The sequence below is a fragment of the Carassius gibelio genome, chromosome A3, assembly GCF_023724105.1.
Source record: "Carassius gibelio isolate Cgi1373 ecotype wild population from Czech Republic chromosome A3, carGib1.2-hapl.c, whole genome shotgun sequence".
In the NCBI taxonomy this organism is placed as follows: domain Eukaryota; kingdom Metazoa; phylum Chordata; class Actinopteri; order Cypriniformes; family Cyprinidae; genus Carassius; species Carassius gibelio.
In genome coordinates, this window is record NC_068373.1 from 5,468,400 (window position 1) to 5,524,078 (window position 55,679).

A 55,679-nucleotide genomic window follows, 5' to 3' on the forward strand; every position below is an offset into this window, starting at 1 on the left:
TTCCAGTGGTAATTGGATGAAAATAGGAAGCTAATCCCACTCTGAAATTGGTTTAATGTATATGTAGACCAATACATTTGACCTTCCATTTACAACAAATCAGTGTCATTTCATGTTGAAGTTTTTAACTTGCATATTTGACCTTTTAAATGTCAATGTCTGAACGTCAATTTGTTGTCTTTTCAACATCAATTGCCCACTGAAAACTGTTTAATAATTCAGTCCATAGGAACGCCCACCTGGAGGGCAAAACAAAGCTTTGCTCCACTGACTACCAGTTATTTTTACGCAGTAGTAATGTAATAAAACACAAATATTAAAAGGTGAAATTCAGTAAACACCTTATTGATGATGTGTATTTTGTATAGGCAAGCATATGGATCCAGAATATCAACGCAATATGCAAAGTTTCACGTTAAATGGTTTCACATAGAAAACCATTAAGCCTATATGGAAAATGCTGAACCATTAAGCAGATTGCATTCATATTCCAGCCTCATCTGCTTGCCTATGTGTACTATGCATCATTCATATAGTGATTGCTGAATTTGTTCTTTTAATCTTACTGTTTTGTATATATATATATATATATATATATATATATATATATATATATATATATATATATATATATATATATATATATATATATATATATAAAAAGCACTTTAAGTGTTTTTACAATGTTTGTTTCACTGTTTAATGATTGAAATATTGCCGCCGGTGCTTAATATGGATTGCAAATGGCCAAAACATTTTGTTGCATTTTGTTCACATACCTTTGTTTTATTTTTTTGAGAGATGATCTAAATATTTGCGTCTGTGAAACAGATGGAAAACTGATAGGCTTGTGCTGCAGTCCCATGAATGTTTTGCTCTCCAGATCTTTGAGAATGTCATGTGACGGAAAGCTATCAATAGCAATTACTGATAAAATCCTATTTATCATAAAGAAAACCAGATCTTGTCTGGAGTTGTGTTTCTTCCTTTTTCGCTTTCTCAAGCTCTCTCATTGACCTACACACACACACACACACGCGTGCGCACACGCACCTTATTAGTTCATTACCATTTTACACTTTCTCTTTCTCTGTTCTGCTGACCTCTCTCTCTTCATGAACCTGTTTGTCATTGCATCAGTGCCTGCGCTGATTTGCTTTGACACCTGTTTCCACTTTGCCCTAAGTGTTCACCCTTAATCTGGTGTTTGCTCTGGTAGATTCTTTGTCGGATTATTGTAACATGTCATGTGTTTCGTCAGTAGTTTCAACCTGTCTGTATTGATAAGTACTCAACTAATTCTTGTCTTGTCTGCCTTGAACAGTCTAGCCCAAAGTATTTGCTGTGTTGCTGCTGTATGTAAACCTCTGCAGTCCTCTCACCCTGACTGAGTTGTCTACTCCTGAGCTTCAAGTCTACTTCAAGAGAGTCCTCCTCTGTTATTCACCAAGACAGGAGTCTTTCCTTTCAAGTTACCATTTATCAGTTTGGTGTGCTTTAATGACAGACTGCCTTTGTTATTTATTATTTCATTAAAGACTGTTATTCCTGTCATCTCTGCTTTTGGATCCTTCATTCATCACTGTGACAGAATAATCCGACCATCATAGATCCAGCAGATGAGAGGCTTGTCCGGTCAGCGATCGAGATCCAGGGAGCTATGCTTGGCAAACATGAGCAGGAGTCTTTTAGCTCAGGTCTCTGATCTATCTGCCCGTTTACTTTACCTGCATCAGGAATCTGCCATGTTACACAACCGCCAGCTGCCTCTGAGCCACGAATCAATAATCCTTCCTGTTATGTCGCCCCGTTTCCACGGCTCTCGGCCCCGCCCCACTCATCACAGTAGACCTTAAGGAGGAGATCTACGCGCGGGGGTAGATCAGCTTATTGACCTGGTCATCTGCCTTGACAAGTGTTTCGAGCAAAGGCCTCAAGTTTGTTCTCCATATTCCACACCATGTGACAACTTTTATTCTGCTATTGCCTCTGTTCAGAACCAACCTGATGCTGTACCCATGCAGCTTGGGAGCCTGTGAATCTTCCCGGAGGAACGGCAGTGGCGAATTATTAACTGTCTCTGCCTTTACTGTACTTTAGTTGATTTGACTGATGTCACCTCTGTCTTTTCCCTGGATGGCAGAGAGCTTACTTCAGTTTGTCGTGTCACCAATCTGGTTAGTCTCACTGTTTCCGGCAATCATCATTTTATGTTTTTCAGTCTCCCTTTATGCCATTGTTTTAGGACATCCCTGGTTTACCCAACATAATCCTCATATTGACTGGGTTAAGGGGTCAATTCATTCATGGAATTTATCTTGCCATGTAAATTGTCTGGTTTCCACTGTCTCTCCCATGCCTTCTGTTCCTCTTTTCCAGGAAGAGCCTGATGATTTGTGAGATTTGTGTGAGTACCATGATCTGCGGGCAGTTTTCAGTCATTCCCGGGCGGTTTCCTTACCGCCTCACCGTCCGTACGACTGCTCTATCGAACTCCTACCTGGCACCACGCCTCCTCGAGGTAGACTGTACTAGCTTTCGGCGCCTGAGCGAGAGGCTCTGGAGAGATATCTCAAAGAGTCTCTCGATGCGGGGATCATTACTCCTTCTTCGTCTCCCGCTGGCACTAGGTTTTTTTTGTAAAGAAGAAGGATGGCTCTTTGCGTCCTTGTATCAATTATCGAGGGCTGAATGACATAACAGTCAAGAACCGTTATCCGTTGCCTCTTATGTTATCTGCTTTTGAGATCCTCCAGGGCGCAAGGATTTTTACTAAGTTAGACTTGCGCAGTGCCTACCATTTAATGCGTATTAAGGAGGGAGACAAGTGGAAGACAGCTTTCAACACACCTGTTGGACACTTTGAATACCGGGTTCTTCCTTTCGGTTTGGTCAGTGCCCCAGCTGTATTTCAAGCATTAATAAACGATGTCTTAGGAGACATGCTAAACGTTTTCGTGTTAGTTTACTTGGATTAAATTTTAATTTTCTCACCCTCTCTCCAGGTACATGTTCAACACGTTGGCCGCGTCCTGCAGCGCTTATTAGAGAATCACCTATTCGTCAAGGCTGAAACATGCGTCTTTCAATCTGTTACTTTTCATGGTTCGGTTGTTTCAGCGGAGGGGATTAGTATGGACCCTGACAAGGTTCGAGCAGTTCTTGATTGGGCTGTTCCTGATTCTCAAGTCTTGTTCCAGAGGTTTCTGGGGTTTGCTAATTTTTACCGGTGCTTTATTCGTAACTTTAGCCAGGTTGCCACACCTCTTACCACATTAACTTTGTCCAAGTCCAAATTTTCTTGGTCTGAGGCTGGACAGGATGCGTTTGACCATCTAAAGAGGCTTTTTACGTCTGCGCCCATCCTTCTCACACTACTAGACCACCCCACACTCTTGAGGGAACTTTGTTTGTACACAAGGCTGGTTGTTCAACGATTCTTCGCTGGGGTCATTCATCGAAATTAGTCGCGCACTCCGGAGTAAGAGGAACGCTAGTGGCATCTGGCATCAATCTGTCAGAGATTTTGGTGGCCCACTCGTGAGCACGATTTTCATCTTTTGTTGCTTCTTGTTCTATCTGTGCTCAGACTAAGATTAGTAACAATCCTCCAGCGGGTCTTCTCAGACCTCTTCCCGTTCCTTCACGTCAATGGTCGGAAATTGCATTGGATTTTGTTACCGGGCTTCCCCCTTCGTCTGGTAATACAGTCATTCTCACAGTCGTGGACTGTTTTTCTAAGGCTGCACATTTTATTCCGCTCCCTAAGTTACCGTTGGCTGAGGAGACCGCACAGATTATGGTGGATCATGTATTCAAGATCCATGGTCTTCCTTTTGACATTGTGTCTGACAGAGGTTTTCAGTTCACTTCTCTGTTCTGGAGGGTACTCTGTCGCCAGATAGGGGCTTCCCCCAGCCTGTCATCAGGATTTCATCCACAGACCAATGGGCAAGCCAAAAGGACCAATCAGATTCTTGGTAGAATGCTACGTAGTCTCCTCTCTCAGAATCCCGCGTCATGGTGCAAGCAGTTACCATGAACCGAATATGATCACAATTCTCTCCCATCGTCCACCACTGGGTTATCTCTGTTTGAAGGTTGCCTTGGTTTCCAACCGCCCATTTTCTCTGTGCAGGAGCCTCAGGCTTCGGTTCTGTCCATCGAGGCTTTTATTCAGAGATGTAAGAGTACCTGGAAGAGGGTGAGATCTGCCTTACGTGAAACTATGGAACGTACTTGTCGAGCCACTAATTGCCGCAGGGTGAGATCTCCCAGATATATTTGCGGACAGAGGGTTATCCACCCGCAATTTGCCTATTCAAGAGACGTCTCGCAAGCTCATGCCTCGTTTTATTGGACTTATTTCTATTTGTGGTGAAACGCAAATTATTGCTGTGGTCCTTTTTGACCATGCCCCCCCTCGGGCAACATTTGTGAGGTAGCGTGTATATAAGGCGAGCGGTTCGCCAAAACAAGTATTGCGTCATATCTGGCGATCTCACTTCCGGCGTCTCGTTGTGCTGCATGAGGGGTATGTATGGGTGTTTTCTGCGAGGTTTTCCGTGTGGTAGATGCTAAAAGTCCTTTTATTATATGTTTGTTGTTTGCTAACAGTTATTTTGGTTGAGCTGACGTTCGGGTGAGTGCATGCTGCACCCATAGATAATGCATGTGCGAACTGCCTTTGTGGGTGAACTGCCTTTGTGGGTGAATTCTGCCGTCGGCAGAATAGAGTGGTGGCTGCCGGATAGATGATGTGTTTTGCACGATTTGGTATGTATAACCTCCTATTTCCCTTTGGCCCTCATGAAGGTAAATGGGGTTATAAATCTTTTATGTGCTTTAGGAGTTGAAACCATTCTGTGAGTGGGCTTGTTTCACTCCCAGTTTGCATCCTGTAACAACTTGATTTCAGCATGACTGGCACCTTCAGCACTGCCATTTTGCTTTAATTCTGTTTTGTTTAATGATTTGGGTTGTATGTATTAATTTATAAATGTATAATTTTAATTAATTAATTATTATTATTAATTTATAATTGATAAAACCTCTGTGGTCCTCTAACCCTGACTGAGTTGTCTACTGAGCTTCAAGTCTGCTTCAAGGGAGTCCTCCTCTGTTATTCACCAAGGAGTCTTTCCTTTCAAGTTACCATTTACCAGTTCGGTGTGCTTTAATGACGGACTGCCTTTGTTATTTATTATTTCATTAAAGACTGTTATTCCTGTCATCTCTGCTTTTGGATCCTTCATTCATCACTGTGACAGATCTAGACTTTTCAAAATGTGGAGGGTCACTGTTTATGCTCTCAAACAACTTTTAAGTCTTAATTGGTGACTGCCCCGTGACTATGTTATCAGCTTGTCAATGAAAGATCCCACCATCAGATATAAAAGATAGAAATAAGATATAATAGATAAAAGGAAATCATGCCTTTGCATGCAATTCTGTGCAAGGCGATTTTAGTGTTCTTGTAATCTGATTAGACAACAGTGTTGATACCATGATAACAGTTGTTATATAAGGAGCTATTGATATCAACAAACACTTGGTTTTCTTTTGACGTTGCATGTGATGATGAGTAATGCTGTTTACCTGAAGAGAGTATTAGTTTAACCCCCAGCAGGGTTGAGATGCATTCAGAGCTGGAGTGAGAATGCCTTTCAAATTGAATGTCTACATTCGAATTGTGCTTGGGAGCAAAATGTTGAATTGTAATTTGAATTTAAATGTATTGATATAGATTTAAAGCACACTGAAATTGAAATAAACTGCTGTAAGTATCCAAGTGAAACATTTTTTTATAAAATAATTTAATTTTTTTTTTTTAAATTAAGTTTTACATGCTGAATACAAAAAAAGCATATTTTTTTTGTATCATGTTCATGAAAGCAAGTACATAGATACAACTTATACAAGCTAATATGTTATTACTCATGCATAAAAATGACATTGTACAGTACATGCAAAATACTGAGCTAACAACAGTTGTCACAGTAATTATTATTGTACTATTAATTTTCATGTAGGTGAATTTCTATCATTAATAGAATATACATATAAAATGTTTTTTTTTTTTTTGGAAAACCATATTTAAAAAACAGTTTATTTTAGATCCAGAGTAACTATTCCTGATGATGCACTACATCCCAAGTTGTATGTACTTATTTAAGTTGGACTCATTAGCACCTGATAAGTAAAAACTGGCTCATCTCACCCCACTCTCCCCCTGTAACTGGAAAAAAATGTGTGATGCGGTGAAATTCCTTTGATGTGTGTCTGGTGAATTTCTTTGAAAATACCAATTTTAATTGGCAATTCATGAATTAAGAGGGAGCCAGTTCTTCAAATTCTTATTTTTTTTGTTTTACACTAGTTAATTAAATATAAATTAGAAGACATATATGCTTCAAAGAATTCAAACCTCAAGAATTCCGATTCGGCATAAATGCACCAAAAATATTAAAAATTCTTAATCTTAATATTTTGCCAAAATATAGTGCATATGTTAACCATCCAGTCAAATAGCTGAAATAAAATAAAATAAAAAATGATTTTGCATATCCTGGTTATCAGATCTTGTTTTTAATAGCATATCATTTGTCTTGTCTCAGTTGTAATATTGTGAATATGGATTTATATTTACTTAGTATGAACATATTCACTGAGAATACACTGAATATGTCATTTTCATACACTGAGAAACAGTTCGCTAGACCTAGTGTCTGAATTTTATTAAATTAAGCTGGCAGTGGTGTCCAACAGCATTGCATCTTTATAGATCTGACAGATGAATATGTAGAAATCCCATTGTCTCAGTGCCAGTGGTACATGACAAGAACAGAGCAGCTGACTTAGTTAATAGTGAGAATCTGTCCACAAACTAAAAATAAAAAGACAAACATAAACTAATGATTCTAATAATAAAACAAAATCGATGAGGGCAAATGTTAAAGTGCACTACTTTATTGATCGTGTCAAATATCGCTGTGCTTTGGACAGAATTGTATTAAGCACTGCAGCTATTCTCGGTTTTAGTACTTAAGATCTTAACACATTCTCAAGTATTGTTTAATTGTAGCTTGATCACTGCTGAGTTTCTAAAGTATCACATTCTGTGTGGAGCAACAGAGACACCTGGAGACCAGCTGAAGGACACTTTACATTGATTTATAACTGTAGTTATCATTAAGACATACTTTTAGATCAGCACTGTACTCAAAAGATTTTAATGTGAACTTTTATACAAATAATGGATCTTGTTAATGATCTTATTATATACTGATAAAGCAACACAAAGTTTGACCAAAAAAGAAAAGAAAAGCTGTCATTGGGAAAGTGAAGAAGAAAGAAGAATTTTCCATTAAAATCATGATGATTAGTAAAAAAAAAAAAAAAATAGCCCAACCAAACAAAATGAGGGGGGAACAAATAAAAGTAAGCCAGCCACAGTCAAATTAGGGTCCCTCTGGCTTGTCTGCTACCTGTACAAGAATAAAGAACAGTTCATTTTTTAGGAAGTTTATTATATATACTAGAAATATATTTAGTAGAAAAATAATTAGTTGCCATGTTCTTCAGTTCATATTCATATAGATTAGCCCCGGCAGCAAAACTCCCATGATCACACACACACGTTTGTTTTTGTGTAACTTGTGTTCATCCCATAGGTGTAATGGTTTTTATTCTGTAGAAACTGTATATTCTATGGCCCTACACCAACCCTACACCTAACCCTAACCCTCACAGGAAACTTTGAGCATTTTTACTTTCTCAAAAAAACTCATTCTGGATGATTTATGAGCGTTTTGAAAAATGGGGACATGGGTTATGTCCTCATAAGTCACCCCCCCCCTCCCCCTGTAATACCTGTGTCATACCCATGTCATTATACACACACACACACACACACACACACACACACACACACACACACACACACACACACACACACACAGCTCAGGTTTTATGCAACAAACTGATGTATTCAGACTCACCAACCACTTCATGTTGAAGGAAAGAAGAAACACAAAGAAAACCCAAAACACTGGACACGATCAGACCAAGCAAGAAAATCAGTGAATCAGCGTTTTAGACATTTTTACTGCTTCACTGTAAAGAAACAGATAAATGAAATAAATAGTTCAGTCAAAAACGAAATTCTCTAATAGTTCATTCCCCCTTACATTGTTTCACGTGTATGATGTTATATTTGTCTTTGTTCGGAACACAAAAGGAGACATTTAGAAGAATCTTAACACAGCTCTTTACCATAAAAGTGATGGTTCACACATCTGACAAGCTAAAAAAGCCAATATTTATGATCAGCATGTTCAAATATGCAGAAATTGAGAGTAAGATTTGAGAAGTGCGGCGGAGGACATTTTTACTGTTTTATTGCGTACAGTAAATCTGAATTTCAACTTCTGTTTTTCACACAAAGCTATCATGTGACTTTTTTTTTATTCTGTTTGGTGCTGTATAAGATCCTCAACATTTCTCCTTTAGTGCTCCACACAACAAATAAAGTCAATATTGGCCTGGAACAACACGAGGGTTAGTGAATGATGACAGAATTACACATTTATATGAACTTAATATTTAAACACCGTGACTCAAGAGGAAATCCTGCTCTTTTTAAAATAATTACACTTGCATTCACTAACAGTGACAAAACATGATCATTAAACTTTGTTCGAGCTGCGATAAAAGTTAGCTATAGCTATATTTTAAAGTTGTACATTACCTCAGTATTGTTAGTCACAGTAAACCTAATTAGTATTATATGGTTGACTTCCATAAATACAAATATTTTAATGTCCTGTGTAGTAAAGTCGTGGGTGGCTACTAGACACACTGATCTGCAATAAAAGATACAATGACTGTGACCTTCTTCATCCACCTGATTCAAGCCGCCCCGTCACATTCGCATGTAAAAAAAACACAGAAACATTCAGACATGTGCTTCATAGAGAAGACCAGATTTATTATACATTCTTGAAGTCAAAGAAATAATAAAATGAAGTATTAAGATTTCATGTTGACTCCCCGCTCACCTTCACTGTCCAGAAGTCACATGACAGAAGTAAAACGATGGTCACCATGTTTGAAATATAACCTCGGCTGAGAAACTCACAGAAGAGGTAAATCAGGATGGCAATATGTAGTGCAACAACAAATATGTAGTGCATTAGACTGCTCACTCTAATAAGAGATCATTCTCGCAGTTTTAAATGCCACTTAATGTCAAACGATTTCTGTAGTCTTTGTGTTTCCTAACTCTAAAAACTCACTTGATATTTGATTTCTTCTCCCTAAACGCACTTTCATCCTCATTGAATAATGAATGGCACTTCACCCTGACAGTCCTTCAAAACAAATACTGTATCAATTCAAGTTTTAATACTACGACATTTTAATTTTATGTATAATCCAACCGATTTATAATAATAATAATTATTATTATTACTGTTATTATTATTATTATTTCTTCATCCACAATTCATGCAGACAGCTGCACTAAACGTGACCGAAGATGCAAAACTCTACATTGACGGCTCCTTCTTTAACGGAAATACAAGTGACACCTCACCTGTGTGTTCATGTTGGTGCAGGCAGGGTAATGTCCTGCTGACGTGTACTGTATGTAAACACACGTCCACTCTATGAGAAGTAAACGTTACTAATATTTCATTTACGCTGTCCTCCTTTAGTGACTCAAATAATGATTCCTAAATCGAATAGTATGCAAATATCTGTTTTTGTTGTTATTTCGTTTACACAAAGATTTGTACATGCAAAAAAATAAAAAATAAATAAAAATTCCTTATCCAATGTTTACAAACGCTTGTCACTGGTCCATTATCTGACTAGCGGTGAGAAAAAGAACAGGTATAACATGATATCTCCGTCTAGATGCTGCTTAGCATTTGAATAAAAGCAAAAGTCAGGGGAGATGTAAAATAAAAAATAAAAAAAGAAGAAAAAATACATATACAAGGTAATATAGAGTAACTTGGAGAGTAATTGTAGCATATGTGCTAATCCTTCAAGGTATTGTTTTTGTATCTTTATTTAATTGTTTTGTTGTATCATGGCTGAACACCTCATTACCTGCCAAGTCTCTAAATTAGCCAATCAGAAACACTATTTGGCTGTAAAACATTTAAGCAAATTACGGGTTTGCTGACATTGAACTGGATGTCATGTCTATGTAGAGCATGGTTTTTGAGAGAGGGCTTGTTGTTAAAGTGACTGAGCTAGTGTAATTCAGCGGCTAAAGGTGCGTTTATGCCACTGAATTGTGATTACTGTGATTGCGAGATTCTTGTAAAAAGCATCCACGTTCCCGCAGAACACGTAATTACAACTTTTGAACTGGGAGTTTTCTGAGAACTAGAGCTTGTCCCACCCGACTTCCTCAGATTTATTAGACACTGCGTTTAGGCAATGATAGTGCAATAGTTACGAGTCCAAGGGAGTGAACAGCTCCAAGTAGAGTGTCACGTGTTGTCATCTCGAAATCCCAGTAATAACCACATGGATTGAATGCAGCGTAAGTTAGCAAAATGGTGGAAATCACTTACAGAATCTTTCAATTACACTGTATATACTGAAGTAACATTACATTTAAGAAGAAACATGAGAGAGACAGAGAGAGGGAGGTAATGTAACAATTAAGTTTTTCTTATATCCTTAGACCATGTTTTTCTTGAAACTCGCTGCTAGAAGTACTGTACACAACAGAGCACCAACAGGTTGTCTTAAATATATTTGTGCTTTTTTTGTCATTGTAGTAGATGTTTTACTGACAAAACAGCTCTTGTGAATTTGTCACTAAGTTAAAGAGTGAGCACTCATGTGATAGTCGCACCGTTAGTGACCGACCAAAGGTCACTCTGTCTTTCTTCCTACACATTCCTTTCACCATGGCTCTTCGACACAATGTCTTGGTTTTCCTTTGCATTTTACCTTTTGCTAACGCACTCTACAAGCAATGGATTCCAGACACCAATTTTGAAAATGCTACCAACTGGGATAAAGGCTCTGTACCCTGCGGTAACGACCAAGTTGTGTTTTTAGCTCAGAGGAAAGTATCAGTGTATGTCGAAACGGCTCACACTATCGCTGGAATGAGCTTGCCGGTGGATGGAGAGCTGATTCTGGCATCCGGCGCTGGGTTTACTGTAAGAGAGGGTGGAGATCCTGGTTGTGGATCTGGGGTCACGGCACACTTTAAAGACCCAGAATCTCTGAAATGGTTCGATCCATCGATGTGGGTGGCTGCGACCACTATCGACGATCTGCACAGAGGTACATATCAGTTTTCAGTCCACGAGGAGAGTGTCCCGTGCCAGTATGACGACGTGGTATTTCGAGAGGGCACCTCATTCCGTGTGGACCTTTCATCTGATCATGACGTGCCCGTGAAGAGTGTGTCTGTGTTTGGGAAAAAGTTCACCAGCAGCTTTGAGTTTTCTCAGTACCTGACGTCCAATTCTGGCAAGCTGCAGTTCCATGGCTCCTCAACCCTTAAAGTTGGTAGTTCAGGCTGTGACGATAACACGGGATGCATCTGTGATAACTCCGGAAATCGAGACAAGATCTGCTCAAATGTGAAATGCGATTCATTGGAGTGCAAGAAACCCCTGCACCCGGTGGGACACTGCTGCGATGTTTGTGGTGCCATCGTGAACGTTGAGTTCTCTTCGAGCTTCAACTTTGAGTCGTATCGCCAGCGGCTGCAGCACCTCTTTCTCAATCAGCATAAGTATGAATCGACACAGATGGCCATGTCGAAGGTGTCAAAAGAGCAGAGGCTGCTGCGAGTGATTCCTTTCGGAGCCACTCAGGAGATTCAAGTGGTGCTTCTGGATCAGAAGACAGGTCAGGATGCCGGGAAGCTGGCTGAAGCTCTCGCTCGAGACGTAGTGCGGGATGTGCACAACCACGGCTTGAACTTCGGCATCACCAGCGCAGAGTTTCAGGCGTCATCAGGGGCGAGCAGCAGCGAGGCGGCTGGAAACAGTGCAGGGGTCGTGGTGGGCGCAGTGCTGGGCTCCCTGCTTGGAGTGGGTTTACTTGCAGTTGTTGTGTTGCTTTACCGTCGTGGCATTGTTAAGATACCCAGAATACCTAGCATCCCCTCGTTTACCAAATGGAAGAACAGTAGTGACATTGGGGAGCTTGGCGGCACCTTGGACCAGGGCTTTGACAACCCCATGTTTGACAAACCGACTATGATGCCTGAGGAACCAGGGCTGTACGGGACAGAGATGACAAACTCAATAACCCTAACTCAGTCAGGAGTGCATTTCGTAAATCCTGTTTACGATGAAACCGATTTTAGTGCATGAAAGGTTTAGTATCAGCTGATCTGATGGGGGATGTGATGGCAAAATAATTCTTAAGGATTTTAACACAGCATAACAATCATTGATGATTTAATCAGAATCACACACTGAAACATGTTTTATCTGGGTGCTTTTGGTAAACACACACACACACACAAATATATATATATATATATATATAGTTCTGTATGTTGTGATGGAAAGATGAATTTCATACTGCATAATCATTTCTCTTAATAAAAAAATTGAAGCATTTGAGATTTTTGGCTATACATAATTTTCACATTATTATTTTTAATTCAGGGAGTTTAACACAAACATGCATTTTATGAATAAATTAATTATACCAGTCAGTTCTTATCAAGAACCTGTTTTGGCTTCTTGATTTGCTAAATGACTCTTTGGATATTTAAAGCTTTTTACGGTACATTACAGGTTCTTCAGATCAGCCCTGCTTATTATCATGTCTCTTTTATTTCACAGTTCAGTTTATGAAGAACTCTTCTGATGAGCCGACGATCTGGATTGGCTTTATTAAATAAGGAGAGCATAAAAGTACAAAATGTGTAGTGCAGTGGGGAAATGTGCAGGACCAAAGCAGAAAATCTCTTTATACCCAGTTTAGATCTTATTAAGAGTGTAGTTTTGAACAAAGGCACTACATATATGACTGTAATGCAGACAGTCAAATTTCATTTAATGTAGTGTAGTGTAGTGTAGCCTCGGGTAAAGATCTAAGCTGTTGTCCTGCCAGGTCAGAGAAAGCATGATAAGTGTAAGCCTTCCCTCGTGACCTTACTAACTCTGGTTCAGTGTAAGGTGGAGCTGTCATCTGGAGTACGTGCTTGTTGCTTTGTGTCTTCCAGTTATTTCTGTCCTGAGTCAGGAAGGACATTTAGCATAAATATTGCCATATCCTAATGGGTCATTTGATCTCTTTGTAGAGACTGCTGACCTCTATCTGTTACAGTTTGGGCAGAAGTAAATGCAGCACTTTGATACTTACCAAAATGTATTGTCCAGAACATTTCCCACTTTAAACGTCAACATGCTAATCAAAGCAAATGATCAGTCCCACAAAAACAAATTTTGCACAAATTTTAATTTAATAGTTACATTACAATAAATAACATTATAAATAAAGTTGATGTATGCATTGTAAAACATGGCTGTAAATGCTGTTTGTGTTCACGAATGTTGAAGGAAGACGTCATGTTAAAGCTCAAGCACAGATTTCTGCTGTACTCCAGACCTGTGCATGAACTATACTGTTTACTGACAATATACTTTAGTTCAACCAGAAACTACTGTTGTGATAAACTCAATGACTCGGTGGTAATGAGATCTATGCTCCAAGAATCAAAACAGGACTCACTGTGTACGCTTACTCAACCATGAGTCACACAGCTCATCCATTTACTCGTGTTTCAAAAAACGTGTTATGGCCAGATACATATAAACATTATGTGCAACATAATGTGAGGGTGCATTCATCCAACATACAGTCCCCACAACAGCAACACTGAGGTCAGATTCTATTAATCCATTCTCTGTACATTTCAAAATTTAGCTCACAATTCAGCTGTCCAACACCTAGCTAAAGCTGAATTATAAAACATTTGTCAACTTCTATACACACGTTATGTCTTAAATGACATTTTGTCAAATGTGCAGACACAGAATGCACAGGCACTGAGATATATGCCCCATGGGGGCAGAAATATTATGAGATTAAGGCCCAATCCCAATTCTACCCCTTAGCCCTCCCCCTTTTCCCCTACCCCTCTGTTTCGCGCGTTCACGTGAAGGGGTAGGGGTGTCTCGAGTCTCTTTTGGTTGGAGGGGAACGGGTAAGGGGAAGGGCCAGATAGCCCTTCAAATGAAGATTTTTTGGGACCACACTTCAAACGAAGGGGTATGAATTAACTCGGCAACATGGCTGCTACAGCGAACAGAAAGACACATAAATGTAAGCTTTTTTTGGCATAAATAAATATTTTAACGAAAAGTAAAGATTTGTTTTATGTTACATTCAATTGTGAGTTCATATTAATGGTCATGTTACTCAAAGAAATGTTTTCAAAAAGAAAGCTAATATTTGCTAACGTCATATCATTGTCATATGTCTGCCACAGCACATGCCTGATCAGGGCGATAACCGTAGACTAATCCCCCCAATAATTAGAAATCGCTAAACCATTTTCTCAAATATTGCCTATTCGAGAGAGAGAGAGAGAGAGAGAGAGAGAAATGGAAGTTGCGTGTATTTACGTCTGTGCGTTTATCTTTTTAGAGCGATTGTATCCTCTCGTCGTATAAAATAGAATTGGGATTGGGCCTAAGAGTGTGTGTTATGAGATGTGACCTCATTTTCACTCTGCATTTGCCACATGACACGTGATAACCATTCATTTTGAACTGAATTACCATTTTTATGCATAATGCATTGTTTGTGTCAGTTAAAGAGGTAATATAGCCAGTTGTTACAGAGATAATATTTCAGCTATTTCAACATTGTTCCTCAATAAATCTCTCTATTAAAAAATAAATATTACAAGAGACTCTCTTCATACCACACAGATTGTTTTCGTTTTGTTGATTCCAATTAAACGTGTGTTTAACTGAACCAGCTAATCAAGGTCTCCAGGATCAGGAGAAACTAGAGATAAAGTGGCCCTCCAGGAGCAGGACTTGACACTCCTTTAGCATATCTGGTCCACTGGCCAAATGCTGATGAAGTAAATTACCATCTTCAAAGAAAAATGGAACAACAGTTCTGTAAACTCTTTTTCTTCAGCATTCACTGAGGTAAAAACAGACATTAAGGGCAGAACCTCACAACTCAGTGTCTTCTATGCAGCCTGGCTCCTCCAAGGTCTCCAATCGGCGCTGACAGCTGTCTATGATCTTCTTGCGAGGCCCCAAGGGGATGTGAATGCTCTTGAGGTCATTATCTGAGCACAGCAACAGGGCATCCAGGTCAATCTTTTCCCGTTTGAAGATAGGAATGAACTCGTTCATGTTTTGTGTGGCTAGGAACACTTCCAGAGGGCTAGTGTCAGGCTCATCATCGTCATCCAGCCCCAACTCCACCTCTTCCCATGGCAGCTCCTGTATGTTCCTCTCTTGCAGGCTATGGGCGCTTCCGATGCTATCATCATCCAGGCCGGGCTCGCGATGCATCCGACTGCGGAGGCGCACGTTATCAACACGCTGGCTGCTTGCTAGACTGCCTTCATCTCTGCTACCGATGCCAAAAAGTCCACCGCTCACATAGTTGCGACGAAAAACCATGGTGCCCAGGCCGGGCCGGTTGAAGAGCGAGTCATGGCCCGAGTCTGTGCTGATCTCTGAGTAGTCTACATCATGGCCGTGCAGGTCGGGTTCACTGATGGCACGTGAGACAGCATCCTCGTTGTCGTTACGGAACATATCACGGATGTTACGACGAGTCCGATCCTTAGGGTTGACGTACGTTCCCTGCTTCAGAAACATGACGTCGTTGCCTAGCTGAAGGCCAGACAAAGAGCGGACACTCTTCCTGCCATCTTCGTAAATCTTGAATGTCCCGTCACCTTGCTTCTTCTTCTCAAGCTTCTTCTGGATCTTGGTTTTGCCCCTGGCTGTGGCATGGAGAGTAGCCTAAAGCGAAAACACGGTACGGGTGTAGCTTCAGTTATTGTGGCATGCAACTAAACAAAACAAATATTTAATCATTTCAGAACAATTGCAGAAAATCTGACCTGGGAGTATGGCACATTAGTGGCAGTGTTGAAGTGGTGTAACTTGCGACTCAAGGTGCTGCTGGCATAGCTGGAGAAGCTCATGGCATCAGAGACCGATGCTTCCATTGTGTCTCTCTGAAATTTACGCTCCATGCGCCGCCGGTGCTTCTGCTGCAGTTTAACGCAATCCTTGATGCGCCGTTCAGCATCACGGAAAGCCCGGTCCTTCAGTTTGCTTACTAGCTTGGGGTTGAGGGTTGTCTGCTTGGCAGCGATGGAGTCCAGATAGCGCACGCAAGCCATGTGGTTCTTGGTGGCAGCCATGTCCAGAGGCGTGTGGTAGTCGTTGTCCAGGCACCACACATTGGCACCAAACGACACCAGGAAGGACAGGCAGTTGAGATGGCCATTGGAGGCAGCCAGGTGGAGTGGCGTGTTCCCCCATATGTCACACTTATCTGGGTTCCCCCTGAAAGTAGAGCCGTGATAGATCCATATCAGGTGTGGCATTTAACTGAGACCTCTGTGAAACTACTACTCAGACCCTATGGCCTTTATATATAATATGATTGACCCTTCATGTGTTAGGTGACACTGGATATGGCTTGTCTAAGCTATCACTTCGGTTTTATATTCTAAGAATAGCTCAGACCACACTGGCAATCCCATGATTTTTTGATTATGTTTTCAGCACTGGCTTGTCATCCGTGAAGGCCAGTAAATAATGCATAAGTCTATGAAACTGAAACAACCTGCTCTACACATTCCATATATAAAATCCTCATGAGAAGAACAAACAGGTGTGTTGAACAACCCATACAATCTCTTATTTGTCTCACTTGCATACGTTTTCTTATTTAAGCCAGTCGTCCAGGTTTATCTCTCCTAGTGCCAATCCAGAGCACTAGATCTGTAATCTGATCAGCTGCTTGAATAAGAGGGAGCTAGCTGGGTGTCTCCTTACTAACAAGCATGGTCGAGTTGCACAGGTGATGTCACACTAAATTCCTGAGTTCAGACTGTCACCACAGGTCTGATCAATCAACAACCTATACCCTGAATTAATGCCAAATCATTCCATAATATTCTAATCTATGAGCGCTTAAAACTACATCGATTAGTGACTGTCCGAATATAACTATTCAGAAAAGGCAGACTATTCTAGAAAATGCATTTTAAGCACACACTCATTGCAAATTTGTTGCTGAGATATCTACAAACACATACAGAACTCTCTATTAGTAGAGCTCAGCATTACTGTTACGTGCTATACAACACACTTTGCAAAGACTCGTTATAGTGGGATGCATTATGATATGATAATTGGATTGCTTGAAACTCAATTAAAGTATATCCCCATGCACCTACACCTACAGGTGACTTAAACTGCACTGAAAAAGGCTGGTTTCAGAGTTTTCACTTTACAGTCATGCTGTATCTTTCTGTTTTCTGCATCTAGTGCTGGCTGAGCCTAATTAATAATTGATGGGTGACAGGTGAAGCCTTGCAGTGATGCATTATGGATGAAAAAAGCTGCAAGGTTTTCACAGTTAGCAAAGGGAGCTGTGTGCACTATTGGGTCAAGCCAGAATTCGGATTATGACCTGCTAACCTGCCTGACCTTGATTTTGGATCGCCAATACCACCATTAAATATATTAACTTAATTTATTGCCCTATATATCCTTAATCCAACCCAATCAGACATGTACTGCAGCTGGTCTCAGACCATGAGTTATGACCGGTCATTTTTACCCCACTGATACTGTCAGTTAATAAGACATGACTAGCAGATTATTATAAAATTACTAGAAGTGGTGCATTATATATGGTAATGTCATATGCTATCTCCAACCATCACTTAACAATTGACTGCTATATGACTCCTATTACCCCTAAATGTCTATTGTTTTACTACGTTGCTATTTTTACCATCGTTTTACTGTTTCAACTTCTAATAGCATGGTTCATGACAGGTCAGAGTCTGTTCTCATTTACTGTAATGCACTAATGATCTCTTGAATGCCTTTTTCTTTAAACGTTAGGTATTATTGTGGGAAACCCATGTTCCTGGCATTGGTCAGTGCCATGTTTAATGCATTGGCTTAATCACTACAGAAGAGAAACACCCAAATTAAGGGATTAATTAATGAATCCCTATGTGTACACTTACCAGAAAGATATGATGCTTGGTTTGCATTACGTGGAGGAGATAGCAATAGCCAGTGGCTTTCAATGGTCAGACAGTCTGATTATCTATTCAAGGCTGCCGAAACAGAGGAAGAACTTCTGACAATTGAGAGCTTTTATAAAGGACCTCTAAACCCGCAGAGGAAACCTTGATGAAAGCTTTTGTGTGTTCGCTTTTATCAGTCTTCTGTCGTCGTCATTAACAGAGCGGCTGTAGCTCACATAATGTGGAACTTGTTTTCACGTTGTTAGTGATAAAACAACTCAAATGACACTGCCAATGAATAAGGGCAACTAAGAAGTAGCAAGGGCAGTATGTGTGTCTCAAGGTGCATTGAAGGTATACATTTTTAATCAGTCCATGCATTAACAGGGAATTGAACCTGTGACCTTGGTGCTGTTGCTAATGGCATGTTCTGCAAGTCTGAGCTACAAAATGTATAACATCTTAAAAATACCACAAAAATAGGATTTGTTTGAATAAGAATTTGGTTTTATGCTGATGGTTTGCTATGCCCTTAATGTAAACAACAACAACAAAAATCTTTCAGTTGATTTTTCCTACCTGATCTGACTCTCAAAAATGTCTTTTGTTGATGTAACTAATTCAGTGCTACATATTACTTATGACTTAAATAAACCCAGTTCATGTCCAAGTACTTCTGGGTTACTTTGGGGGAAAAAAAAAAGTTTTACAGTGAGGTAAAACCTAACTATTTATGGTATTTATGGCATGGTTCTCTGCAAACTTATTACATAAAAAGTCATATTACATAACTCCACCATAAACATCACAAGAAAGGGTTTAGGGAAGTAAACTGAAGAACTGAAAACAGCACATTTCACACCCAATTGACCCTAATAAACCCATCAGCCGTGAGACGCCAGCATTGAGGTGGTGTGATGATGATGAGCTCTGAGTGAGCCGTATCATATGAGGCGTACATGAACACACACGGGTTACACTTCCACTAAATCTACAAAGAAAACCAGTTCGTGTTGATGATAAAACGCAGGGAGTGACGCGCAGTCTTACCCTCTCCCTACAATCAGCCGAAGCGCCTCCAGGTTGCCGTGGTAAGCGGCCCATAGAGTCGGTGTCATGCCATCTTCATCCGGGGCGTTCAGGTCCCTCCGCGTCGCTTCTTTCAGCAAATCAAGGTAGCCATCCCGAGCTGCCTTGTGGTATTTGTCATTCATGGCGATCTCGAACCTCAGCCTCCATCACTCTTTCACGGGCTCTGCGCGTTAGCTCTGAACCCCTGACCCGCTGCAGCGCGCGTGAGGCACTTGGAGTTTCCAAGGACACGTCGGACGCGCTCGCGCTGCTGCTCGTGAGGGCGTGGCTTCAGCTCGGTCATCACAAAGCCCTTACGAAAGGAAAATAAATTTACCAATATATTTCTTAAAATATATATAATGATATATTGTAATATATTATTTTCCCTTTTTATTTTCTAATATTTTATATATTTGAATACATTTAATAATATATTGATGATACATATATTATATAATATATTGCAAAATATACAAATTATTGCCGCTTTCAATATATTGCAATATATTGGAAAAAATAAATATATATAAGAATATATGTTTAATATATAACATTATATTTTCCAATATACTGCAATATATTTTTGTTTCATAAGGGAGCGCAATCTTTTCCCCATTTGGGATTCGAAATAATATATTATTGGATTTGAAAAGCACTGTTTCCTCCTTCAGATTCACTCACACACGATTAAGCATTAGGAAACAGTTATTTAATGCTTTATAAGTATACAGATAAAGTGTAAGTATAATCCACCTTCACTTGACCAGTTCGTTTAAGACCAGTTTTAGTGGATACATGAAGTCGGTTTTTATTATCCCTCTATTATTTATTTATTTAGAGATGTTTAGCCTGAAAAGTAGATTTGTGCTATATTGCTTTGATATGTAAGTATTTGTTATCATATCTTTAGTTGCTGCTTTGGTGGCCGAATACTTTCCCTGTATTTCACCAAAAAGTTCCAAGCAATTATTTGGTGCATTGGTCTTTAACTCAATTCCTAAACCCTGCAGAGCTGTGGCCCTCCAATGTAAACTACAATTAATATAAGGCTTCACATGCAAGTTGTCACATCAGTACTTTTAAAAGTGCTGAATCGATATTTTTCATACTAACTCTGTGAATTACCAGTCATTAAAAACTGGATTTATGCTTGCATCAATTTTATTTTTATGGGGGCTGTATATAGATGCCATATATATCATGATGCCTCATCGCTGTGGCATTATCATACACACCACCACTGATGTTTGAAGATTTATAATGCCTGTAATTGCACGGTGTATGGTAGATGTCAAATTGTTCATACATTTTGTTCTAATTATTTGTGTACTGTGTGTTGTGTCTGACAGGTTACAGGTCCCTCAGTTTTACGGCTTTAAATCATCGTCACCAGGTGAATATATATAAGCGATGAGGTGGCACGCTCCTCAGCAGGCCAGCGGTTTATGCTTGTGGTAAGTCACTAACCAATAGTCTTATTGAATAGTGCTATTTTGAATAAATGTAAATGTATATGACAATTAATCTAGTATAGCTTTTGTACTATGTTAACATTTGAAATTCTGTATTGTGGAACTGCTAATAATGTCACTTTGGATAAAAGGGCTTGTTAGTATTGTGTGTCTTGACGTTAATAATCACCATTAATACATTACTCTCATAGGACACAAAAGAAACAATGCACAATTCAACATTTACAGTGAAATCAGGTGAGGTCAGTATTGCAGTTATTCAGAAAACTGCTACAAGCTGAGTAAATAAAGGCTAAATATTTTTTTGGAAACAGATATGAGTGAAGTATATTAAAGCTCAATATTTGTCGATGACTCAGAGCGGAAGGTGTCTGATCAGTACCTCACATTTCCTTCATGAGTGTAGATTGCTAGTAGCCCTCTTGTTATACATTGTTAACACAATACCTGGAAGCTATTGGCTGGCTTTGGTCCAGTGCAAGCAAAGGTGAAATCATTTCCAACATTAACAAATCAGATTTGAGGATGCAGGTCCCTTTTGATGTGGGACAGACGCAGGGCTAGATGTAAGCGGAAGAGAAGACAGGTGATTGGTTGGATACTTATGCAGGTTGAAGTATTTATACAGCTCGTGTAATTATTTTGCTTGACTACTTGTAGAAGTTCTTCACATGTTCATTCTCCGCAAATCAGGCGGACTGTTTTAATCTTGGAGCTCCACTTACAAACTGACTTGTGTTTTCTCATGGACAGCTCTTCTAATTCAGGAAACATGACGACAAAGAAAGACCTTGAAGCCATCGAGAACCAGATATCCACCATTCAGGTTAGCTCCCATGAAGAGACGGTCGATCCGGTACTTGCCCATGGAGGGTTCAAAACAATGGAGCAGAGACGCAACTGGGGATGGCTTCTGTCTGGATTCATCTCCTTAAACATCCTGCTCCTGGGAATCGCCATCGTGAGCGGGAGCGTCTTCAACAAGGTCCAGATCACCTCTTCTCATCTCCTGATTTTCCTCATCTTCCTCGTCATTCTCACCACCATATGGATGGTTTACTACAAAATCCATACTTCCAGGGTATGCAATGCAGTGCTCTACAAAGACAGCCATGCTGGACCAATTTGGCTGAGAGGTAAGTCTTCATTTGTATGATCAAAAATGGCCATCAGAAATGGCTTTTGAATCAAATTCCACACTAAATCTGAATTTCTGAAATTAATTCTGGGTTTTCGCTGTGATGCTGTAAAATCTCGTTTACTTTGTAGACGTCTACAGTAGTCTGAAGTCTTTATATTCTGCTTCTGTATTTATCAGGTGGACTGGTTCTTTTTGGCATCTGCAGTGTAATCATGGATATTTTTAAGATTGTTTATTACGTGGGTCGTAAAGACTGCGAGTCGCCGGTGAAGATAGCCTTCCCTGTTGTGCAAGCTCTGTTTGTCATTGTGCAGGTAGGTTCAAACTTTATATAAAGAATGGTTTTGTTTTAGTTGTTCTCGTATTTCTAGATCATTTAAATATATTCTCTTCCATATTCCAGACGTACGTCCTCTGGGTTCATGCAAAAGACTGCGTGCAGATACAGAAGATCATCACAGGGTGAGTTCTAGGACGTTATGCAGACATTGGTTATTATTGTCTGCTTTTGTCAATTTATTTCCTGGTCTTGACAGTCAGGAAAATGAATTAATTGTAAAATCTGTCAAATGTAGGCAAATGATCAAACGCTTTTTCAGAACTGTAAATGAAAAGAGTTGTTTGTAACCGCCCGTTGGCTGTAGATCTGTATGACGTCTCAGTGTGAAGCAATGAGCATACAAGTTAGCTCAAGGAAATGTTTGCCCGACTGAAGGTTTGATGTGCATTGACTGTTGTGTTGAGTGTACACTTCTATGAAACATGGCTGCTTGCATTACTGTATAGTGATATTTACTCTCTGATTGCAGTTGTGGTCTGATGTTGACGCTGTCTACAAACCTCACGGTGTGGATGATGGCGGTGACAGAGGAGTCGCTCCATCAAACAGTGGCTCCAGTCAACCCTTCATCCAACATTTCTTCAAACGGCGGTCACAGATCCAATGTCACATCACAAGGTGCTTAACATCAGTGAACCACATTGCACATTGCAAGTTGTGTATATTGACAAGTGTTGATGTCTTTGTGTAGATAGCAGTCAAGCTGCCCAACATTAGCCATGAGGCTTGGCTTCCAATCATCAGCCAAACTGCAATTTTCACATTAAAAGCATCATTGCATCCCTGCATCATTATACTTCATTTTAAGAGCATTGCATTGACTTACTCTGTTGTCTTTCTCTCAGGCCGCTCTGGAAACAGTGAATGTAAATGTATTCATGACATGTGCGATGTCTTTGAGAAGGCCTACTTCTACCTGTATCCCTTCAACATCGAGTACAGCCTCTTTGCATCAGCCATGTCCTACGTCATGTGGAAAAACATTGGTCGCCAGATGGATGAACACCACAGCCACAATCTGCACTTCAGTCTGTGGGACGTTCTGATTGGTCCGGTTGCTGGTCTGATCATTCTGGTGGCGGGCCTGGCTACGTTTGTGATGTACGAAGTGGATGTGGCCAAGGAGGATCCGAAAAAGAAGGAGGAAGCTCTGATAATGCATTACACCATGAACATAGTCGCCCTCCTTCTGATGTCCATTGCAACTCTGGTTGGTTGTATAATCTTCCGGATGGATAAGAGGGATCCGGTGTCTGCGAAGAGCCCTACGCGGAGTCTGGACGTGGGACTGATTGTGGGATCGTCCCTGGGCCAGTACCTCATTTATTACTTCTCTATAGTAGCTCTTCTGGCATCAGGAGTCCAGGGGCACGTAAATAGGCTGGACCTGACCAATTCTATTCTGACTGTGATCCAGTTGTGCCTACAGAATGCCTTCCTCATCAAGGGCCTCCATCGGGAGCCTTTCAAAGAGACGGAGACTGCCTCCGTCTTCACCAACGTCATGGCTGTAAGAGAAAGAGACCTGGAAAGACGGAGCAGCTCTATCGTCCCAGCTCACACGCTTCCCATGCCGTTGAAGTTGCTTCAGGGTCAACTCCCCTGGAAGAGGAGGATCCTGAAGGAGATCTGCACCTTCCTGCTATTCTGCAATGTCATTGTACGTATCCGACTCCTTATTCTTTATTGAGTTTATTGGGGAAGGGTTGCACAGGGGTGGAACGTTTCCAGGAACATTCCAAAATGTTTGGAAGCTTTACATATTTTGGAATCTTCAAAAAAATTTTGACAAAATATGTAGCCAATTTGCAACCCTAGTTAGAGGGCATGCATACAGGATAAATTCTTGCTTAGTTTTTTTCGTATGGTTGGTTAATGGTTTTATTAACATACTCATGCATCGGATTAACTTCTATCACATTATTATTATTATTTATTGCTCATCACATAAAAAAATCAGAAGAAGCTGGGAGTGGAGTAAGCACCTTGATTATTAATGATCAATGGTTGTCTTGTTTGCCTTAATTTTGTGGTTGTTACTGTTGACAAGCCTGGCATTAAAAAGCCACTTCAAATCCAATGCTTACTGTTCCTTTCTAAATGCATCCTATGTGTGTATAACTCCTAGATTTCTATGTCTGGGTCAGAGATTCGTTTTAAATCTAATTGTGTACATTGCATTTGTGTCTTGTAGCTTTGGATTATTTCAGCCTTTGGAGCCCGGCCTCAGTTTGACAACACCGTTGGATCAGACATATTTGAATTCCAAACGTGGGCAGCAGTTGTGAATATTGGAATGCCATTTGGGATCTTCTACCGAATGCACTCAGTGGCTAGTCTGTTTGAGGTGTGCCTCATCTCGTAAATCAACGGACCACTCAAGAACTGTACAAGTTTATGCACACATCTTTGTAAAATAGAGATATTTTTATAGTGTCTTTTTGTTTATTTGAAAGAGAATTTGTATTATTTTTACTAAATTTGTATTGTATAATACAACGATATGTTAGTGTGTTGAGTGTGTCTAGACCATCTTTTTAAATATGAGAATGATACCACAGTATCATTTGAAACATGGCCTAATCCTGTTACAGGCATTTGACTGTTAGCAGTGCAGTGAAATCCCCTGGAAGCAGTACCAGAGATCCACCTTTTCATTAGCACCTGTGAATTCCCAATTTCTGTTTATTCTGGTCACTGTGTACCCAGATTAAAATGAGCAAACATATTGCTGTACTCTCTGTTTTTTTAATGCTTTTGTTCCTTATGGTGAAATGAGGTCTGAACTGGAAACATGACACAAAGACAACTGTGTTTTTGTACTCTACATCCTCTCAGTATATTTGGATGATTATTGCACAAGTACACAAAACATTAAAATACATGTACAAATGCAATGTCTTGATCTGTTCCACAAGCACGCAAATGAAGAAAAACATTCTGGTTACAGTCCTCGGCACTTTAAACAATATGATGAACATATTCAGAAATTCAGTAACCGCAAGCTTATTGGTCAACATTAGATAGTTTCATATATTTCACATATATTAGACATCGTTTCTAATTTAAACATCAAGCAATATTTACAGTATCTCATTAGTAAAACGGATATGCCGACAAAAATAGAGATATTGCTATACCATCAAACAACTGCTATATAATACTTTGAAAACAATTTTTTTTTTCTTTTTTTTACACTTTCGTGATGTATATGAATACTGGTGCAGTTAATCTAAACCAGCTTTTGATATTTCCTCTTAATTTTCCTTCCAGTTAGTCTTCATACCTGACATAACTACAGTGAAATTTGGGAGTATGTATGCAAACATTCTAACAGATAACAAAAAAAGAGGATTTATCAAGATCGCCCTCTTGTGGTCATAATACAATCGAGATGCTTTTTCCAATGCTTCTTATCTAACAACTTCCTATCAATTTTTCATAAGGTTCTCTATACTATAAATAGCAATCCTTCTTATAACAAGCACCAACAAGTTCCTATAAAAACCACAGTGAGAGAGTTTCACATATCCAGGCTGCCTAAGCTGCTAACCACAGTATGCCTTTACTATCAGAGCGCATGATTTATATTTAGACACTTTATCATCTGTACACCAGCCAGGGCAAACAGACCACTGATAGGCCGTCCGGCAGCTATGGGCACTTCTTGTGGATTCTCACAGTCTATGATGTGTCGCCTCTTCTCTAGGGAATGGGTTAAAGCGAAATGACAAGGCAATATGAAGTCTGCGGGCTCTCAGCTCATTCTTACATCCTCTGGATCTCAAAGAGACGCACGTCGGTGTCGTACCAGATGGGAGGATCCACATTACTACCGTGAAAAGACAGAACAATGTTAAACTCTTTAAGTAGTGTGCATTTGTTCCTTCAAAATCCAAAGAAAGTAAAAATTTATAATAATGTTATTTTTTATAATTTGTATTTATTATTATTTATGCTTATTTTTAGGAGCATTATTTTGGGGTGAAAAAAATAGAATGAATGCGCTTTTTTCACAAGATAATCAAATGCCCATGAGTATAAAAAAGTTATACAAAATATCATAGCCTGTTTTGCCTTGAACATATCCAGTACAAATTCCAACAGATAAAATCAAATCTCAAGATGAATTTCAGATTCCTGAATATGTTACATTAAAATACATCTGTCATATTTTCTTGAAATGACAAATTCTTCCCAGAAAAACACCCACTGAGAAAACAGAGAACAAACTGAATGTCATACTAACCGCAGGTAAATGACTCCCCACATGTATGTGCGAAACCACATGGCAGTTCCTGCATTGGCCTGGTATTTCCTGATGAGAATGGGATGGGGCACAGGCAGCAGGCCCACTAGAGTGCCATGCTGAAGAAACTTCAGGATCTCAGATTCATCCGTTAGACCCCTAATTCAAGAAGCAACATTTCACAGCATCAAAACAAACTACAGCACATACATCTATCAATGACTAACTCTCCTCTTACTTGTCAATGCAGATTTTTTCCACTTGTGGCACCAGCACTTGCAACAATCGCATGATGGTCTGCAGTGGGAGTTTGCTCTTCCAGGACAGGACCTGCAATATGAGTCCAGACAACATATTTATTTATTCATACTTGAAATTGTGGTTCTTAGTTGCAATTAAAGTACTGACAGATATTTTTATTTGCAGATGCATATGAGTTTAATTAAAAAAATGTAGTCGGGGACTTGGTTCTATGAGTCGATTGTTGGATGGATTTGGAGATGTGTGGAAATGGAGTGTAGATAGAAGAAAACAAAACTAGAGGTATTTCGTATTGCTTGGCAGGAAAGTATACTATCCTACAGAAAAGCATTAAAAGCTGCTAGATCTGATTATTTTTCGTCTCTTTTAGAAGAAAACAAACATAACCCCAGTTATTAAAACAATACAGTTATTAATACAATACAATATAAATTCCTCATTGTCATTAGGATATGTCCCCAAACCCTTCAAACTGGCAGTTATTAAGCATCTTATCAAAAAACCACAACATGACCCCAAAGAACTAGTTAATTATCTAATATCTCCCTTTTCTATCCAAGATACTATAAAAGTTTGTATCCTCAAAATTATATTCCTTCTTAGAGAAAAATGGTATTTGTGAGGATTTCCAGTCAGGATTTAGAATCTTATTACTGATAATGCTCTCCTTAGACCTGCTCTTATCATCTGATCGTGGTTGTATCTCTCTGTTGCTGTGCTGCGTTCGACACTATTGACCACAATATTCTCTTGAATAGATTAGAAAACGTTGCTGGCATTAATGGAAGTGCATTAGCATGGTTTAAATCATTATCTGACTGTAATCAAATCATTGCAGTGAATGAAGTGATGTCATATCAATCACAAGTGCAGAATGGAGTACATCAAGGCTCAGTACTAGGGCCGTAACATTTCAAGGTTAGATTATTGTAATGCTTTATTGGGTGGTTGTTCTGCACACTTAATAAACAAACTACAGCTAGTCCAAAATGCAGCATCTAGAGTTCTTACTAGAACCAGGAAGTATGACCATATTAGCCCAGTTCTGTCAGCCCTGCACTGGCTTCCTATCAAAACATTGATTTTAAAATATTGCTTATTACTTATAAAGCCATGAATAGTTTAGCACTTCAGTATTTGAACTCCATTAGGGTTAGATGAATGAATGAATTCCATTAGGGTTAGACAACACGTGTCAGGACCTACTCACTGTCATAATAATATTCTAGATTAAATACTATCATATGGAATTGATGTTGATGGTGTTGAAATTCTGTGATGATATCTCAGATCATTATTTTGTTTATACTCCATATAGTTTACGAGTTCACCCTTACATCTAATCTGAAGGCAAATAGTAGGCATATTTTGGCGTGCTGTCCTGGGGGAGGGGTCCGGGCCCGGAGCATAGCCCGAACCCAAATAACTCCCCCTATCCCTAATTTGGGATAAATAGATTAGAAGTGAGGAGTTGGGGTGGAGGAGGGTTGCCGAAAAACTGTCGTGGGACAGGAGGTAGGAAGACTGGATATATATACGCTTGCGTGCTATTTAAGATTATTAGCTAAACGAGATGAACCTGTGCCAAATTGGATGATTATCTGATCGTGCTTCTCCCGAACTTTGTTAATAAAACCACGTTTCACGAGTTCACCCTTACATCTAATCTGAAGGCAAATAGTAGGCATATTTTGGCGTGCTGTCCTGGGGGAGGGGTCCGGGCCCGGAGCATAGCCCGAACCCAAATAACTCCCCAAAAGAAGCTTAAAGACATAGGACAGCAGCCAGAGAGCTAAAATTTAGTCGCCCCCCAAAATATGCGTGTTGGGAAGAAAATGCAGAGCGACCGGGAGAGCCCGTGCAGTGTTCGACGAGAGCTGCAGCTCGCAACGTCTTACCAGCGAGCCCTCCGTGCCGCTTATGGGAGGAGCACGATGCCTGATATCAAGAAATGAGGGACTCTTGCTGCCTCCGAAGGGAGCTGCGGCTCTGCTGCACCGGAAGGGAGAGTCCCTCTTGCGGCTGAGTACGAGGCGCAGTTTGTTGCATCTGATGGAGGGCTCTCACTGCGACTGAAGGGAGCCAGCGACTGTATCCCATCGGGAGGGAGATCCCTGGCCGCCATAGAGTATGCAACATAACTCGGACGGGGGGTTCACACTGCGACCGAAGGGAGCCGTGGGTCTGCTGCACCAGAAGGGAGAGCCCCGTCAGATGCTGAATAGGCAATGAGATTCGAGCCGCGGTTTGGCGCGTCGGATGAAGTGCTCCTAATGCAACCGAAGGGAGCCAGCGGCTGTACCCCATCGGGAGGGAGATCCCTAGCCATCGTTGAGCATGCAACATAACTCAGATGGGGGGGTTCACACTGCGACCGAAGGGAGCTGTGGGTCTGCTGCACCGGAAGAGGAGCCCTAGTCCGATGCTGAGAAGGCAAAGAGACGCGACTGTTGGAGGGACTCCCGCTGCATCCGAAGGGAGCTGCGGCTCTGCTGCACCGGAAGGGGGAGTCCCCCATTGCGGGTTTATGGAGGCACGTTTTTTTTTTTTTGCCTCTGAGGGTTCTCCCAGCCTCCGTAGGGGGTTCGCAACTCTGCAGCAGGAGTGCTGCCCCGGAGGGGAGAGCCCTGATTGACGCTAACTGGAATACGACTGTTGGAGGGACTTTTGCTGCGTCCGAAGGGAGCTGCTGCTCTGCTGCACCGGAAAGGCGAGTCCCCCTTGCGATGCGAGGCATGGCTTGATGCGTCTGATGGAGGGCTCTCACTGCGACCGAAGGGAGCCAGCAGCTCTTTTCCCCCGGGAGGGAGAACGCTGTCCGCCCTTGAGCATGCAACATAACTCAGATGGGGGGTTCAACCTGCGACCGAAGGGAGCCGTGGGTCTGCTGCACCGGAAGGGAGAGCCCCATCAGATGCAGAATAGGCAAGAAGATTCGAGGCACGGTTTGATGCATCGGATGGAGGGCTCCTGCTGCGACCGAAGGGAGCCAGCGGCTGTGTTCCCCCGGGAGGGAGATCCCGGTCCGCCATTGAGCATGCAACATAACTCAGACGGGGGGGTTCACCCTGCGACCGAAGGGAGCCGTGGGTCTGCTGCACCGGTAGGGGAGCCCCGTCCGATACAAAGTAGGCAAGAAAACGCGACTGATGGAGGGACTCTCGCTGCGTCCGAAGGGAGCTGCGGCTCTGCTGCACCGGAAGGGAGAGTCCCCCTTGCGACTGTATACGAGGCTTAATTTGATGCATCGGATGGAGGGCTGTCACAACGACCGAAGGGGGCCTGTGGCTCTGCTGCACCGGGAGGGATAACCCCGTCTGCCGCTGAGCGCGCAGCGCAACTCAATGACAGATGAAAGGCTCACACTGCGACCGAAGGGAGCCACTGCCCAGCTGCACCGGAAGGGAGAGCCCTGTCCGATGCTGAAATAGGCAAGGAGATTGTAACGATGGCTGGAGGGCCCTTACTTTGGTCGAAGAAACGATAACTGAGAGGCTTCTATTATTCAAGTACACAACATGATTTAAGGAGGAATATTTTTTTTTTTTTTTTTTTAAATGTCTGATGAGCAACAACCGAGGGCATCTATCGGATTATGTGAGAGGCCCCTTTTGAGCTGCTTAAGTTTAGGGCTGAAACGATTCCTCGAGTAACGCGATTACAAAAAATGATGTAGGAAAATTCCTCTGCTTCGAAGCCTCTTTTAATTTATTCTAAATCTCACGTCAGGTTCTTTCGCAATGATTTATTGTATTTTTTAAAATGTGACAACGCTTTTTTTTTTTTTTTTTTTTTTTTTTTTTTTTTGTTGTTGGCGGAAGGAGACAAGCGCTGTGTCCGAAAATCACGTACTGCAAGGAGTCAGCAGTGTTTTGATTTGAGGACGTAAAGAGAACGTTGTGGCATGTGTCCATTGCAAGATAGAGCTAGCATACCACAACTAGGGCCCTACAATTTCCGCGATGCAGAAAACGTGGAGGGGATCGCGGAATCCAGTCACAAAAACGGAATTTACAGTTGAACGTGGAATGGCAAAGAACTTGCCAATTATTATTATTATTATTATTTATTTTATTATTAATTTTTTTTTTTTTTTTTTTTTTTTTTTTTTTTTTTTGTTGGCGGAAGGAGACAAGCGCTGCGTCCGAAAATCACGTACTGCAAGGAGTCAGCAGTGTTTTGATTTGAGGACGTAAAGAGAACGTTGTGGCATGTGTCCATTGCAAGATAGAGCTAGCATACCACAACTAGGGCCCTACAATTTCCGCGATGCAGAAAACGTGGAGGGGATCGCGGAATCCAGTCACAAAAACGGAATTTACAGTTGAACGCGGAATGGCAAAGAACTTGCCAATTATTATTATTATTATTATTTATTTTATTATTAATTTTTTTTTTTTTTTTTTTTGAATGAATGAATCAAAATAGGTAATTGCACTTACATCCAATTCACGAATTAATATCTCTAAATATTAAGCCGGAACAGTATTTAAATGTAAATCCTGCATGTTCTGTGTGTCTCTGTTAATGAATGGAGCAGGAGCGCGACTTCCTTTATCACACACACACTGAAGCGCGCGTTACGCTCACGGTAATTTCTGCGTCTGCGGTCTCACTGAATAAGGACTTGAACAACATCTCCAGAACTGCTCTGACAGTCAGTTCATGAGCATTTGACCATTTGATTTAAGTAAAACTAGCATCACATCACATACACAGAACTGAAAAGGTACGTCAACCCGACTAAATAAAAGTCCGGGGTCCTGACATTTTATCCTACCCATCAGATTTACTGTGCATGCGCACATCAGTATAATTAAGCAAAAACACATTTTATTTTATTACTCGATTAATCGATGGATTTTTTTTTTTTTTTTTTTTTTTTTTTTTTTTTTAAGAATACTTGATTACTAATATTTTTAAACCAGAGTCGTTGATGAAAGGAGGGTCCATCGTGAATTTAGATTGGGCGTTCCGGAGTTAGACAAAAGCGAGCCTGATGAGGTTGAATTGGAGAATGGACATAAAATATATATTTTTATTTATTTATTTATTTATTTATTTATTTTTGAGGCTCTTGCGGCAGCGAGAATTGCGGCAGTAGGGAAGGATGGAAAGGGCTCCTGCGGGAGCAGACACTGCTATGGCAGTGGTGAAATATAGGTAGAGGCTCCTGCGGGAGCAGACACTGCTGCGGCAGTGGTGAAATATAGGTAGAGGCTCCTGCGGGAGAAGACACTGCTGCGGCAGTGGTGAAATATAGGTAGAGGCTCCTGCGGGAGCAGACACTGCTGCGGCAGTGGTGAAATATAGGTAGAGGCTCCTGCGGGAGCAGACACTGCTGCGGCAGTGGTGAAATATAGGTAGAGGCTCCTGCGGGAGCAGACACTGCTGCGGCAGTGGTGAAATATAGGTAGAGGCTCCTGCGGGAGCAGACACTGCTGCGGCAGTGGTGAAATATAGGTAGAGGCTCCTGCGGAAGCGGAGACTGCTGCGGCAGTGAGGAAAAAACAGAAAAGGCTCCTGCAGGAGCGGACAATACTGCGGCGGTGGGGAGATATAGAGAAGGCTCCTGCGGGAGCGGACAATGCTGCGGCGGTGGGGAGATACAGAGAAAGCTCCTGCGGAAGGATGGCTGAAGTGAGGATTGACCGTTACAGACAGATAGGGCATGTTAGGAGAGTTAGCTATGGTAGATTAGGAGTTTTAGTGAAAGGGGATGAGCTGGCGTTAGAGGGGTTGGCTGAAGAGGGTTCGAGATAGATATATAAATAAATAAAATAATCGGCCTGACCAATAATAGGTCTTGGTACCCTCTGCCTTCTGGCAAATCTGGAGCTGGAGGCCACTGAACAGAAAAATGGTTAGTAGCATGAGGGAGCGGAAGAGTTGAGGGCGCGTTTACGAATGGAGGCGGCCTCACGTTTGCTTCAGCTGCTGTAGCTGTGGGTCGTGGGAAGGGGCTGGGGTGTGTGATGTCTTGAAGAACCTGTGTAGCCTGCACTGCTAGCAGAAGTAACAGGATGGAAATACTGAGATGTGCAGGCCCGTGTTGCAAGTAAAAGTAGCTTCATGCTTGCTTTGGCTGCAGTAGTTGTTGGCTGATTTGACAATTGCTCAAACCTTGTCTGAATTAATACAGTCCTGTTGGAAAAGCATCTTTTCCTCTTGTTTTGACCTTCGGGCCCTTTTAAACAGCCTCCGGAGCAGATAAATTTGGGATGCTGTTTTCCTGTTGTAGTATGGACTGTGAAAATAGAGGCTTTGAAACAATGTAGCATGTTTAGTTTTATAAACCATTGTACCAATAGACATGTCTATAGCAGTAACGTTAATTGCAGTAATTCAAATTCAAGCCGTTTCTAAAGACATTTACTTTGCATGCTTTTCATATAACAGTCCTAAAAAGACGATAGAAAATTTACTCACACTTGTTGTTCTGCAGCCAAACACGAGGCAGTAGCGTGAAAAATTCTGAATAATCATGCCAGTAAATGGTGAAATATGTCCCTAAATAATTGATCCTGCCGGAATAATTGCATGAAACTTATGTCTGTATCATCTCAGTGAGGTTTAAACATGCACAGTAAAGCAAATGTAATGTCTTTAGACATTTCGGTGTGGATGACAACTCTGCAAAAAGCCTTTGCTTCGTGGTTAAAAAGTGGCATCGTCATCGGACAGAGTTAAGTCATAACGCCGTTTAACAAATTTTGGCGTCTTCATAAGCGCATTCTATATATAACGTCTATTTAAATTGTTCAGATGAGCAAATCACGAGGTTTTCTTGCATGATTAGCATTTTAATTGTTTGGTCAGACGGTTCATATATTGATCTATATATTCACGTTCATAAATCGGGGATTAAACGTGGAATTTATCTTTTGTATGCTAAATATGTAAACAATATGTGCACAGTACCTATAACTGCGCTTTACATTTTGCAAGATTGACATGCTAAATGGCTAACTGACCCGGTTTACTCTCATCAATTTTGTTAAGATAAGATATGTACCAGTTCATTGCGTTTACGAACGACATGTATCCGTTTAATCAACTCGACATGTATACCGGTTTAGTCCTTTCGTTCACGAATGAGAGCTCTCGATCTCTGAGACTCATATGAAACTCGCTCATTGTGGATGACAACTCTGAAAAATTCTTCATGAATGAGTGTAAACTGAGAACGATTCGTTCGCCTAGAAGATTCATTCAAAAAAACGATTCTTTCACGAACGACATGCCACTACAACAACGCACGGTCTTCGCCGCTAGTGGAGGCAGCATCGAACTGCGCCACGGCTGAAAAAGCGAGAGAGGTTTACTGCGCTGAGAACTGGAGCACGGCTGCGATCCAGCATTATAAGAGAGCCCGGTCCTAGTGAGAAAATCGTGTTGTCGAGTGAGGCGAGCTCAAGGATTTGCACGAGCTTTTGGCCACAACGTGTGGCTTGGACGAGAAGAGCAGCTGACGCGATGACGCTTGTTGGTGTTCGGCGGATAGATATCTTCGTCGGAAGGAAGATTGGGCCTGTGATAAGATGACGGACAGAGCGAACCGAATGCTGACAAACGGTCTATGCCGAAAAACTGTCCTGCCGAAAAACTGTCGTGGGACAGGAGGTAGGAAGACTGGATATATATACGCTTGCGTGCTATTTAAGATTATTAGCTAAACGAGATGAACCTGTGCCAAATTGGATGATTATCTGATCGTGCTTCTCCCGAACTTTGTTAATAAAACCACGTTTAAAGGTGCAAATTCAACTCCTTGTTACATATATGGTAGAACCATCACTTCTACCACAAAAGACTGCTTTGTAAATAATCCTCTGGATTTGTCTCAATTCCTCAGCAAATCCAATAGCTCAGAAAAACGTGATGGTATAACAGAAACTATGGACTTTCTCTTTTCTAGCACTTACATACGTTTGCTCCTTTACGCTTACAGAATATTAAGGAAAAAAGTCTGACACCATGGAATAATGAGGACACTTTCACCCTAAAGAGAGCAGCCCGGAAAATGGAGCACAGCTGGAATAAAACAACTTGAGGTATTTTTTACTACATGGAAGGAAAGAACTTCTACATACAGGAAAGTCTTAAAAATTATAGATCTGCTTACATCTATTTCAGAAGAGAACAAACACAACCCCAGGTTTTAACCCTCTGGAGTCTAAGGGTATTTTTGGGGCCTTGAGAAGTTTTGTCATGCCCTGACATTTGTGCTTTTTTCAGTTTCTTATAAATATCTAAATGGGTAAAGTCTAATATCACTGTAATCAGCACAAACTGGGCTATAATAATATGTGAAACCCATGCATGTACATGATTGTATTTTTGAGAAAAAAAATGTTATGCATGGTTAGTGAAAAACTAAAAATGTTAAATCACTTGCATAAGGCAATAAAACACATACATAAAATTGGTTGCCGGAAAAGTTGAGAACTGGAGCTTGTAGCCTAGAATTTTTCTTTCTGATTGATGTGAAAATCATCTTGTTTACTCACTCACAGAAAACAATATATTGATTTAAATTTTCTAAAACACTTTTTGTTGGTAAAAGTCATATGCGAGTAGGCGTCAACTATCATGAATATCATTGTGATTTACACCTGAGAAGACAAAGGCCCGCATAATGAGCTGCATAATGAGCCTCTCATTCAACTGTGCCACTCTGAGGGAGGACTTACAAGAAAGAGAACAAAATAAAAGTATATAATTTTATGTTTGTAGTTTATTAAGAATATATTTAATTATCCCACAACATAAATTTTTTGGCATCCTTTCTCTAGTCACACAATCCTTCAGAAATCCTTTTAACAATCTTATTTTCTACCAAATAAACCCCATTTATTATCATCATTATTATTATTATTATTTTTTATTATTAATGTTGAAAATAGCTGATAATATTTTTCAGGTTTTTTTAGGGGGAATAAATCGAAAGAACTGCATTGTTTTTACATTTGTTAGAGTTATCTCTATTTGTCACATTTATATTATTTACATCAAGCTCTTGAATGGTATAGTATTGTATATTGTTAATGAAACTTCATAATGTTTCACTTGATTATACATTTAGTCAGGAATTATAGTTTGGAAAAAGTATTTGGAAAAAGTCTAACTAGTAAAATGTTTACACGTTATGTGAAAACTAGTACAAATAAATAAAAAGAGACTTACTCATGTTTATGATCTCTGCTGAATAAAGTGCTTCATTCAGGAAATCCATTTCTCAAATCCTCAACCACATCACATCTTTTTGGGGTGAATTATGTCTTAGTCCTCTCATCGCGAAGCAAACAGTAAAATAAAATAAAAACTTGAAGAATAGTCTGGCTGCTTTTTCTTCTGTGTGGGCGTATTCAAGCCGCGCTTCAGTTTGAATCTGAATAGCGCGTTCAGCGCGGGGGCGTGGTCACATTAGATATAATGAGCGGAGATATGAAAAACAGACATTGCGTTGTTTTCATATGGATTACTTTATCTCAGAATATTTGTTTTCGGCAGCACTTGTTTAGTTTAAAAGTAGACATTCCAGGCTTTCTATAGATATCTCTCTCATGTCTCTTCGTTGAGTATTCACGGAGTTACAGTTCATTTTAATGAAATGTTTGTACATGACGATCAGTGGAGACAAAGACTGTAGACGCGCACCTTGTTTGTTATCTTTATTTTATAAGTGCACAAAGGTTTTTTGTTATTATGTCTGTATCCAAAAAAAACTAGACCCTTTACAGATTCGATTGATGTATTGCTCTTATCTGTACGATTAAAACTGAGAGTGTAATTTAAGTTCTTTTCGGGGTTATCAGGTGAAAATGACTCAAAACGCATATATGCGTTAATCGACTCGAAAGGGTTAATCAATACAGCGGCTACAGCCTAGCAATAATGACTTTATTAACTTATTTATTTCCATTTGTGGATTAATGCGTATTTGAGATGCGAACCGTTTAAAATGATTCAGTTCGATTTGGTGAACTGAATGTGATTCGTTCGCGAACCGGATATCACAGACTGCTTTGATTTGAATTCTTTCTCACAACAGACACGGAAGAGAAGACAATGCTGAATAAAGTCGTCGTTTTTGCTATTTTTGGACCAAAATGTATTTTCGATGCTTCAAAAAATTCCAACGGACCCTCTGATGCCACATGGACTACTTTGATTATGTTTTCTTACCTTTCTGGACATGGGCAGTATACCGTACACACAGCTTCAATGGAGGGACTGAGAGCTCTCAGACTAAGGGCCCTATCTTGCACCCAGCGCAATTGACTTTGTACACCAACGCATGTGTCATTCCTATTTTGCACCCGCGCAAAGCGCGCTTTTCCCTCCACAGAAGCACCTCGCTAAACTAGTGAATTAACTTGCGCTCCCTGGGCGGTTCAGCGCAAAAAAGGAGGCGTGTTCCGGCGCAAACAATCCCTGGTGCTATTTTGCTGTTCCATTAAACAATTGCGCCACTGACCAGAAAAAACCTAGTCTAAAGTCAGTGGCGTGTTGCGCATTGTTCATTATGCTATTTTAAGGGCGCATGCTTGACCATAATGTATAGCGTGCACAACGCGCATACACTTTGCTCATGTAATCTACACAGATGCAACAGTTATTTTTGCAAATCATAAATTGTTACACTAAAAAAAAATTAACACATGAGATGACGGAAATCATTGTGGTGTGCCACGAAGATGTGGAAAAATAGGCATAAATCTAGCTTACAAATTATTCCGGCTAATTGTAGTAATTAAGGATCAGACCTGTTTGCCCAATAGTGGCAAGACATATATGTATATAAGGACATCTGAGAAATTGGTTTGTCCGTCAAGAACCAGGAAAAAAAATCGATGAAACAATTGTGGCTATTTCCTCCCACGCCTGTTTAACCGACGCTATTTTGGGTGGGTTTCTCCCATCCCCATACAACACAATTTCTCTGTATTTCACTGCTCTTACAAGAACATCAGTCTCCTCGGCTGTGAACCGCTCCTGGCGTGCGCCTAGTAAATACGCCATAATAATAGCAATCCATAATGGAACTTGCGCACCTGCTTTTAAAGGGAATGTTGGATGATGCTCTGATTGGTTTATTTCACGTTACGCCCAAACCACACCTATGAATAATGAAGCTACTTCAGACCAACCCATTTTAGATTTGCGCCGGGCGCAAGAGCCATTTATCCCGCCGGGAAAATAGCAACAGCGCCGAGACCCGCCCACAAAGTTACTTGCGCTTCGCGCTTTGACACTTGCGTTTCAGATCATTAAAATAGGGCCCTAAATCTAAAATATCTTAAACTGTGTTCCTAAGATAAAAGGAGGCCTTACATGTTTGGAACAGCATAAGAGTGAGTTATTAATGACATAATTTTCATTTTTGGGTGAACTAACCCTTTAAACTGATAAACTTACTGTTTTCTATTGTCCTCTCGCATTATCAGCACACATTTGAACTGACACATAAAGCTGCTTTGGCACCGGTATTGTATAAAGTGCTATATATTTAAAGGTGACTTGAATAAAACAGGTTACACGCTCATTGCATGTTGTACTTGCTCAATATGTGTTATTAACCTGTTAAGAAGTTTAAGGGTTTACAAATGTAGTGTGTGAAATTTCAAATCCCAACCCAGGAGCCAGAGTAAAGTATGAATTATTTTTAACATGTTATAAGATAAACACATTTTATTATAGGACTAAGATTACCAAAAAAATTATGTCATTATTTAATCACCCAATGTTGTTTCAAGCCTGTATGCTGTTCAGTGTTGGGTATAGTTACTTTGGAAAGTAGTTAATTAGGTTACAACGTTACCATCAATTAAAAGTAATCAGTTATGATACAGCGTTACCTATTCATAAAAGTAACGTGTTAGAGTACTCATGCGTTACCAAAAATTAAAAGCCGTTTGCAGCGGCACACACATGACAGACACAGCCCCCGGCCCCTTTAAATGCACCTAGAAGTCGTGACTCCCGACAATGAATAACGTCAGTCATCCGACTAATTTAACACTGCAGGATAACAATAACAGGATAGACAGTCAGCAATCGGGTATTCCACATGGCGTTTTATTTATTTATTATCACAGAACATATTATTAATCAAAATTTGCACCTAACGTTACCCAGCCCGGGTAGCCTAGGCTACTGTATATTATGAGCACCACAAGATAACTCCTGATTTTCTTTAACTTTAAATAATGCAGTTATCAAAGTACAAGTATGCTTACTTGTAAACACAACCTTAAACAGGCTTGCAGATTTAAATCTATTTAGAAATGATGAACAACCAGCCAGCCAATGATCTAACAGAAATTAACAGCTGCCTGTCAAACAAAAATGATAACAAACCGAATTAAATCCTTCACTGCCACACAAGCAAATGACAAATCGCTTAATAGCCGAACTAATTATTATTAAAGTGTCACTCACAGTCACAAGCCTAAATTCGCTTTAACACAGTCCTCTTACATTTACTCTTCAAAGTAGTGATTAAAACGTAGCGTTAAATTTGAGGTCGAATTTTTGGCGGTCGACAGACGTTTTTCACCAAAGCAGAGTGTGCATTTTACCGTTATGTTCTTTTCTTTTTCGTTGACAAATTGAAAATAATGTGCGTACTTCCATAAACCAAATGCTGTCCTCTCTGCTATCTTGCCGGGAGTTCGAAAAAAAAAAAAAACCCACACGCACACACAGGGTCAGGCGCAGGGCACAGACGCATCACAGCCATTGACATTACGATCACAGAGCTTCGGCTCCGCTGATACTGTACATCTGCAGGTGACACAGTAGACCTAGGCCTACTGTCTGACAAAAAGCAGGCTGCAGTCGGGATTTTCCTTTCCTTAAAATAACGGATTACTTTTAAAAAAAAATAACGAAGTTACTGATTACTTACGCACAAAACTAACGCGTTAAGTTACAAATTTCAGGAAAAAAGTAATTAGAGTACTCTAACGCGTTACTTTGTAACACGTTACCCACAACACTGATGCTGTTATTTGTTTCCATGGAAAACAAAGTGAGAAAATTGTAAGAATCTTTATTTAGCCACATCCGTGTTTCTTTTGTGTTCCATGGAGGTTCAGAATGACATGAGGGAAAGTAAATAATGACCATTTTCATTTATGGGTAAACAGTTTCTTAAACTCAAAGGTTAAAAATGACCCTTTTAGTACACTGATAAGAAAGGCTGTGATAATGAAGGTCTTCTTACCCAGTCTGGCTTAGGATTCCAGTGGCTGATGGCAGACGATGATGAGCTGGACAGACGTCTCCTTGCCATCTCTGCCTCAGTGTAGAAGACATCCTGGAAAGAAGCATCACTGTTATCACCTTCATTTAAAGAGCAACTCATAAATGTGATTCTGTGTTTGCTCCACTAACCTCATTGTCTCTTCCTGAGATGGACTCTGTGTCGCTGGTTCCAGCAGCAACGCTGTGTTCAGGAGTTTGTGGGGATTCTGTCTGAGGCACAGCTACCAAAGTACCGTCTTCTGAAACCTGCGACTTCTCCGTCAGTTTATCAATGCCTAAAGAGAGTCGGTCTGTCTTTCAAAGCAACAACAAAGTTCCACTGTCTCATGTAAACTAGTTAATACTAACACCAATGAGCAAAGCTACCTGGCATGGCCACCAAACTGGCCTTCAGAGTGCCGGGTTCAGCCGGCACAGCTGGGCGTGAGCCCTCCATGGACACCGTCTCCTGCGAGCTGGTGCGAGATATGACATCTGGAGATTTCTTCTTCCTCTGCAAGGCCTTCTGAATGGTGGTGGGGTCAGAGGGCAGGTTGGCCAGCTGATGGAAGACGTTGCGCTTCCGAATGATGGCGTACACCAAATTACAGTTACCTAATCCAAATATTATCAGAGATGTGGTCAGGGGAGGAATTTAAAGGAGGCCTGAGGCAAAAATCCCACCGTAGTGGACCAAAATGCCCCCCAAATCCAAGATAAGAGAGCTAAAAATTCCCCTACACAACTAAACTAAATCTGTTTTGACTGTTGATTTCAGTTTCATGCTTGGTGGAGTGAACTGACTTAACCTGAGAAACTGAGTTTTAAGCCATTTTAAAAGAAATTACACATCTATTTACACTATTAATGACACTATTAATACTAGCGCTTTCCATTCTAATACTATTCTGTTTAAAAAAAAAGGTGCCAGGTGTACTGCGTTAAGTTGGACTTGTCACAGCACTTACTTATTGTTGGCCTTTGTTTGTTTTAATCGCTTCTACTGTCCTCATTTGTAAGTCACTTTGGATAAAAGCATCTGCTAAATAATTAAATGCATGAAAATTAAATGAAAAGTGGAAATAAAAGTGTTTATTGTGACACTGGATTTAGATCTGCTCACATTGAATCACATTTTTTTAACCGCTTTTTGCTTATGAATGCGACAGCCAATCAGAGGCATTTAGATTAGTAATCAAATTCTGAACTCTCATGAATTATAACATCATAAACATTAACGTGCAGATACACTTTAAATAAGAGATTTAGTTTGCAGTTGCGTTTTCAGCAAGAGTGCATAACTTGCGCTAAACTGAAGTCATGTACCGCTTCAGCGATGGGGAATGTTCTTTGCATGCTTATTGTAGATAATTTACAATAGACTTTAGACCAAGATGGCGGTGCAAACACATCGTGAGGCTCAGCGTCTGACCAGATTTCAGAAAAAAAGTGTTAATTTACCTGGTTATTTCCTTTGTGTTTGCTCAATTCACTTATGCGAACTACAGCTATGGTAAATAGTCACTTTTGGACATCATCAAGCAGTGTTCCAACATAGTTTTAGACCATCCATTCGACTTCAGCGAACTCCTGCCCGAGGTAAAGAGATCACCATGGACTAGCGTACTAAACGGAAGTGTTCGGCGTTGAGATCGTAAACAAAGACGGAGAAAGCGTCGAGGGCTGCGTGCTAAGCTAAGGCTAAACCCACATTGTCCAGCTCTGCCCAGCATCTTCCTTGCCAATGTACAGTCTCTGATGAACAAGATGGATATATCTAAAGATCTGGACCCTCACACAAAATTGGCTTATGGACTGTAATTTTATGTTCTTCACTGAAACATGGCTCTGCAACGACGTCCCAAACAGCGTGGTGCATATGGATGGACGCTCTTTCTTCAGGGCTGACAGAGTAGCAGCAACCTCTGATAAAAACAAGGGTGGTGGAGTATGCATTTATGTAAACAGATCATGGTGCACAGGCTCTGTCATTGTTGATACCTACTGCTCTGCTGATCTGGAGTTCCTGATTATCAAGTGCAGGCCAATCTATCTACTACGTGAGTTTACTTGCATTGTTGCTGCTGCAGTTTATGTTTGGACACAATGAAAGAAATTTGAGCTGCTATTAGCAAATTACAAACCTTGCACCCGGATGGAGCCTTTATTGTTGCTGGGGACTTTAATGACTGCAATTTGAGATCTGTTCTCCCTAAATTTCACCAAAATGTCTCCTGCAGTACAATGGGACTTAAAACATTGGACCACGTTTATACTATTGTGACTGATGCCTACAAAGTCACACCCTTCCCACACATGGTTCAGTCTGACAAACCTCTCTTTGTTCCTGCTTCCCAAGTACACACCCGGTCATCAAATGTGTGAAACTCTTCAACATCATTTCCAGCACATAGACAGGAATGAGTTTGCTGACCAAGCCACCAAAAACTCTCAGATCAACATTGACAATTACACCGACTCTGTCCTGGAGCACATCAACAGATGTGTGGGCAGAGTGACCACACACAAAAAAATTAAATTGTTCCCCAATCAGAACATTCATCAGAGAGGTTCACCTCCTGTTCAAAGCAAGAGATGCAGCCTTAAGGTCTGGAGAACGGGAGGCTTACAGCTCAGCCAGAGCCAACCAGAGGAAGGGTATCTGCCAAACTCACATAAACAGAGGATTGAAGAACACTTAAATTCTTAAGACCCCCGGCGTATGTGGCAAGGACTACAAACCACCTAACACTGTGCCCCCATTCAGCTCTGCTTCCCTCCCGGAAGAGCTCAATCACTTTTATGCTTGTTTTGATCAAAATAATAAGGAGATCTCACTCAAAGCGGAGCATCAACCCAATGAGCTGCCTCTCACACTCTCCACATCAGATGTTTACTCCACTCTGTGTAAGGTGAACGCACGGAAGGCAGCCGGCCCTGATTGAATACCTGGTCGTGTGCTTAAAGCCTGTGCAGAGCAGCTGGCTGAGGTCTTCACGGAAATTTTCATTCAGTCCCTGGACCAAACAACTGTCCCCACTAGCTTCAAAACCCCCACCATCGTGCCAGTGCCAAAGCACTCCACTGCCTCGATCCCTAACGACTTCTGTCCTGTTGCACTCACCCCCATCATTGCCAAGTGCTTTGAGAAACTGGTTGCTACATCTCCCTGATACACTAGACCCATTCCATCACCGCAATAGGTCAACAGAGGATGCCATCTCAATGGCCCTTCACTCTGCCCTTACTCACCTGGACAGTCAAAATGCGGTTCATTGATTTCAGTTCTGCATTTAATACGGTAATCCCCTCAAAGCTGATCTCCAAACTCCGCCAGCTTGGAATCAGCACATCCATCTGCAACTGGATTCTAGATTTTCTGACTAACAGACCTCAGTCTGATAAGTTAGATAACCTCTCATCCTCCACCATCACCCTGAACACTGGAGTGCCACAGGGCTGCGTACTGAGCCCTCTCCTGTAATCAGTATTCACCCATTACTGCGTTCCTGTTTATGGCTCCAACACCATAATCAAATTTGCAGATGATCTGATCAAGGATGATGATGAGTCACCCTACAGGGATGAGGTACAGCACCTGGCTGTGTGGTGTGCCACTAACAACCTGGAACTAAACACCCAGAAGACTAAGGAGATCATTGTGGACTTCAGGCGGACTAGGAGTCATGCACACACTCTCATCTACATCAACGGAGCTGTAGTGGAGAGTGTGTCGAGTTAAGTTCCTTGGCATCCACATCTCTGATGACCTCACATGGTCCCTTAACACCTCCACCCTAGTCAAAAAGGCACAGCAGCGCCTTTACTTCTTACAGGGCCTTAAAGTTCACCTGAGTCCCGGGATCCTTGTGGAATTCTACCGCTGAACCATTGTGAGCATACTCATGAACTGCATCTCAGTATGGTATTGCTCCGCATCTGACCGAGAAAACTGCTCAACGGATCACCGGCACCCAGTTAACTTCCATTGAGAACATTTATCACAAGCGCTGCCTGGGCAGGGCAAGAAACATAATCAAGGATGCCTCTCACCCTAACCATGGGCTTTTCACCCTCCTTCCATCCAGCAGGCGTTACAGGAGCCTACGCTCTCGCACTAGAGAGCTTCTTCCCCGAGCCTCACCGTCAATCGAACCTGCAACTGCTTTATTACTGCACTGGTCACAGTACTTTAAATACTTTAAATGTACTGCACTACTCATATTCTGCACAGACTGCAAATTGTTTGAGCTATTACACTATAAACTATCCACTAAAGTTTTAACAGTACAAAGCACAGCAAACAATTTCTATAAAATATACTTTACTTTACTTTATTGGTTTATAGTAATGTGGACAACCTCTTTTAATCAAAAGAGCAGCTTTAGCCTCTACGGCTAATTTCCAGCTGTAGTCCCCAGCCAGTTATTAATTGGCATACATCAATAAATACATTGCAATTAATACAAGGCTTAAGCAAGAGCTTAGACAAACAAACAAGGTGGTACAAAATTGAAACAGACAAGCAGGCACAAATTACAAAGACATAAAAGCAGGTCAAGCAATAAACTAGAGAAAATTGACACCAAAGATAATCATGCAAAGGCCACATTGAAGCACATATAAGACATAGCATTGAGACAGTCAGCAGAGATCAAGTGGCAGAAGCATGATCATGTCACATCTAGTGCGCACATCACATCTAGCATATTAATGTGTGCAGGTGTAATTGTCGGTTAGCCAATTTTTAAGGTGTGCAGTAAAAGTCGAATACATATGTATGTTTTTAATTGTAATGGGCAATGAGTTCCAGTTATGTATTGCAGTAAAAGAAAATGATAATTGACCAAATGCACTTTTTCTTAGTGGGATTACTAGGTCGCCACGTGTGGTGCTTCTGGTATTATGACTGCTGTTATTACGTTGGATTATGAATGAATTGAAAGGAGGCGGAGCGGAATTATGTAAAATTTTGTGAACCAGACAAATATTTTTGTATTTGATTACATTTTCCCAGCTCAGCAGTTTATAGTTTTTAAGGATTATACAATGGTGTAAACTGTTAGGCTTCTGGTCCAAGATTTTAAGAGTTTTTTTATAAATAGTTGCTAGTGGCTTAAGTGATGAGCTGTTAGTTTGTCCCCAGCTTGTCAGACAATATGTTAGATGTGACATAATCATTGCATCCATAAATAATTTAGCAGCATTAAAAGTAAGGGCACTTCTAATATATCTAAAATTAGCTAAACTAAACTTGACCCTATTGCAGACTTTCTTAATATGTGTTTTAAAAGAGAGATTAGAATCAATAATAACGCCCAGATATTTAAATTGTGGCACAATAGTAATGTTTTGACCCGAAATTGATATGATTGACACACTATTACATTGTCTTTTTGTAAAAAACATTCCCACAGTTTTATCTACATTTAATTGAAGACATGAGCGATTTAGCCAATTGGTGATCTGGTCCATGGCTTTGGTCAATTTTGTGGCAGCCAGATTTTTTGTCTTGGCATGCACATAAATTACAGTATCATCCGCGTACATTATTGTATTGATGTCAGGGCAAACTGATGGCAAATCATTAATATATAGACTAAACAAAAGCGGGCCAAGTATTGATCCTTGTGGCACCCCTGTGCATAAATTAAGAGCTAGTGAACGATGGGTGTTCACAGAAACAAATTGAGTTCTACCAGTTAAATATGACTCAAACCATTTAATTGCAGAGGGGGAAAAATTAAAAGTAGAGAGTTTGGCAATAAGGACCTGATGGTTGACTGTGTCAAATGCTTTACGGAGGTCTAAAAACACAGCGCCAACAACACCTCCCTTGTCCACCATTTCTCTAACAGTCTCTAAAAAGTAACAGTTAGCCGTTTCTGTGGAGTGATGGGCCCGGAAGCCAAACTGCATCGGATGAAGTGTGAAGGGACTATTATTAAGAAAAGAGACAAGCTGTTCTGACACACATTTTTCAGCAACCTTAGAGACTACTGGAAGAATACTAATTGGGCGGTAGTTAGATATGTTCCGTGGGTCATTTGACTTAAATATGGGAGTTACAATTGCAGTCTTCCAGGTGGTTGGAAATATCCCCTCTAGTACTGACTGATTAAAAATTTGTGTGATAGGATAAGATAGATGTTCTTTCAGGCATTTAAGCATTTTCGAGTCCATTCCATAAATATCTTTTGTTGATGAGATTTTAAGAGAATTAATAATTGCCTGAGTTTTTACTTCACAGATAGGTTGAATGCTAAAAGAAGGCATGCTTTCATCTATTGTGACAACATTTCCAGTTATTGGGGAAAAATTCTGTGTGATTTCATTCACAGAATTAATAAAATATTCATTAAAAGCTACAGCTATTTGAGCTGGGTCTTGAATTAGTTTACCATTCAGGTTCAATTCTAACTGGTTTCTAATCTTATGGCTAATTCCCATCACATTCTTAATCTGTTCCCAGATCAGTTTTGTGTTACCTTTTCCCTCATTAATAATTGTCATAAAAAAATTGGCTTTAGCCTTTCTTATCACTTTAATCACTTGATTGCGTAATGAAGTGAACCTATACCTATCACTATTTAATTTTGTTTTTAATGATCTTTTTAAAGCGGAGTCTCTTTCTTTCATCAAATTAAATATTTCAGTATTGAGCCAGGGGAGTGCATTTGCTTTTTTCTTTCCTTTTACCTCTCTAGTAAACTCCTTAACTAGGTTTTGTAGCTTATCATTGCACTACTGTTATTTTGCATAGAATACATTGTTTAACAATACTATTGCACACTTATCCAACTGTATTTATTAACACTGTTCTTGTATTTTTGTAAATAATGTATGTTGCCAATTGCCTAATGGTAAGAGACTTTGACTCCTAACCCTAAGGTTGTGGTTTCAAGTTTCAGGCCGGCAAGTCTACCTTAAGCAAGGCACTGAACCCGCAACTGCTCCCCGGGCGCCGCAGCATAAACGGCTGCTCCAGGTGTGTGTTCAAGGGGTGTGTGTGTGTTCACTGCTGTGTGTGTGCACTTTGGATGGGTAAAATGCAGAGCACGAATTCTGAATATGGGTCACCATAATTGGCTGTATGTCAAGTCACTTTCAATTGCCTCCAGCTCTGCAGCCTAAGGACAGCTTTTGCTGATATTAATAACATTTTATTGGTATCAGACTATGGTGTTCTGATATAACAGACTCAAATAATTGGCTAATTTTAAGTGTTTGACATAAAAGACAATTTAAAAACATTTAATAATGCAATTATTAAAAACTGCTCTTATGAAAAAAAAAAATGCAAACAGTCAGATACTTTAAGGGTTCACATTGGTAATTTGGACGTGGAGTTGGCAGAATAGCAAGAGAGTGTCTAAAAGGCTTCTTCAAAAGATGAGCGCGAGTGTCGATCTTACCATCAAACTGGTACTGAATGATATTATTGAAGGCCTCCAGCAAGAAGAAGACCAGGTGGTGATTCTGAGGAGCAGAAAACAGGAACCAGGTGGTGGAGAACGCCTCCAGGAGATGCAGGAGCTTGTTGGCCGCAACCATGGAAAGACTCTTCAGGTAGGGAGACACTAAACAGGGACAAGGTATTATGTGATGCAAAGAACACAACGTTTGACTGTTACTCACCAAAACTACAGAGAGTTTTTTTTATTTATTTATTTAGGAAGCATTCATTCTACATTAATCGGTCCGTTCCATTTGAAATAAAGCCCTTTTTGATCTCATGGAATCAACTGCACTTGTTCTCTTTGATGAAAAGACCCTCACCCTAAGTGGAAAAATTCATTCTGACTCTTACCACATGAAAGCAAGAAAGTGTCACCTCTAGTTTTTTAATCCGAATCCAAGTAAAGCCCTGTGCAAACCCAGACTCTATTAATACTCACCATTTACCACAATAGTGAGCAGACAGTCATAGAGAGGCTGCAAACGCTGATGGCCACTGGTTATTATCTTGTGGAAAACCTTCAGACATAACCAGTTTTTTAGAGATTTCAAAATAACACATATGTTTTTATATTCGAACCAGACACAAAAATAACTATTTATGTGAATTGCAAGACTGAAGCGGGCAAGCGTCTCACCACGATGAGCAGGTCGGCATGTGTGCCCGTGAACACAGGGATGTCCATAGGGACGTGAAGAGAGTACGGCTTGTTCAGACGCACACCGAAGTTCCTCTCTCCACTAAGCAGCAGCAGAATGAAGACGCTGATGTGCATGAGGCCGACCCGGGCTGAAGATCAACATGCAGAATAACAGCGTCACAGAAGCCATTTAATAGAGATCTTACAGGGTACAGGAAGTAATTGTTCGTTTCTGATGTAAGAAACCTTTATAGGTACAACCAATTATAAAGAGTTAGATCACCCCAAAATGAAAGTTGTGTCATCATTTACTCCCCCTCATGTTGTTTGAAACCTGTAACACTTCAGTTAATCTTTGAAATATGAATAAAACGTGATATATATGATGGACAGATTTAATTTAACCTTTTTTTAATTTAACACATAACAATCTGGTAAATGGAAACTCAAATGTGGTTTGATCTCAGATGTCGCTCAAGCACATGTAAGCTTTCGCAAGAACAAATGAAGTTTCTTTTCGTGTTGTTGATCTTCCATTCACCATAATTGATGTGTTCTATGAATGTGCATTGATCAATGTTTATACATGATTAAAAGCCAAAAGCAATCGAGTCTCTTCAAAAGACTTGGATTAAATCGTGGGATTCATATAATAAGCTACTACAGTGTCAATTTATACATTTTTTAACATATAGCCAAGTATGGTGACCCATATTCAGAATTCGTGCTCTGCATTTAACCCATTCAAAGTGCACACACACTTTTTGGTTAATATACCTCAAGTGGACAGGCAAAAGGTTGAGAGAATATAAAAAAAAGCTGCATTTGTTTTCTATAAGTGAATGGAAGTCTTATGTGTAAGACATGGGGGTGAGTAAAAGATGACTATCCCTTTAAAATCTTCCTTTCAGCACACTTACACTGGTCAGCTCGGGCATCATTCAGGTAATACAGAATAGGCACTAATATGTCCAACACATCACTGCTCTTCAGCACAAAGAACAGGAATTTCTGAAACAGAAAAGACGGGAATTACATGCAAATTATTCACCGTCATTATTTGAAGATGACTGTATTTTATAAATCTCTTACTTTGTTGAAGTCACAGAGTTTCCAGAAGAGGACCAGCAGTTCCTGGTGAAACTGGATCTTTTTGGTTGAGTTGGGCAGGTATGTTTGAGTGAGTGGGTTGGTCAGCAGCCGCGCCAAACCTTTCAGCACAAAGTCGTAATCCTGCAGACACGAGGAAAACAGCTCAAACATAAGGAGAACAATACAGTTCCTTTGTATTTTCTTGAAAGATACTAAGATGAAAGCTCTCCATACCTCCTCCCTGTGAATTCTGGACAGGTAATTCACAAACAGGTTATTTGGACCAACAGACTACGAAAAAAGAAAGAAAAATAGAAGCTAAAGTTCAGACAGTGACCATTAGACTATTATTATTCATTCTGTCTATCCCGATTTGATCCAGATCCTTTGCCTTTCATTGACCTTCACTGCGTGTGAGTGGATGTTGTGTATATTATTGGGTGTGGTGTGCTTACATCCTGGTCTCCCATGCTGGAGGGGGAGGATGGGCGGTACGGCTGTCCGCCCTCGTGCTCCAGGGTCACTATGAGGATCTGCACGGCCTGCTCCACCAGCTGCTCACGGTAGTCAGAGAAGAGCAGGTGGTTGTAGGGGATCCCGTAACCTATCGGGTCATACGCGCACACCACGTTCAGCAGGGAGGTGAAGAGAGGTAGAGCGTGTCTGAAACAAGCAGAGGCTGTCAACGTTTACAAAACATTGCATGATCAGGATTGCATGATGATAGTACATAGAACAGAACTAGGGAATTCTGGATTGATGGCAGGATGTTGTCGTTTTTTAAACTGATTGTCCAGTACAAATGTCTAAACATTCTTTAATCAAGATACATTTATTTTAAAAAGAGCAAAATGACAAAACATAATAAGTAAAATTTTCAGAAAAATGTATCAAAATAATATGAAGTTTGGAAGAGCCAGGGCATTTTTAAATATTACTGATTGTAATCGTCTGAAATTCATATACACCTAGATTACTTGAGGGTGGCTTTTAGGAGAGTAAATAATGGGGTAATTTTCATTTTTTGGTGAACTATATCTTTAAACAGGAAAATAGCGTGCTGAAAATGCAAGAGGACAATAGAAAACCCTTGATTTTTCAGTTAAGGTCAGTTCATCATTGATTCGGTTTTGTCATCACCCAGCTCAGTTCAGTTTAAATAGTGTCTGTGCACTCGGGTTGACAATATTGCCAGAAATTAAGAATCCCCAAATGGCAAAGAACCAGAACTTCATCTGTGACAGAAATGGAGAAAAACCTTGAAAGTTAATTTAGTAAATGGATCCTGATTTAAGAATGCATTGGAAAGCAATGCAAAAAAACTTAGTAATACTTATTTAATATATTGTTACTATTGTGTTCTGAGTGGTTTTTAGTGTGCTGCTATGCGGTTGCAAGCATGTGCTGGATGTTCGTTTGATGGTTTCCTCCAGGCCCAAATCAAAAGAGCCCACACTGAAGTTTACACACTAGTGTTTAATACTCAGGATTAGAGGCTTAATTTAGCAAACACCACTAGTAAGTCTCAGGGTGTTTAAATGGGGAGTGTTGTGCATTCGTCTTTTGCGTGTCATTAGTGATATGGACCTGTTTTCAGTGGAACAGAAGAAGGTGACCCAGGGGTTGAGAATACTGTTATCTGATGTTGGCGGCAGGTACATGGCCTCTGAGAAACAGGTGAGCAGTAACCTCAGCAGCTCAGTCCTATAAAACACACCACATACAGAGGAGTGAAACATGCACCACTGGATGTTTAACACATTCAAACTGCTCATTTGACTAATCGGACCTTTAAATATCTGATCTGAATCTCCGTTTGGGTGGAAAAACAGGTGTGGCTTTTTAACGTCTTGTGTGGTTACTGATTAAAAGGTCACCATGGAAACTCAAATAAACACATGTGGCTGTGGGAATGGAGTCTATCTTATGTCCCATCACTCTTACCTGTTGATATCATGGATGTAGTTGAGTGGGGGGGACTGAGCGAAACCCACTCCAGCCTCCCAGATATATTCACAGCTGTCCAGTGACTGCATGTCCTCAACCGAGTCCTGAACATAAGTAACAGAAACTCAACCTGAGACTGAATTTACTGGAAAATGAACACAGACAGACTATGGGAAAAATTAACTAAGAGCATTTCATTACATTACATTGCCAATTATTAATAAAGCTGTCCTTAACACTGATGAATTAGTAATACACTACTGGGGTGCCTCAGGGCTCTGTTCTTGGACCACTTCTCTTACTTGTCTACATGGCATCATTGGGTTCTGTCATTCAGAATCATGAGTAACACTGATAAATTTATTTCATAGCATTAATAAATTTGATTAATTTGATAAAATAGCCATTTCATTACATTTGGTGTGACTAGAGGGTATTGTGTGTGGAGGGGAGTCATTTTTAGACTTCTGTTTTATTATTATCTCAACTAAATGTTTATTCCAGTCTATGGATTGTTCAATCAGTGTTTTTTTTTTTTTTTTTTTAGTTGCACAGTATATTACACACAGCACAAGGAAGTTTTAAACTATTTGAGACTGAAGTTTATTTCCATTAATTCCCATAGAGAGTTTCCAGTCTTGAAAATTCCCAGAATTTTGCAACTCTAGTTAAAATATATGAGATTTAAACAAATTGGATTGATGTCAAATATATAAACCTTGTTACTGGTTATTTAAACCACACTCAGGTAATTATTCACTGTTATAGAAGTTTAATTTCTATTTACACTTACATTTAAATTTAATCATCTGGCAGACACTTTTGTCCAAAGCAATATCCAAATGAGGGCAATAAAAGCAATCCAATCAACCAACCAAGTGCAATGACAAGTCCTGCTAAGTTTTTATTTATTTATTATATATATATATATATATATATATATATATATATATATATATATATATATATATATATATATATAACTCATTTACTATATTTCACCCAACCATAGACTTAAACCAACAGATACTATAAGTGCTTACACAGTTTTAGTGCTCAAGCCTTAAAGAAGTGTGTATTTACGGAATAATGCAGTTTTAACAGGGTGCATTTAAAAACGCGTTAAAGAAAAAAAACAACATTTTATTAATGTATAGGTTCCTTTTTTTAAATCCTTGCTTTAACAACACCATCATTGTTTCACTCTTTAAATATGTAACTTGTACATATCTAATGTATCCGTTTGTTACTATCCATATTGGCAGACAGACAGACAGTAGTGAACTCACAGGTCTTCCTTTCTTGTGGCTCTGAACAGTGAAGTCTGGACAGAAGAGCAAGTCAGCCACAGCCAATAAGAGAGACTCTGCCAGCGGACGGGCGCCTTCATCTTCCTCCTCCATATCATCCATCTATATGAAGACGAGAATCACAAAAAAATCACAAAAAATCAAAATGGTACTTGATTTACTTTACTTCTTTTATTATAGTATATAGTATGTTTATTTGATTACAGTGATTATTTGAAGATAACCTGACTATGTAGGAAAGGTTGGAACTAATTTGTAGAAACCTGGATTCCTCTTAGAGCAAATAACCAACCACATCTAGGACATGAAAATGAACAAATGTGCTTGTGTGAATGTATCACCTTTTGAGGTGAGGGACATTCATTTGAGTGCATAATCCTACACTGCTATTTCTGAATGCACTTCCTTGAAGTCACACTGCTGAATATCAATCAGCTTCTGTGAACTCCAAACAAGAAGGTGAGTTGCTAGCACTTAATGGTTATTATTTAGTGAATGCTCCCCACCCCGGCTCTGCCAGTGCCCGGGACGGTGGACCAGAAGAACCCCCTCCAGTCCTGGTCCTCAAAGATGTAGGGCAGGATTCGAGACAGCATGCGAGTGCAGTTCAGCACGATCCGTTTCTCCTTCTCTGTTGGGCAGCCGGACTCGGCTCCCTGAACCAACTTCTCCACTGCCTGTGGGAAAACACAGACACACTCATGACATAATGTACAGAAGACCGTATGAACATGAGCACAAACACATCCACGTGCATGGGAGTGTATTTACTTTTCTGCTTAGCAATACTAAATATTCATGAATGTAGAAAGTACACCAAGAGGTCGAATTGCAAGTAAAAACATACAAGATACAAATACTCATAAAAACAAATATTCAAAACATAATCTACCAAGCAATAATACGATATACATAAGCAAACATATACATACACAGCCATCAAATATGCATGCAGGCATATACTGTATACCCATACATATATACACTCACAAACAATAAAAACAGAAATTTGTTTTGTATGAAAAGTCATATTTCTTTAAAACAAATGACATTGCCTTTGATGTCCTTTGTTATATCTTTTGTTATTCAGACATTCAGATAAGTGTGAAATACATTTGGGGCCATTGTGAAACTACATCATCTTTAAATATTTACACAATATAACATCTTTACTTATGATCTGATGTCATGCTGTTATTCCTTCGGTACATAGTAAAGCAACACGTCTCTCTCTCTCTCTCTCTTTCTCTCCGTGGCAAACTCCTCTGGCAGGATGTGCACTTAAAGACTATGAAAGTTTCTAATCATGCTGTCTTTCTGATGGGCAGCCTCAAACAGGAAGTCCAGTGATTGAGACAGGAAGGGGAAAGCGCCAGCTGTTTTCCTGTCCCACCAACAACTCACACAACCACTGCCTATTATTGATGAGGCACTTTCTCTAATGACTGAATGTTAATGCTACACGTATGTAACGGGTGTCATGTTTCGGCACAGATGGACCCATACTGAACGCTACCTTGTAACACAGTGTTGCCAGATTGGAGGGTGATTCCTCCCGGACGGCTCGGATCTCAGCGGCGGGCAGCAGGGCAAACACATCCTGAACGGTGGTAGCAGTATCAGCCCAGAACTGATCCCAGAACACGTCGTCTGTGGCTTCCACAGGCTAGGGGCAGGCGAGGAGGATGAGGTTTTAATGCATAAGTATAAGACTGAAGCAACAGCTGGGCTGATCCAAACATTGAATTCATAAATCACATCAATCTTTAATTAACAGTTAAAAATAACAATGCAATCATGTTGAGTTGACACTGTGCAGCTAATCATTTGACATTCCCAGTTAAAATCCTGTTTAAAAATGAAAGTTTAAACAAGTCAAGTAGTGACAGCAGCATCCTGTGGTATTACATGGTATTATCCTTGACAACATTTGACTGATTTTTATATAATACATGCATTTTTTGAGCTCATACTAATTAAGAGACTATATACTGTATAAATATGTATGATATATTCCGTTTTATCTGTTAACTACCCCTATACACTTATTATTAACTTATCTTTGGATGACTTGACAATTAAAAAACAAAAGACTTCACGTCAGAAGGGGCGGGATCTCGCGTACCTCGTCATATAATGACGCAAATGATGAAACAAACAAACAAAAAAAGTACAGTAAATTGCATAAAATAAGATATTAAAATTCAGTTCAAAGTTATTTAGAGAGGTTTACGCTTAAAACAACTGAAAGGAAATAAAATACAGTTATATTGAAGATATGTTCCCTCATGCAGTTTAGCTCTATAATTTATCTTGTTTTAAAAATGTTTAGCGGTTATTGCATTGACACAATAATAATAATAATTTACAAGTAATGCACGGAAATAAGTGATATATAATAAATTATTACGATAACACCAAAATTAGTTTAAATAAGGAATGTCCTTGAGTAAAATAAAGCAGATGTTTACTTAAACACAGATAAACACGTGACACCTGTCTTATTATGGGCAAACGTAAGCTTCGTTATTCTGATACAAATAACAGCGAACAGCGCACCTATATGAAAACTAAAGAATGATTTTATTTCACTGATTGTGTTTGATCTGTCTGTGAGGTGTTGCAGAGGTCTCCATCTGGAAACACACACGCGCTCCTAACTACAGCCTCGAATAACACCAAACACACGAACCTGTGTTTTCGTGGTCAGCTGGATCACCGCCTTCCTGAAATGTAGCTTTGAGTCTGTATTTCCCATTTTTTCCCGATGTGATCGTTTAATGATGAGGCTCGTCTCTAATCCCCGTCACCTCCTCCTCTGCGTGTGTCATCTGCGGAGGCGGCGGCCGCGGTGCTGCGATACAGCCACAAACTTCCGGGAGGAGACTACTATGGTCAGGGCCAGGGTCATGAATATTAATTAGGTAATGTGTCGTCAGTCCAGTAGGCGTAACTGATTGGCTTAACGACAGAAAGGCCGTAAACGGCTCTGGCGGTCCCCAGTCAGAAATTTATCAAGGGTTTCAGTCAGAAACGCAGGAATGACTCTGGAATATTACTTAGGTTACGCAACTGGACGCACAAGAAAGGTTACCGAGCAACGTCAGTCAGCTAACATTAATATTCATGAGCCTGGTCTCTGCCACAGTTACCATAGTAAGATTCATAAATTCCAAACGCACTAGGC

General features: G+C 40.3%; 4 protein-coding genes across 4 annotated transcripts; 2 read left to right on the top strand and 2 right to left on the bottom strand.

Moving 5' to 3' along the window:
• Positions 1 to 8,881: 8,881 nt before the first annotated feature.
• Positions 8,882 to 12,520, top strand: LOC127956978 (protein amnionless-like). The gene is made up of 2 exons (XM_052555315.1): positions 8,882 to 8,935; positions 10,845 to 12,520. The coding sequence occupies exons 1-2, from the start codon at positions 8,882 to 8,884 to the stop codon at positions 12,357 to 12,359; spliced, it is 1,569 nt and encodes a 522-aa protein (XP_052411275.1). The 3' UTR covers positions 12,360 to 12,520.
• A 322-nt stretch (positions 12,521 to 12,842) lies between these two features.
• LOC127944365 (pre-mRNA splicing regulator USH1G-like) lies at positions 12,843 to 19,587 on the bottom strand. Its single transcript, XM_052540244.1, has 3 exons — positions 19,307 to 19,587; positions 16,100 to 16,550; positions 12,843 to 15,998 (listed from the first exon to the last, which is right to left on the bottom strand). Exons 1-3 carry the CDS (start codon positions 19,468 to 19,470, stop codon positions 15,192 to 15,194), a joined length of 1,422 nt encoding a protein of 473 aa, XP_052396204.1. The 5' UTR covers positions 19,471 to 19,587; the 3' UTR covers positions 12,843 to 15,191.
• Positions 19,588 to 20,677: 1,090 nt separating this feature from the next.
• Positions 20,678 to 25,083, top strand: LOC127944346 (proton channel OTOP2-like). Its single transcript, XM_052540226.1, has 7 exons — positions 20,678 to 20,784; positions 21,556 to 21,938; positions 22,121 to 22,257; positions 22,347 to 22,405; positions 22,753 to 22,901; positions 23,129 to 23,943; positions 24,478 to 25,083. Exons 1-7 carry the CDS (start codon positions 20,741 to 20,743, stop codon positions 24,646 to 24,648), a joined length of 1,758 nt encoding a protein of 585 aa, XP_052396186.1. The 5' UTR covers positions 20,678 to 20,740; the 3' UTR covers positions 24,649 to 25,083.
• A 14-nt stretch (positions 25,084 to 25,097) lies between these two features.
• On the bottom strand, positions 25,098 to 55,369 carry LOC127944320 (protein HID1). Its single transcript, XM_052540208.1, has 19 exons — positions 55,185 to 55,369; positions 54,009 to 54,158; positions 52,999 to 53,169; positions 52,472 to 52,594; positions 51,180 to 51,286; positions 50,823 to 50,939; positions 49,691 to 49,898; positions 49,470 to 49,526; positions 49,236 to 49,376; positions 49,064 to 49,154; positions 48,141 to 48,292; positions 47,943 to 48,021; positions 47,460 to 47,624; positions 40,432 to 40,659; positions 40,195 to 40,340; positions 40,025 to 40,117; positions 26,771 to 26,862; positions 26,533 to 26,691; positions 25,098 to 26,115 (listed from the first exon to the last, which is right to left on the bottom strand). Exons 1-19 carry the CDS (start codon positions 55,248 to 55,250, stop codon positions 26,052 to 26,054), a joined length of 2,409 nt encoding a protein of 802 aa, XP_052396168.1. The 5' UTR covers positions 55,251 to 55,369; the 3' UTR covers positions 25,098 to 26,051.
• Between the last annotated feature and the right edge of the window lie 310 nt (positions 55,370 to 55,679).

Coding starts and splice junctions, on each gene's coding strand:
- LOC127944365 (XM_052540244.1), bottom strand. CDS start 19,470: ATGAATGACAAATACCACAAGGCAGCTCGGGATGGCTACCTTGATTTG. Junction 16,551..19,306: donor CGGCTGATTGTAGGGAGAGG/GTAAGACTGCGC, acceptor CTCTACTTTCAG/GGGGAACCCAGATAAGTGTG. Junction 15,999..16,099: donor CTAATGTGCCATACTCCCAG/GTCAGATTTTCT, acceptor TTTTCGCTTTAG/GCTACTCTCCATGCCACAGC.
- LOC127944346 (XM_052540226.1), top strand. CDS start 20,741: ATGAGGTGGCACGCTCCTCAGCAGGCCAGCGGTTTATGCTTGTG. Junction 22,258..22,346: donor CTCTGTTTGTCATTGTGCAG/GTAGGTTCAAAC, acceptor TCCATATTCCAG/ACGTACGTCCTCTGGGTTCA. Junction 22,902..23,128: donor ATCCAATGTCACATCACAAG/GTGCTTAACATC, acceptor TCTTTCTCTCAG/GCCGCTCTGGAAACAGTGAA.
- LOC127944320 (XM_052540208.1), bottom strand. CDS start 55,250: ATGGGAAATACAGACTCAAAGCTACATTTCAGGAAGGCGGTGATCCAG. Junction 40,118..40,194: donor TCTCAGGAAGAGACAATGAG/GTTAGTGGAGCA, acceptor GCTTCTTTCCAG/GATGTCTTCTACACTGAGGC. Junction 26,692..26,770: donor GAAAAAATCTGCATTGACAA/GTAAGAGGAGAG, acceptor TTCTTGAATTAG/GGGTCTAACGGATGAATCTG.
- LOC127956978 (XM_052555315.1), top strand. CDS start 8,882: ATGACTGTGACCTTCTTCATCCACCTGATTCAAGCCGCCCCGTCACAT. Junction 8,936..10,844: donor CCGCCCCGTCACATTCGCAT/GTAAAAAAAACA, acceptor TTTGTCACTAAG/TTAAAGAGTGAGCACTCATG.